The sequence below is a fragment of the Ambystoma mexicanum genome, chromosome 10 (assembly GCF_040938575.1).
Source record: "Ambystoma mexicanum isolate Mex_15411 chromosome 10, UKY_AmexF1_1, whole genome shotgun sequence".
Taxonomy (NCBI): domain Eukaryota; kingdom Metazoa; phylum Chordata; class Amphibia; order Caudata; family Ambystomatidae; genus Ambystoma; species Ambystoma mexicanum.
Genome location: NC_090932.1, coordinates 1,598,747,696 through 1,598,819,784, shown reverse-complemented (window position 1 = coordinate 1,598,819,784; position 72,089 = coordinate 1,598,747,696).

The window sequence follows — 72,089 nt, the reverse complement described above, 5'->3', positions numbered from 1 at the left end:
GGGATCGGCACTCTCCCAGATCCTGTTTAACGTTTGTATTAGACTCCTTCTCCTTCTTCTCCAAGGCCATGGCTTCCGCTATTATTCCTATGCAGATGACACGCAGATTCTAGTCCGGTTAGACTTGACTCAGACCGAGAGTGCTGCAGGACTGAGGAAGTGCCTGGAGGAATTGGGTAGCTGGATGTCATCTAACTGGCTCAAGCTCAATGCTAGTAAAACAGAGGACTTGGTTGTTGGGACTACTCCCCCCTGCTATATTGGACTGCTGATTTCTGGCCTTCCTCTCTTATGATAGGATATGATTGGTTATTTATAACGAGCTGAATACCCAGAGATTTCTAAGCGCGGACCTGGGGATCGAACCTGTGGTGCCCCGTATCGTCTTGCTTCCAAGGCGAGCACGTTGCCCCTGAGCTATCCACCTCTTGGCCCTCGTCCCACACCTGTGCTGTTGGTAAAAAAACAGGGGTTAACATTTCAGCTTCTTTTACCATGGAGGAGCAGGTGGAGGCAGTTTGTAAGATTGGTAATTTCAAACTCTGGGTCTTGTGGAAGGTCCTTCCTTTTATACCTACTGCCGGTCAAGCCCCGGTGCTGGCCGCACCATAATTAAGTGGTTTGGACTACTGTAACTCGCTCTACTTGGGGCAGCCTCGCTACCTCATTAAGCGGCTACAACTTCTACAAAATACTGCAGCAAGATCTATCCTTCACCCTCCTTATGGTACTCACATGTCCCCCATTCTGAGGCAACTGGATTGGCTCCCCGTTGAGGTCTGTGTTATGTTTAAATCTATGTGTATAGTACACTGGGCCTTCTACGGTATTGGTGCAGAGTATTTATGCATTACTCTCCCACTTGGCTCCTTCGCTGTCAATCAGCTCTTCTTGTAGTCATCCCTCGGTTCAGGCTGGCCCGGTCAGGTGGCCGTGCCTCTTCTATTGTGGCCGCCATCACCTGGAATAAACTCCCACTTACTTTGCAGAGTATTGTTGACCATCTTGGATTCTGGCGTAAACTGAAAACGCTACTATTCTAAGCTCTTCTTTCTGTTTTTTTCTGTCTTCGGCCCCCAGCGCCATGATGCCTTCGGCGAACGTGCGCTTAACAAATTCATTTAACATAACATAACATAACAAGTACAAATGAAATTCATTTGGAACAATGTGATTAAACCATAAACACTTCCTACGAAGACTTGATACCCTCCAGAAGAATAGTTGTACTCTAACCCAATGCGATTGCAGCTCTGGGACTGATGACTTTAGAGACACAAAATAGGGACATCCAGTGGTGTACCCCACTGGGTTCATATTTCTTTCTCTGGGTGTTTCAGTGAGGATTATTTTAGGTTCCTGTGTTGGTCATATACATTTTCTTAAAACAAGCAAGCTAATATCCCATTTGGAATGTCAAGGCTTATTAGTACCCGGCGCAAAGGGGTGCTAGCCAATCAGTGTCCAAAAACACCTGGCCAGGTACAAGCCTGCATTCCAGGAAATGTATGGCTGTCCCTTGCATGCCGAGTACTGGTGTCGTGTTCCTGTCACTCCTGCCATCTACGCCTGCACTGCAAACCCCATTGCCCCCCTACTCTTAAATATTTTCCTGATTGCTCACACCTCTCCACCCGGCTCCTCCCCCCATTCGGTCCCAAACTCCTTCTCTCTGATCTTCTACAGGCCACCATAGAGAGTGAGAAGGGACTTGGTCCCAAGCACGTCTTGCATTGCCATGGCGGCCATCTTAGGTTGGGAAGATATTTTCTTTGATGGGTGGATGCACCACCTCCTGAGGCCTAACTCCTCCCTTTGCTCGGGCCTACCTGGGTTAGCACGCTGTTACTACCAAAACGTTAACGCATACATGCCAACCGCCATGGTTTAGGCAGAATTATTTTTCAATTGAAAGAAATTGTTATTTTTGACTTTCTCCTTCCCAAAATAATTGTAAACCCAGTACAATCCAATGGAAGGATTCAATTCTCCTGCTTTCTGTAACAAAATCTCCCTGCCAGGTGCTCCAGAAATGTGGCATGTATATTAACACTGCAGCAGAGACGCTTTAGTTTGGGCCACACCTATTATTAAGTGGTTTGGACTACTGTAACTCGCTCTACTTGGGGCAGCCTCGCTACCTCATTAAGCGGCTACAACTTCTACAAAATACTGCAGCAAGATCTATCCTTCACCCTCCTTATGGTACTCACATGTCCCCCATTCTGAGGCAACTGGATTGGCTCCCCGTTGAGGTCTGTGTTATGTTTAAATCTATGTGTATAGTACACTGGGCCTTCTACGGTATTGGTGCAGAGTATTTATGCATTACTCTCCCACTTGGCTCCTTCGCTGTCAATCAGCTCTTCTTGTAGTCATCCCTCGGTTCAGGCTGGCCCGGTCAGGTGGCCGTGCCTCTTCTATTGTGGCCGCCATCACCTGGAATAAACTCCCACTTACTTTGCAGAGTATTGTTGACCATCTTGGATTCTGGCGTAAACTGAAAACGCTACTATTCTAAGCTCTTCTTTCTGTTTTTTTCTGTCTTCGGCCCCCAGCGCCATGATGCCTTCGGCGAACGTGCGCTTAACAAATTCATTTAACATAACATAACATAACAAGTACAAATGAAATTCATTTGGAACAATGTGATTAAACCATAAACACTTCCTACGAAGACTTGATACCCTCCAGAAGAATAGTTGTACTCTAACCCAATGCGATTGCAGCTCTGGGACTGATGACTGTAGAGACACAAAATAGGGACATCCAGTGGTGTACCCCACTGGGTTCATATTTCTTTCTCTGGGTGTTTCAGTGAGGATTATTTTAGGTTCCTGTGTTGGTCATATACATTTTCTTAAAACAAGCAAGCTAATATCCCATTTGGAATGTCAAGGCTTATTAGTACCCGGCGCAAAGGGGTGCTAGCCAATCAGTGTCCAAAAACACCTGGCCAGGTACAAGCCTGCATTCCAGGAAATGTATGGCTGTCCCTTGCATGCCGAGTACTGGTGTCGTGTTCCTGTCACTCCTGCCATCTACGCCTGCACTGCAAACCCCATTGCCCCCCTACTCTTAAATATTTTCCTGATTGCTCACACCTCTCCACCCGGCTCCTCCCCCCATTCGGTCCCAAACTCCTTCTCTCTGATCTTCTACAGGCCACCATAGAGAGTGAGAAGGGACTTGGTCCCAAGCACGTCTTGCATTGCCATGGCGGCCATCTTAGGTTGGGAAGATATTTTCTTTGATGGGTGGATGCACCACCTCCTGAGGCCTAACTCCTCCCTTTGCTCGGGCCTACCTGGGTTAGCACGCTGTTACTACCAAAACGTTAACGCATACATGCCAACCGTCATGGTTTAGGCAGAATTATTTTTCAATTGAAAGAAATTGTTATTTTTGACTTTCTCCTTCCCAAAATAATTGTAAACCCAGTACAATCCAATGGAAGGATTCAATTCTCCTGCTTTCTGTAACAAAATCTCCCTGCCAGGTGCTCCAGAAATGTGGCATGTATATTAACACTGCAGCAGAGACGCTTTAGTTTGGGCCACACCTATTAATAAAGAAGATAGTCAAGCACTGAGGAAGTGTGACTAATTCAATCAGTGGTTTAATACTATAATTGAACTTATACTGGTGCCTCATTTAGGAAAAACCTGAGTTACAGATAATTAGGGGTGTTGCTCTGTCTGGAAAAGATCAGGGGCTAGGCTAATGTCGGGACTGGCTGGATTTGGGGCTAGCTAGTCTCTTGGTTGCAGGTCCTGAGCTTCTATCCGATGCTACAACCAAAATACCCGGGGCTATAGCCCTGTCAGCCTCCCCTCCCCCCAGCGACGCCTCTGCAGATAATTAAGCAAGTGACTTGCAAAATTATTATTTCTATGTGGATTATTATAAAAGACTGCACAAAGGGGTGCCCTGGTCAGTGACAAAATCCTTTTGCCATGTGAAGGAAGTGTAGCTGGAAAAGTGTATTTCTTCACAAAACAAATTGTCATTTATATAGCACTTTTATCCAAAGTGCTGTAGAACATTTTTTTATACATACAATTTGTTATTACCCAATCAGAATTGGTACTCTTTTTTTATCAACTTTATAAGGATGAAAGACTGAGTGAACCTTGCCGGAATCGAACCTGCGGCTGCAGATTACACACAGACTGCAGCAGCAAGCTCCTAACCCATCGAGGAATTTTACCGGCATAATTGTCAGACTTAAATGGACCAACATTATAACTCGACCACCGCCCTTCTGACAATATGTCCCAGCAGAAAATAATGGCCAAGTCAGCGCTATTTCAGAAAATAAAGAAATGAAACTGGATAGGAGGGAATGAGAACTATTAATTTGAGAATTATGATAATGTGTCCATGGAAGGAAAGAGGAGAAATTGGAATGTTTATTTTGCATGTACTGGGGAGAGAACGTACCTTTTCTAAACAGATGCCAGAAATGGAGTGTAGAAGAAATAGGCAAATGGCTCAGCCAGACTGGATTTGTATTAGCTCTGGCGGCTCCCATAGATGAACAGTAAGCATGTTATGTTTTGTTATGTTATTTGGCATTTATATAGCGCTCTATATATCATTGGTATGATCTCAAAGCGCTTGTAGGTAGAACGCCCTTGGGAGTGTAGTCCAGGTCAGTTGAGAGAGTAGGGTGTTGTAGGGTGCCCTGGTGCACCAGATATGTGTGCAACTGATGTATTTGCCTGAACGTAGCCGCATCCTAGCATTAGGTGTGGTGGTATTGATATCGGTTGAATGTGTGCAGACTGGGTTCTGGCTGCGTTAGGCCTGTAAGACGCTTATGTGTTGCAGCTCGGCTGGTTTGTCATTGGATATAGCTGCATTTTATTAGAATGATGAGGTTCATGGGGTAATGTTCGTATGTGAGCAGCTAAGCTGAAATTGATCAAGGGGTGTAGCTGCACTCTAATTGTGTAATTGTGTGATGGTGTAGAGTAGAGAGTAAGCATAGTGATATGGGAGATGAGTGTTTGGGTGCATTTCAGGCATGTGGTTGCTTAATAGCAAATTAATACGCGTATTCAGTGATGATATTGTTTGAGATCTCATTGGGCATTAGTCATCGCTTGCTAGGGTTCAATCGCTACAGATGTTCGTGATTGGTATTACGGAAAGAGCCACGTTTTTAGAGCTTCCCGGAACGTCCTATAGTGTTGGGTGTGTCGAATATGTGGGGGAAGCGAGTTCCACAGAGTTGGGGCCAAGGTTGAGAAGGTGGATCCTCTGATCCCGACAGTTAGAGGTTGTAATCACTAGAAGGAGGGCAGTGCTTGATCTTAGGGCGCCAGATGGGCAGTATGGTTTTAACTTCTCTTGTAGGTATAGTGGGCCGTTCTTGTGCACTGCTTAGTGAGTGATGCATAAGGTGTTGAAGGTGGCCCTTTGTCCGACTGGGAGCTAGTGAAGGGTTTGGAGAGCTGGTGAGATGTGGTCTCTTTGACCCAGGGCAAGGAGCAGTTTTGCAGCAGCGTTTTGGGCTCTTTGTAGTTTGTTCAGATGGTATGCTGGGGCTCCTGGGTATAGGGAGTTGGCTTAGTCCAGTCACGACATCACAATAGAGCAATAATAAGAGTCAATTGGAAGAAAACGAAAGTACAGAAGTATTTAGAGTCTGCCATCGTTGTGAGTTAACTTTGGTTACACACTGCATTGTTGACTTAGAGATAATAAAAGTAGAAATGCGTACGGAAAATATTCACTTTGGTATGTTTGGGGGTCCAGCATGTGACCTCATCTTGCCCATTCCAAGGTTCTCAATGGATATGCCATTCAGACACGGAAAAACTCAAACGCTGCAAGGACACTCCTTAGAATGTCCCTTTAGACAGGTTCATCACTAAGAGATTAAATAGGATCACACACTTTTGCCCAGGATAACACACTTTTGCCCCAGTCTGTGTTTGTGGCACTTTTGCAGCCAGTGTTTCCCAATTCTTGTCATACAGTTAGGTGCAATTATGTGTGAATGTTTGATGTTCGTAATATCCAACTCAAATCACATGATAAACCAAAATGATCAGGCCCACGTGCACCAAAAAAATGACAACATTTGTTTTATACAAAATAGTACTGAAACATGGCATGCAAAAGGAAAATGATTGTAGCTTTATTTTCTCCATCATACATGAAAGTCCACAAGTACCAGATTACTAAGGGATGGAAAAATGAAAAATCTCACCTCAGTTGTCTACTCTACTTTAAAGATGTAACTACTCCCAGCAAAAGAAAGCTCGTGATAAGGTTGCATGTTTATAGCCATTGTTTGACACAGCCATGTAGATTCTTATTCATGATGTGAAGAAGAGCATTTCAAATTGTCAAAAAAAGCAAAAAGTTTCTTTGTCAAATAAGCAGACCTTAAAATAAGCTATCTACAGGCCTCTAACATTTTATTGGCTCTCAACTGTCTTGCCACTCAGATGGCCTACATGAAAAGAATGGGATGGCAAAGGCTAAACAATGCCACCAGAAAATGAGAAGGCAAACCCTTTCACTGAAAACAGTGCAGCACTATAAAGTGATATACAATGATTTGCCCAGGATCACTGTATTGTCCGATAGCAAAGCTACGGTTCTGGAGACTTTGGATCCACTCTACTTCATTACGGGTTTTGGCAGTAATTCGGCAGTAAATCTGCTGAATCGCTGCCTAAATCCTTCACTGTTACTGCCACTCTGTCTGTTCGGCTTCGGACGGTATTATGAGTGGTGGTAGGGTAGTGTAATTACACATTTCTGGAGTGCATAGCACTCCATAAGGATTTTGGTAGATTTACTGTGAATGTTTTTAATTCTGCCACAGGGACGAAAAGTAGAGGATTCGTCAGTCCACTTTTCCTCCAGACTCTGAATTCAGTGCTGCAGTAAAATGAGGATAATTCTGTAACTGCCAAAAAAGTGGAGGTAATGGAATGACTACCACTTTTTTTAACCACACTGCCAAACACGTAATGATGCCCACTATTGCTAATTTCGCTAACTAATCCCCATTCCTAACTAAAGCATTATGCTCTTCACTGGGGTGGCTACACCGTTTTTTAAAAACGTCTTTGGTGACGCAAGCTCTGCGCCATACTGCTTTTATAGTACCTTTTAGATATTGCGATTTCTGGTGCAGCCAGGGCTCTGCCAGGGCTCTCTGAACTGACCTCCCTTACCAAATCCCTTTAAAATATGAGTGGCAATAATGCTCTTTGACAGTAGATGCCACATTCAGTAATGTGTAGAGTCACAACATCAGTTAAAAATATTTGAAATTAGGTACTTTCAAACAGGAAAGGGAAATTATAAGAGTTTGATTCCTGCCACACATTGTATTAAAGTATTAGCATTAGAATGCCTTTAATTAGTATACACAAGTGATAGATTTCTTTCAAAGAACTGTGGGGTTGCATGGTGTACTGACCCCTTTAGATTCAATGTTCTGTTTAGTATTGGAATATATTTATGTTGGTCAAAATTTGTATACACATTTCATGGAGAAGGGCCAGTATGATACCCAAACATAAGAAGGGTCCCCGAGAGGATCTCTCGAATTTCTGGCCCATCGCCCTTCTTGATCCACTAGGCAAAATATTTGCTACTTTTCTACTGAAACAGCTGAAAGAGTGGGCAATACAAAACAATCGATTTGCTGTTAGACACACCGGCTTCACAGCCAATGTAGGCACAAATATCAACCTCCTAATCTTGAATTTAATTTAACATGAAGCCCAAAGGACCAATGCTACAGTCCATGTGACATTCATCGATCTCACAATGGCATTTGACTCTATTAATAGAGCAAAATTATGGCAGAAATGAAGTCTTGGAAATGCCCGACTAATATAATTGAACCAATTGTACTCTTGTATTCTAATACGTCCATCAATATTCGACTTACAAAAGATGGCACCACTACCATTACAATTCCAACATGGAACGGACTCAAACAAGGCTGCCCGTTGGCCGCAACTCTCTATAACCTATATACGGCTGACTTCGAAGAACATGTCAAGGATATTGCATTAAATCCATCAAAACTCAATTCAACACCCATTATTTCGATGATGTATGCTGACGACATCATTCTGTTAGATAAAACGCTAACTGGCTTAAAAATCAGCTTGAGAAAAATGAGCGAGTATATGGCCAAAAATGAATTACGGATCAATGCAACCAAAACAAAATATATGACCTTAACGAAACAACGAGGGACAGAGAAAACATGCCATAACCTATTGGTGAATGACAAATTGCTGGAACAAGTCACCACATTCAAGTATCTAGGTCTAGTAATCAACCAATCGAAGAATGAAAAGGAATGGGTGGCTGCAGTCGAAGGAAAAATGCAGGTATTAGCAAGACAAAGATGCCTATTACACAAAAAATATGGGACATTTTCCTTGAAACTGATATGGCATCCTTTAGACAAAAGGTGATCCCGAGTACAATGCATGGAAGTGAAGCTAGGATTAATGAAGAATCCGTCAACTGGCAAAAAATAGAAGCCACCTTTTGGCGGAGAGTCCTACATCTACCTTCCAACTTCCCAATGCCCAGAATAAGGCATGAGATCGCCATACAGTCGATTGCTTCAATAGTTCTTTGGAAACAGTTTGATATCCTTTGAAAGGTGCTTGCCGATAAATCAACACCAGCGATACAAATTCTGCGATGCACTGACAACACCATGAACAACACAATATTGTTAAAGGGGATTGGAACATTAAAACAAAAGCTGAAAAAAGAGGATATCTCTCTGGAAATGTTGGTTCAACGACCCCAACATGCCAAGAAAAAGGTCCAACGGAATGATTGGCAAAAGACTATAGAAGACAAAGAAAAATACTTCATGAATATACACTGTGATGGTGATATACGTGCTATCAATGAACTTCCGAAGTATCTGCAGCTTTACCCGGACCCAATCGATTTGTCCAAGATTCCTAAGAATACGATTGAATACACTTCCGACGAGAGCAAGACTTGCCGAAATCAGACAGATTCCGATGAAAGATAGCTGCTGTCGGTTCTGTAAGGACTCTTGAAACACTCTACCATTTGATAATGGTATGTCCACTGTTGGATCAAAAAGGAAGACTTAATGGTTGCTTCTTCAAGATTTCATCCATACAATCTTCGGCGGAACAAAGATGGTCATTAATGCTGTGCGGGCAAGACAAAAGATCAATCTACACGATATCACAATTCCTGGGAAACGTCCTCGAACTTTAAACAACGCCTGGGAAAGAACATTCTAATTCGCTATTATTCTACCTTCTTTGTATGTGATTTTTCTTTCTTTTTGTCTTTTTTCTTTTTCCTTTTTTTTTGCAATGAGAAAGATATCATGATACCATAAATGAAAACGTTTATTTTGTAAACTAAAACATTTTAATTTTAAAAACAATACATCTTCTGACCAGATGCGTTTTCCCCCCTTTCATTGGACATATGTAAACTTGATTGGCTCTGTTAGGTCACTCCTTTAATTACACAGGCCACTCCTCTTCTAATGCTTTATTAGCTACTTGGGATTTGAGGTTGCACAAGACCCTTTTTAGACCCCACCCTCAAATATTGCATCATGATGCATTTGAGCCCCCCTCCCCTTTTTCTTATCTAAATTAAAGCAGTGCTTATAGTACACTAGGTGTTACTATCAACAAAGTGTATATACTGAAGACTAGTAGCCTTGTCGGGATTAAGAACTGTGGTTTAGACTATGAACAGGGTATCTTCTGTACCATCATGTCACTCAAATCATCAACATGCTTTTCACGTTTCTTGCCACGGAGCAACATATTCCCTCAAAGAAGGGTGAAAATACGACATAAATTGTGCTATGTTGAGCGCACAGACAGTATGTACAACAGTGAATACAGAATACATTACAGGATTAATTGATCAATGCAGATTGTATTTATTAACAACAGCCAGCCAGCAGGCTCCGGTCCTGAACAGTGTGCTACACAATATCTTAACGTGTTATTTATTGTTATAGAAAGTGTGCTCTGACTACTTTTTTATCATGCATTGAGGTGGGCTGGACCCCCAGATGTTTTAAGTGCCTTCATTATCAGCACTCCTCAAACAGTATTCGAGTTAACCTATGAACAGGGCAACTTCCCACCCGACACTCCTTCCCCTTCTGTATGCAATCCTCTGATTACTTAGCAACAATCTTCATTACTCCTAGCCCTACTCTTCTTCACAGTACTTACTTCATGAGGCCCCTGCCTCTGACACAGGAACATCTTCTATTTCTTTTCTTCCCTATAACTCCTCCCTTTAATGCCCCGGTTTCAGTTTAACATATCCAAGCCGGAGCACGGGACCCCCATTCCCCCATAGGGAGGGAGGTGAGGGTCGTCAGCACTGTGACGAGGAAGAGTAGGACTAGGAGGTAATGCTACAGGCTATAGGCCTCGGCGGCTAGGAGGGCGGGACTTCAGTGGCTAGAGGCAAAACGTACACTGGGAGGGTTAAATAAGGCATGATGGTTGGGGAGTGTTTTTTCTAATAGTGATGTAAATAACAGGTTGTAATATTTCAGACCCCAAAGAGGGTATTCTGATTCGGTCCTGCGAGGTGTCCAATGAGATGCTAGCTTCACACCCAACTCACTAGCGAGCACTCAACCCAGCGAGTCATGTCGTCGGCATGTGGGCAGGGGGCACGGTTTCCCCTGGCTATGACTTTCAGGCCATGTTTTCATAACGCACTGAATTTCCACCCCGCGTCCTTTTTGCGACCTCCCGCTGTTCGACGCCAAGGCCTGGCACTGGCTGCTCCACCCACCGGAAGGAAACTTTCTCTAATGGATCCCAGGTGAGGTCTGCTTCCTCCTCTAGGCAGCAAGAGTGAAGGCCGGCCGGCTCTGGAACAGCTGCTGTGGAGCTGCAGGCCGAGGAGAGCAGCCTGGCCTGCCCTGCAGGGGCCAGAAAGTCTCCACGGGGGGAGGGCACGCACTGTTTACACCTGGCTGGGGCTATGGCAGGGTTGGGGGTCCCCATTAACGGCAGTGTTTCTTTCCTAGACTCTCACGACCAGGCTGAAGTTGGATATTTTATAGTCTAGTATTATTGCATTGTAAATAGCAGATGCTCCCATTACCCAACTAAATGGTGCTCATGTTATCGACTATAATCCATGAAGCTTCTCGCCACTCGCTCAGTTCTCACCCCTCCCCCTTTTTTGCAAGGTGCTCCGTGTCTTGTTTGTTAACTTTGCACCATATACATCCCCTATATTGATTATGGTGTTTTCCACAGCAGAGCGTTTGCGGTCAAAATAACTGCCACCTATGGAAATTGCAAAGCTGGCAAATGCATACTAACCACTGTCCACTTTTCTCACCCATCTGCGTCCTTCACTCTCTTCATTCCGAACATAGACGAAATGTAGCTCTTAGACAATGTTCTGTGAGTCATGCTGTTGTTAGCAAATGTCATTACTACAAGTACCAGAATGCTATGTGATGCGAACCTAAAATCCCAAACCACAAAAAATGGGATGCCAACAACATGAAAGCAGGACTACCCCACTCACACCTCAAACCCCCCCCTCTCTCTCATCAACTACAACCCCCCGCCCCCCTCCCAGTGGCGTAACACAAAATGTGGGGGCCCCATGCGTTCCATGCTGAGGGGGCCCCCCAACTCGGCCACAAATCAGGGGTCATGCCTCTCTCTGGGCCGACCTAGATTATCACGCCTGCACAATACGCACAAACGTGCTGCTGAAGGGGGACGCTGCACACTGTACTAGGAGAAAGATCTAAATATGTGTTTTAATGCAATATACAGCACACTTTCTGTACTTTTTGTAGAGCAACACCAATCCAATACATGCAGGTCACCAACAGTGCACAGGAACATTAATGCTTTGCTATTAAAAAATGCCATGCCACATTGAAAGCATGTCCCACTGGCTGCACAATGTAGACCAGTGTAGACACCTAATAACATTACAGTAAAGCATGCCAGGCCACGTTTAGACATACCTAGACTGGTTACACCAAAATGCTAGTCGAAGCAATAACACTTATCAAGAAGAAAGCACACATTCAAGCCCCGGTCTCTGCGGCTTCTAACACGGCCGCAACTCTTTAAAACCTGCAAGGAACTGGTCAATCCTGTTGCGGTCTCTACCTCTCCTGTTCCCTCCCAGGCCCTCTCACTTCTCAGCTCAAACTCAGGACATCCTGTCCTCTACCCCCTCTTCCCTTCCCTCTTCCTCTCTGACAACACCTGACAAGGTTTCTAGAAAAGTACGACCTATGAAAGTGTCATCCAAACAGGTACTCTCCTGCACCTCCAGAACCATCAAGGACCATATTGACACCCTTGCTGCAGCCTTGGCCAATTTCTGTAATCACTCCTTTGCCACTGGAACATTCCCCTCTCCCCTTAAGCACTCCCTTGTGCACCCACTCCTCAAGAAGCTGTCTGCCAATCCTACCTTCCCAGCAACCTATTGCCTAATCTCCATAACCCCTTTCCTGGGCAAACTCTTGGGAAAGCGGGCCTTCTCCCAGCTTACTGTCCCCACTGAATCTGTTGGTTGTGTCCATGACCATCAGTCGGGCTTCAGAGCTGCCAGAGGCAAGGAAACTGCTCTACTGAACACCTGTGAAGATCTACTCTCTAACCCTGATTCCAGCATTCCTTCTGTCCTAACCCTCCTTGATCTTTCCTCTACTTTCAACACGGTCAACCACGCCATCCTGATCAATTGATTATATGAGAACCTGGGCATCACAGATCAGGGCCTGGAGTGGCTGACCTCTTTCCTCTTGGATTGCCCCTCCCAGGTCCAACTTGGTCCCTTTCTCTCAGCCACCTCTCTCTCTACCTGTGGCGTTCCCTAGGGCTCTGTCCTCTCAACCTGGCTTTTCAACCTCTGCCTGGCCCCTTTGGCCCACCTGATCTCTACCTGCTCTAAATTTCAGTGTTATGTGGATGACACTCGTCTTTCCTTCAGGCTCCTCTCCTCCCACTCTCATTCCTGACTGTCTATCCGCTATTCAGGATTGGTGCACCTCCAGTGATATATGCCTTAATGCCATTAAGACCGAGATCCTTCTCATTGGGACCCCGACCCCTGCCCCTGCTTTTCCTCTCTCACTGTGGCCGTCCACCTTGGACCCTTTTCCATTGGCATCCTGTGATGCAAAAAACCTTTGTGTCATCTTCGACTCCACTCTCTCTTTCTCTCCTCACATCTCGGACGTCGCCAAGAAGTCCCGCTACCAGCTGCTCCTCCTCAAAGTGACTCTTCCCTTTCTCACTTTTCCCCAGAAGCTCACTGCCTCCAGAACCCTGTTTCTCTCTAGGCTGGACTACTTCAACAGCCTCTTTCTGAATCTGCCTTCCTCTACTCTCCGCCCTCTGCAACTAATCCAGAACAGGACTGCAAGAATTATCCTTGCCCTCAAGCCCAGAGATCGTATCTCTCCAGCCCTAAAACCTCTCCACTCGCTCCCGGTAGCTGCAAGGATCAAGTTCAAGACCCTTTGCCTTGTCCACAAGGCTCTCTGGCGTTGGGGCCCACACTACATCCAACGCTCTCTTCCAAAATACCTTCCTTCTCGAGCCTTTCTCCCTGCTACCTCCAACTCTCTACGGGTTGGACGCTTCTCCAGGCAGAGAGTGGGGGGTAAATCTCTCTCCTCTGCAGGTGCCTCGCTCTGGAATGGCCTCCCTGCCCCTCGCAAACTTGAGTCGGACCACCTGAAGTTCCGGGAGCAGCTCAGAACTTTCCTCTTCTCCTCTGCTTTCTCTCTCTCTCTCTCTTCCCTGCTCACCTACCTGACCGACCTGTCTGCTGTACCGACTGGTTGCTTGGCTACCCTTAGAGTCGAGTCCAGGCTCTTTCTTGACCAATCACCCTTGCACTGCCTCCAGGCCTACCAATCACTTAGGGGATTTAACTGTAACCCTACTGTCGCTTGTTCTCCTTGCACTACCCAGAGCCGCGCTGCCCTGGCTGCATCTACTCAGAGCATTGCTGCTCTGTTTTCCCCTCCCCTCTTCCTTGCACCCCCCCTCCTCTTCCCCTTGCATTTCTCGTTCTTGCACTTGCACGATCTAAATGACACAAGGCCTAGTAAGATTGTTTGTCTTGTCCTTTCTCTATCTTCCCTCCCTTGTCTTGTCGTGCCAGCAACACCTGTGTACAGGTGTCTTATAAATGACTCATATATCATATCATTTTATCACAGATGACCAAAAAAATACAATGCAGCAGTAAGAAACGGCTAGACTGGCAGCACTCAAATCTAGTCTAGCCAGGTAATTACACTTAAAAAAAAAGTCATACCAAACTGAGGAATGAATAGACTGGCTGCACCAAAAAGCCTCTCTAGCCACTGATACTACATATCATGACTGCTTAGCCTGGACTTGGAAAACCATTATGATTTATCGCACAATCCCACCCCCAACACATCTCCTCTCCCTCCCACCCCCTACCTCAAACTCCAAAATCAGCTCCTTGGCCCAGAATTACCTTCATGTCCCTCTTCCTTGTCCCAGAGATTACGTATGAGGCTCCTTGCCTCATAGGTAAGTACTGGGACAAGGAAGAGTGGGACTAGGAGTAATGATGATTACAGGTGGCTAAGCCAGGCATTACCTCCACATACCTCTACCTCATCCCAGTACTTGTGTATGAGGCAGAGTGCAGAGTGCCTCATACAAAAGTACAAAGACGAGGAATAATAGGGCTTGGAGTAATGACAATTACCAATAAGTAATCAAGGCATTATCCACAAGAAGTGCCGTAACACCATTGAGTTGACTGGGCTTCAGCACTCCCCCCCCCCTGAGATTTTGGACTATGTTGACTCCACCTGGCTGACCTTCAGAGCAATTGCCGGACAGAACAGGACACATATGTTAAATGGCACCTGGGTTTCACTGTTAATAAGGGACTTGCAATTACTAACGTAAAGCCTTTCACTGTTAGTACCAGCATTCAAATGCCAATTTTTTTAGACAATTTAAATTGTGATGTCGGTTTAGTACTTGCATGCCAGGGGAGTGATTGGAAGGGTAGAGAGGGAACGGGAGACCGCTCATTCTCACAGCACTCCATAAGTGGGTGCTTTCAAACTTAAAGGAGAGAGAGTTAACTGCTTGTAACATTGAAGCTGCACTAGAATAGTTTCATTAAAATGCGTAAAGAAGTTAGATGCCCCCACGCAAATAGGTTTGCACCTCCCCCACCGCCCGTGAAATTAGCGACTCCCCAACATGATTATCCCCCCGAAATGTAGGTTTTGTTGTGCCCCTGAGCACAAGCAAACACACCATTCACCATATACGCACACGCATACCCATCCATCCACTCTTTTATGATACAGGCACACCCAGGCAGTCATCCATATATTTAAGTGTGCACCCTTTCACCATACAGGCACACCCAAGCAGCCACCCGTACATTTAAGTTTGCACCCTTTCACCGTACACGCACACATGCACACCCAGCCACCCATACATTTGTGTGCACCCTTCACCATATACTCATACACGCACATGTCATGCGGTTGAGAGGCACCCTATTACTTCAAAAAGAAATTGTTTTTTTTTTAAGTCACTCTGCCTTCATAAAGAAATAATTTCTGCTAAGGACCGAACCATAATGGAAATCATTTCTTTTTGAAGGCAGAGTGACTTCAAAGATAAAGTATTTCATTTTGAAGTCGTACTGCTCCACCTGCCCCATGAGATGGAGGCCTCCAGCCTGGGGTCTTCCATGTCATGGGCTGGGGGGAGCCCTCGGACTTCAAAAAGAAAGTTTCTTTTTGCAGTCACTCTGCCTTCAGAAAGAAATGTTACAGAAATAATTTCTTTATGAAGGCAGAGTGAATTCAAAAAGAAATTTAAAAAAAAGAGAAAATTAAAAAAAATGTGTTCATTTTTTTCACCAAGTGAGGCTCCCTCCCAGGACTGTGCTAGCGGGGCCCTCCAACCCGCAGGGGCTGCACTGCAACAGGACGGTCGGCGACAGAAAAGGACCAACTTCTATACAGTGCCACTTTGTGGTTTCAGCTCCTTGTGTCTCAGCAAATAGAACCACCGCAGACTCTTGGCTGTTGAAATGGGCTTTCCTTGCATCTGGGGTCCAGCACTCTGTTGAGGTGGCTCAGGCTTGTTCAGTTCTGCTTCCTGGGAGTCCGGAGGATCTTCCTGGAGGTCTTGGGTAACTTAAAAGCAACGCACACAATCAGGTGTTCCTCTCGCTGGCTCTTTGGTTCCAGCAGCAACTGCAGTGGAAATACAACCAGCTTCGAGAGGATGTCCAGGTGGCTTACTTTGGAGTTGATTGGTCCAACGCAAGGGGAGAAGTCGTCCTTGCAGGGCTTCTCTAGTGGAGGCGAATTCGGCAGAGCTTGAGCAAAGCAGTGCTTCACCGGGCAAACCAACGGTCCAGGAGTTGCAGCAGGCATCTTTCCAAGTTCTTCTTCGGATTCCTTCGTCCAGTGGTCTACTCTGCCTTCCAAGCCAAAAAGCCTCACGTTTTATGCAGGTTTCTCCCATTCATTCCAGCCTAGCTTTCAGTCAAACAGCAGGGTGGCTGTCCATGCCGGACAGCGAGCCAGCCAATCACCTTTGGGTGCATTCCTGTAACCAAGGGGATTAAGCACAGGGAGTTTCGGGCACCCCCCTCACTTCCTGCCCCCGCCAGACATACAGGAGCCAGATGCGGGCTTTACTCATGAATCTCGCCAAAGACAAAATTAACAAAGGGACCAAACCTGGTTTGGCATGCAGAGGAAATCTCACGAAGGACCTTTCCTACAAGAAATGGTGAAAAAAGGAGACTGGGCCATTTTGACAAAAATGGCACACTTGGGTGCTTTACTGCAGTTGCGAACGCATCCCGCGGTAAAAGCAGACCACTGTAGTTAAAAGTAAACCACTGCTACCAGCCATTCATCAAGGAAAGGGTAACATAAAAATGTCACATGAGAAACTAGACAAAGGGGATACTAAGTAACCCCTCCAGCACCCTATTGTAAGATGGTGTGTGCTGGGTCTAGAAAGTTACAATGTCAGGAAATGTAAGGAAAGTCAATTTCACTTCACTGCTCTTGGAAACAGTAGTTTATCCAAGAAAAGGTATTTAAACCTTTGGGAAATCGGAAAGACTTCCCTGTGCCACAGCACTGAAGGTGCTGTGTGACACAATGTAAAAGATGACACCTATGGAGTTTGTCAGACTCCAAAGTCAAAGAGAACAGAGAACACACATCAAATTAAAAGTACAAAGTCCCAAGGTTCAGTGGCTGAATCTTGCCTGCAGTCAGGAGTATCGGGAGCTGTGAGTGAAAAAGGCAGGATATTCAGCACAGGTGAAGAGTAGAGTGGGTGGGAGCAATGGCAAACTGCACAGTGGACCCCTCTCACACCTGAGGAGTCTGAAAATCAAAGATGTCAGCAGGTCTGCATGATTGCTTGCTTCTGCAGGCCTTGGGTGCCCTATGCAGAAAGAGCGACGCCCAAAACCAATCCAACCATCCTGGCTCAAATCACTCACAGCTGCATCGATTAGGGAGAGGGGTGTTCCGAAAGCCGGCTAAAGCTATATAAAAGGAAAAGGTTTGGAGATGGAGTGGTAGCATTTTGGATATTCTAACTCCGCCCCTTCTAATTTCGGCTGACTTCAAAGGGACTCCAGTAGGCAACAGACTGGTGTGAGAGGGTCTTTGTTATGTCAGTGCTATATTTGAAGCACCAAATGCCTGTGTCCTGGGAGGAAGGCGTTGGCCTTCTTCCAGAAGACAGCTAGGTTCCTGGTTGCCAATGGCTGTTGTGGAGACATCCAGGCCTCGCAGCTAATAAACATCACCATGTCATAGCTGAGCACTGCTCACCGAGCTGACACTAGTACGATAATAAATTGCTGCTGTGGCTGTATAATTGTGTGCCTCTAGTATCCACTGTGCCATAACCATTTATGGATTGGATGAACAGTTTAATGTGCCACCAGGCTGACAACGAAACACAATTATTATCATTTGCATCAGAGAGGCAGACAATTAAAAAAACCCACCTCTGCAACTTTATTTTCTAGCAACTGACGGGAATGCACATGTGACCTTTCAACCTGGCCTGTTGCCACTGTAGGGCTCGTACCCTGTTGCCACTGTAGGGCTCGTACCCTGTTGCCACTGTAGGGCTCGTACTGGGGGTATCCAGAGACTTTTCCAGCAAAGGCACATGGTTATAATTTTAGCATGGGGCATTTATGAAAGTGGGTCTGATTAGCAGATCTCCATTTCAGAAACAAAATTGCTGACATCATTCTACTGATTAACATTTTTAAAAAAGCTTGGGCTATCACACCCTCACTAGATGGCATTCAGTCACACTCAGAGACATTAATACATAATGCGATCCAAAATTAAACAGAACGTGTGAAGGCGGGGGGGCTGGGTAACACGTATGGAACCAGCATATATTCTGTTTCTATTGAGACCCCTCTGACAAAGACAACTGGCTAGTTATGGGAACTGAGATTGGGGTTGACCAATGGGGCCCTGTGCCTCCGCATGCCACAAAACGATGGGCTCGGGGGTGATATGGGAATAGTCCCGGGGGCAGGAAACAGTCACAGGGAATTCCATGTGAACACTTGTCCTTTAAGCCCCCTCCTAGTGAAACCCTGGCGGAGGACGTGTCAGCAACCCACCCATGTCCAGCAGACCCATGATGCTAGGGCCAAGTATCTCCCTTTCAAAAAGCACCATCTCAGCAACACTATCCTTTCAAGGAATGGGGACTCAGAGAGGCCCCCAGAGAACGTAGAGTACCTGCTGCAAAGAATCCCCATCACAGATTGGAGCATGCACAGACATCGCTGGCTTTCAAAGGATTGCTGCTGCATGCACAATGATTTGCTCTGTGAAAAACTCCCGTGTGGCACCCGAAGTGAGTTTGTGAAAGCCTGCATGCACCTAGGACAGTAGTGCAGCAATTTCTAGGAAAAGGAGAGGGAGTAAAACGTGTGCCCATGTTTGCTGACGTTTTAAAACATGTGCCCATGTTTGCTGACGTTTTCAGATACAGAATTTGTGGGACAGCACATTGCCACTCCCACAGCTTCCTGAAGACCACAACAATGACCCGTATGGACTCCAAAATGGCCGACTAGTCTTTTCTACTACTCAGTCAGCTAAAGAAACCACTTATGTAATTTAAGTGATCCTGTATAGCGCCTGTCTGCCTCTGTTGGTGGCCTCACTGAGCTGTGCTCTGTAAGAGAAAAGGGCGGTGGGGTTCATTTGTGGGACAGTGGGAAAGGCAGATGCGAATCCTGTGGTGTTGATGGGTGTAGGTCAGAAGCACCAGGATCCTGGGTGCCCGTTGGTTTTTTTATGGGTTTGGTGGAAGAAACCTGGAAGTATGTTATCCAAAGGGCACAGAACAATATCTGTTAGCCGCTGATGTGGGAGAGTGCAACAAGACTAAAGAGGAGAGATTAGTTGTGGCTTGGCTAGTGTTGACGTGCTAACAGCTATGCCTGTATTGGGCTTCTCTGGAAGGTGTGTGCGTAGTCTAAAGTGGTAGGAGGTCTTTGAGGGGAAAGGGTTAGTTGGTGGAAGGCGGGAGTAGGCCTTACAAGGCAAAACAACCTGCAACCCTGAACTCCTTGCCCATGCCATTTGCAGACAGGCCTTTCTCTCTTTCTCTTTCTCTCTCTCTCACTTCTCAGTGGCCTACTGGGAATTTTGCCCATTGAGGCAAGGTGTTTGTCAGGCGTTTGTCAGGGGATTGGTTGCGGCAGATGTAAGAATCCCTGCTCATTTCACTCAGGGGGTCTATCCTGCAGTCTCCCACAAGCCCCAAATTCTTTTCATACAGTCCAAAATGAACCCCTCCCCTGCTACCAACAGCCACAACTCACAAGGCTTTGACAGGACGCCAAGCCTTCGGTTTCAGAATGATAATGTAAACCTGCAGGGGATTCTTTACCCTGCAGGTTTTCAGCCAATCTGAGCCCCACGACAATTTGCCATCACAGTGGCCAGCCCTACTCCTCCTTGCATCTATAGACTCCAACTCACCTGCTTTTATCATTCTACTCGATCTCTCCTCTGCTTTTGACATGGTTACCCACTCCATCCTCATAAAAAGACTTCATAATACCCTTGGTATCTTGGAGCCAGCGCTAGACTGGCTGGCCTCTTTCCTCACTGACTGTCCCGCCCAGGTTATCCTGGGTTCTTTCTCCCCACCTCACCTCCACCTGTGGGTTCCCCAGAGCTCTACCCTTTCACCCTGGCTCTTTAACATCGATCTGGCTCCTCCTGCTCACCATATCTCCACTTTTTCATCACAAATTCCAGTGTTATGCAGATGACACCCACTTCTTCTTCAGACTGCCGTCTGCATCTCTTCTGACCTCCTCTGTCATTCCTGATTGCCTGCCTGCTATCCAGTCTTGGTGCACATCCAGTGACTTCTGTCTCAATGGCAGCAAGACTGAGATTCTTCCTGTCGGGAATCCTGTTCCCTCTTTTCTCCCTTCACTCTGGCCAACATCAATAGTCTCTATCCCCTCTCCTTCCTCTGAGACCAGAGACCTGGGAATTATCTCACGCCCCTCTCTCTTTCATTGCTCACATCTTAGACCTTGCCAGGAAGGCCCATTTCCAACTCTACCTCCTCAGGGGCATCCTCCCTTTCTTCACCTTCCCCCAGAAGCTCAGTGTCTCCAGAGCTCTGGTTCTCTCCAGGCTGTACTACTGCAGCAGCCTCTTCCTTAATTTACATTCTTCTTCTATCTGAACCCCCCCGGCCAAGCCCCCCCAGCTAATCCAGAATAGGACTGCAAGACTCATCCTTGGCTGCAGCCCAGGGACCGTATCTCTCCAGCCCTAAAATCTCTCCACTGGCACCTGGTTGCTGCAGGGTTTAAATTGAAATCCCTCTGCATCATCCATAAGGCTGTTTGGGGCCGGGGACCACGCCATCTGTAACTTGCTCTCACCAAATACTCTCTTCCAGATCCCTCCGATCCTCCGTCTCCAACTCTCTGCTTGTCAAGGCTGTTCCCTTTCCTCAGCTGACTCCCTCCCCTGGAACACCCTCCCCCTTTCTCTCTGTCTTGCGCCTGATCTGCTCAAGTTCCACAAACACCTCAAGACTCTCCTCTTCTCCTCCTCCTTCCCTCTCGTGCTAAACACCAGAGTAGCTGTGACTGGGCCCTTATGTGTCCTTCTGGGTCCTGACCTTCTGTCTGATCAGCGCTGCATCCGCCCTCCCCCTGCACTTGCCTTAGGGCACCACTTGGCCTGTGCTGCCTGACAGGCCTGCACTTACTGCATGGTGGACAATTACCTGTTGCCTTGCAACTGTCTCCCTGGCACTTCACCCCTCTGTGGATCCTCTAGCACTTCCCCCATCCCCTGTCCCTTCTCTCTCTCCGCACTTGCCTGATCCAAATGTTCACAAGGCCTAGTAGGACTGCTTTTATTTGTATTTTGCACATTCCATTGTCTTGCTGTTTCCCTTGCTCCCTACCCTTTGCCCTTTTGGTGCTTTGAAACACAATTTTCTTGACGTATAAAGGCCTTACAAATGCCCCAATAAAATAAATAAAAATAAACAATGTAGATCCTCAGTCATAGGCCGATCCCTGGGGAGGAGTTAAAGGGTATTTATAAGCCGTGGCTCTCAGTACGACAGTGTGGGTCTTTGAAGATGGTTGTGGCACATAGTTGGTGAAAGCTGGTAATATTGGAAGGACGTGGTAGAAGGAGTTTGAAAGGAGGTTGGGGACTAAACTGGGAGAAGGAGGTGTCAGGAGAACATAAAGAGGAGGTAGGTGAACATCTGGAAGAGTTTGGCAAACAGGAGGAGGAGGCAGGAGACAATGGTGAGGTTGAACATCTGGAAGAAGAGGTTGGTGAACAGCAGGAGGAGGTGGCAGGAGACAATGACGTGGGTGAACATCTGGAAACGGTTGGTGAACAGCAGGAGGCGGTGGAAGGAGACAATGGCGTGGGTGAACATCTGGAAGAGGTTGGTGAACAGCAGGAGGAGGTGAAAGGAGACAATGGCGTGGGTGAACATCTGGAAGAGGTTGGTGAACAGGAGGAGGTGGAAGGAGACAATGGCGTGGGTGAACATCTGGAAGAGGTTGGAGAACAGCAGGAGGAGGTGGCAGGAGACAATGGCGTGGGTGAACATCTGAGGAGGTTGGTGAACAGCAGGAGGAGGTGGCAGGAGACAATGGTGTGGGTGAGCATCTGAGGAGGTTGGCGAAGAGCAGGGGGGGTGGCAGGAGACAATGGCATGGGTGAACATCTGGAAGAGGCTGATGAACAGCAGGAGGAGGTGGCAGGAGGCAATGGTGTGGGTGAACCTCTGAAAGAGGTTGGTGAACAGCAGGAGGAGGTGGCACGAGACAATGGCGTGGATGAGCATCTGTAGTGGTTGGCGAACAGCAGGAGGAGGTGGCTGGAGAATATAAGGGGGTGGATTAATTTCTCTGATGTTATGTTTAGATATATTTAGATTGCACACATCACCGCTGTAGTGGTCTTAGAGAGCCTAGCCTTGTCTTGCTATCAGCATATAAATACTCCCCCAGGTGTGTCCCGGCAATAGTCTATTGGTAGAAAGGAATAGATGAGAGGGAGCGAGACATAGAAGTAATGATAGAATGAAACTTAACAAATAGAGCTGGGTTTGTTACATGGCACCCAAGCAGTCTACTAGGGGGATGATGAGGGGAATGTGTATGGTAGTATGCATGTGTGTCTTTAGTCTGCACATGCTTATAAAACAACATGAAAGTGAATACAATAGATGTGTAGCTTTTACGTGACAGGCAATATCTAGGCCTGGAGTTGTGTGGTCTTAAGAATAAGTATTGTGTGGTTGTATGATGGACTTGAGATGTGCTCAAGTGGACCACTGCAACGTGGAGGCTTTTCGTGCTATAGTTTATATGAAACCACTGCTGTAAACAGGGAAGGGTCAGCTTGCAAAGCCAGTGGACAGGATGCGTCAGCACCAAGATGTGGACGTGTCAAGAAGAGCGCGTTGGGAAACATGGGATACAGGGAGAAGAGGTGGAAATGGAAAAAATGAAATTAGCATCTATTCTCGTAGTCTCTAACAGTGGGGTCCTGCCAGATATATGTTGCAGTGATGGGCCACTAAAGGGTTCATCACAATGATAAGCAGAAGTTATAATGATGCATTTCCTTCTTGGTTCTTATTTTCGTATTGGTTTTGTGTTATGCACAGAGCTCCCATGCTGCCATGCATTAGTTCCCTAGTTCTTGAGGCACTGCAGAGTGTTGCAAGAAAATAAATACATTAAAAAAGCTGCATCAAGGAAAGAGGATTTACAGCACCATAGGACTGTGCCGCAGATCTTGGGCTTATTGTATGATGAAGGGGAAGGTCCACGAGTAAGAAGACATCACTCCTATTGCACGCACCTCTTGTGTGAGAGTACCAGCGTGCAGTGATAAACTGGTACCCGTCTTTCATGTTATGTTACTATGCTTTGACTGTTATCATGAGGCTGTGCCAGGATATGTAGAACAATTTATGCCATGTTAAGACCCTCTCACAAGACTGAGGAACAGGGAGGGAAGCTTTCAGGACCCAAGCCAACAAAGCTGAACATCGGTGCGCCCAAAGATCAGCTTTTGGGTCGCTCCTAAACCAGCTCGTTAGCTAGCCAAAGTGGAGAGAATGGGTGTAAAATGGAAGTGCAAGTGCCCCAAGATGGATTTACAGCAAGAGGAATTGTGTCCCAGGCAGCTTGTACACCTAGAAATTCTTATAATATGTTAATGCCAACATTTGAAAGGTGTTGTATGTGAGAAATGCAAATTTGCCCTGTTTGACAATCCCCGAAAAGTGAGCAAAACAACTTTTTTTTGGTTTGCTCATTTATGTCACGGTTACCACATGGATTTTATACTTGACTAAGCCGCACGCGTGTGTGTCTGTTCAAAGTGCTGAAGGCCACAAAAAACATCTTTGGCTCAGCAGTGGTCCGACATTTGGACCTTCCTGTTGTTTTGGTGAGCCTGGGCATTTTGAAACCATGCGCAAGAAAGCAGAGGGGGCCTAGTCCTTCTACCTACTCCCCTAGGCCCTGAGGAACATTTGGGAGGGGTTGTATGTCAGAAATGCTCCCTGCCACTTACTTAGTTCCCCTAAAAGCAGTCCACTATGCCACAGCACGCCTTACAACGGGTGCACAGAAATCTGACCAAATCACCCCTGTCCTACGCAAACTACATTGGCTTGCTCCCCAGGCCAGGATACTGTTGAAAACTGCAAGTATCATCCAGGGACATCATTTGGTGGTTACCAGGAGCCACAGGAGCGACCCCTACCATCTCCCCAGTGACCCCTGGCATAGTTTTGCGATCCCTAACCCTGGGCTGGAGCTTGTTCTTTTTTAAAAATAGTTTGTTGTTTCAACAAACTATTTTAAAAAACGTGCAAGCTCCAGATTGCCTGCCGCCATGCCTGGGCAGCATGCGCGGTGCCACTGTGTCTGTGAAGGTTTCATTCTCGAGCGGCACTCTTGATTGCGTAGCAACCATGAGCTCGTCTGGACTCACAGCTGTGTGAAGTGTCTGCTCTAAACACGACCTACACACCATACTGTGGCCGCTGCTTCGTTCACAAGTATTCTAAAATAAGACCACACCCCCTTAAGGAACCGCCTGGAAACATTTCTAGAGGGTTCCCTTGCACCGGGCATAATGACCCTCCTTTGCCCTACCCACGGCCCTTGGCATCGCAGCGCAGGCCTCGGGGGAGCTAAGGTGATGTTTGCATTCATTGTAATGTTGGTGTTGCACTCAAGCGGCTCCTGCCCACTCTCTGCCAGGTGTCGATGACGCACAGAAGGATTATGTTTGGAATGACCAACAAGGATCTGGAATAAAACATCATCCCACAGACCGATAAATAGTGCAACTTCTGGGATGGGGAGACTTAAACATGCCACCGTCCTACGTCTGGCTGCTCCAGTGCCTGCTGCCTGCCCTCCTCCTGCACGGTAAGTCTGGTCGAGCTTTCTGTTTTTCTGTGCCCCCTTAATAACCTTCCCCCGACTCCAGCCTTCCAAAGGGTGGGGATGCAGGGTATCATTCCTCTTCAAAATTACCCCCTTTTCTCCCTTTGTGTGAAAAAAGTATATATATTGAAAAGCGAATCCCCCATCACCAATGAGGAAAACATAAAATTAAAATAAATGCCCAAATAATGGTTTACAGGTAATAATATCATGGACAGCCTCAGCGTTACAAAGACACCGAGCTGGGGTGGTTTTCGTAGAACCAGACCACACCCGTGCAGCATCAACAGTCCAAAGGTAGCTTTCCTTGTACAATAACGCACCCCAACCCTAGCGGTTGACGAGGCAACCCCCCACCATGGGTGGGTGCAGATTCCTTTCTGAGATTAATTAAAACAGGACAGACTGGCACCAGGCAGACTCGGTACTTAGTCTATAGCCATCGGATGATGTACCCTCCAGGTATCGAACCAACAGACTGACAATAGGTCACTCAAGCAGATGCATGAACTGTGAGAAACTAGAGGGTGGCTCACCCAATAGTCCCCGGAGATCTCTATCTCAGGTGGCCAGGGCGCGGCTATTGCCTTTGGATCCAGACCCTGGGGTGGACCAGTGCTGGAGGATCACCTGGATGAGGGGTCTTCAGGGAGTGGGGGTGAGGCAGCCAATGGTGGGCTGCAGCATTCCCCTTGTTTTGTTCATCTACCCCATCCTATTTTATAGGATTTTACAAAGTCCCAACTCCACCACCCCTTTTACACAAACACTGGGCTGAGGAATAGTGTGACTGAGAGTAACCAGACTAACTCTCTCACATCGCACTGGACGTGTCCCGTTAATTGGGTCAAGTAAAATCAGGCACTTTACACTAAGTTCATACACCTGATACCAGTTAGTTCTCCTAACTTGAATAAAAGGCAACACCTAAAGACACACTCTGAGGAAAGCAGAACACGAGTACGAGCAGAACCTCCAGGACAAAGGCACAACTGCTGGAGCAGAGCAACGGACCAAGGGACGAGGGCAGTGGGCCGAAAACCCCAAGGGTTCCCTACTGGAGGTTGCTACCTTCCACAGTCTGTGAAGCACATGTGGAGAAGGCCAGATTCATTGTGTTTCAAGGACACCAGCAACCCTGCCGGGTGAACGGCAGAGTTGGGGAGGTGGGCCAAGCCCGTGGTACTAACCTTGGCTCGTGAATCGGAAATAGCAAAACAAGAAAGAGGCGCACACAGCCGGTAAATGACGATCAACCTTAGAGACTGGTGTGTGTTAAAGCAAATGAAGTAGCAACATTATATCGCAATTGAAGGCTGCACGTGTGTGGATGAAACGCGAAGATAGGCAGACCTGTAAATGAACTTAGAAGTAAAAGGCAGCTGTAGAGGAGCAGCTGTATACATCTATACGTCTGCAGGAGATAATGCCCCTCTATGTCCCCTATATTGGAGACATGAGACTGTGCCGTGTTTGACATCGGCTGTTGTGCCAATACCGCAGCAAGTGTTTGGAAGAAGATACCCATTAAGAGAACCTTATTGAATGTACCGCCGAAGTGACGATAACCTGTGGGAGGAGCTCCCTGAAGGAATTTGAGAAAGGGCAAAGAAGAGGAGCTAGTGACATCATAAAAGTGCACGACATCCCGAGATACTGGTCAAAGATGATGTATAGATCCTGAAAAAATGAATGACGAAGTAAAGAATCGAGTGAACTCTGAAATGTAAAAAAGAAGATTACACGTGCACAAAATGCTGCAGAAAACCAACCGTTCAATAAATGTACAGATGCTGAAATGCAAGGTAGATTAAGTCACCATAGAAGCTGGCTATATGTAGTGAATAGAATGCAGGGTAAGCCGCCATTGTACAGAAACTGGACATTGATATTGTGAATTAAGTAAGCCAGAACCCATGAAACAGGAATTTAAAACTATGTTGCAGCAGAATAATAGGCTCATGGAGCTGCGTGGCGAGGGTCATGGCCTGAAGTCAAGATTCTAGAAGGCATGGTCAGCTATCTCCTCTGAAGAGGATGGACCTTCACACTTTAAGGTGTAAGAAAGAACACGAAGGATGCCAAGCTTTAATTCATTTAGGGTATTTAAAAGCTGCAAAATGTACCAAATTGTGGTCTCCTGTCATGTGAGCCAAGGATGGAAATAGAGTTTGAACTTGGAGTTCCAGACACGATAGCAAGTGCCCTCACTCCTGTGCATTGTCAAAGACAAGGATACTTTGCAAGGCCAAGTACAAAGACCATTTCATGGCAGATGGCATGGGTGATGAGAGATGCTGGGATAATTGGGTGGTGAGGTAGTTTCTTGCCCTATCTCCTTGCACCTGGGTTTGTTCTTACATGCTGCTAAATGAACCTAATGTTCCAGACATGGCACAAGTGTGCCAACCAGTCTCCATATAATGAAGGGCCTTATAGTTTAAAGACCAATGAGAAACTGTGTATCTAATGTTTCTGAAATAAGCATAAGTTCTCCGCCTGATAACGGACAGCCAATTACAATCCTAGCTCCTATAGAAATGTATACTTAGATGTCTCCCTTAACCAGTCCTGACCCTTGATAGGTTTTGCACTATTGCCATGTAGTATGATGTCACTCTGATGCATTTTGTGTATAAGAACCATACTTTTTGTGGAGATCATTGAGAGACTGAGCATACGTCTGGAGATGTTCGTTGTAAACTCCTAAGTAGAGGAGTGGTCCGGCGAAAGGAAGTAGCCCATTCAAAAGTCTCTGTGAAAGGTCATTGTTTGCGCCCTCTTGCAAGTTTGTGTTGAACTGTGACGTGAGAGGTCTGAGCCCGACAGAGGGGGACCTACGTGAACTGTGTGCTATAAGGTCTGAGCCCAGCACAGGGAGACCTTTGTGAACTTTGTGCTGAAGTACAATTTTGAAAGTCAAGAAAAATACTTTAACGTGGAAGGCCAGTCAGGCCTCAATCCACGGTTTGGAACTGTTTATAATGTTCGAAACTGAGCCATAGTGTGTCATCCTGCATACAGGGACAGCCTTACTCCTTGAGGTTTAACGTGCGAAGGAGAGGTGGTTCAACCACATTTATTCTTTTGAACACTGATTTTTCCTTTGCAAAAATGTCACCTGTATACACTTTTTGTACAAGAGATAGGGCAGACATTAGGCTTTGTTAGCATAGGCCATTTTGATTTGACGGACTCCACTAGGACTGTTTAGTTTATCATTTGATGGTCGAGACTACTCCCATCTTAGTTATAGGGAAAAGTAGGAGTTTCTCCAGCCCCAATATTTTCAATAACGGTTTTATAAATGTTATCCATTGTGTCAGTGTCAGACTTGAGATATCATGTCTACCCTACAGAACGTACTGAACTCTCCCATATGTTTGCCGTGGTGTGCTGTGGTAGTAACAGGGGATAATTCAATACAGTCAAAAGCGCCATTGACCATACTTTAAAGTTTCATTTACATGCTCCAATGCCTTTTTGTTGAGGCGTGGGGGATGGATGAGACGGAGTGTCTCTGTGGGGGCATCTGTGGATGCCTGTGTAATGACCTGTTGCCTGTCTCCCCTGCTGCGGTCCAGTATTCACATTGGTGTTTGCCTTTACTTGGATGGATGGTGCATTCTGGCCATCGTTTGCTTCCCGTGTGTGTCTATGCCAGGCTGGCCGTACCCTGTAGTGAGTGGCAAAATAGGCAAAAGTGAACTGTTGAATTTGAACATGCAACCAGCATAAGGCTACCATTGAAAATTGATTTATATATATATATATATATATATATATATATATATATATATATATATATATATATATATATATATTGATACATATATGTGCATACAAACTACAAGTAACTGAGAAGGTTCGTGGTGTATTGTCCAGCTAGAAGGAAAGAAAGACCAGTGAAGAAGTGATTAAAGGGAAAGGGAGGTTGAAGGGCAAGTACAGAAAAAGGGAAAGAAGAAAGAATATTGTCATGGGGGAATAACGCCACTAGCACATATTTGTCAGCACCTTCCGTTATACAGTGAGAAAATACAAAAATACCACGATCAATGGTTGACGGAGATAAAAGGAGACAGTGTGACGCCAATTTGGCCAGAAGGTGGGTCATTCGATAAAAGGGCGTTAGATTTAGTATCCACACACTTGTTATCAAGGTGCAAGGGGAAACAACTACAGAATAGAAGAGAAGTACTAGACTTGTGGCGAATGTTTGAAGAAGTTACGCCTACAGCAGAGGTAAATAAAGAAAGAACGAACGAAACACAGAAAACGCAGGAAGAGGTAAGCGGAACGCCAAAGGGAGAGTGCACAACCACTACAGCTGAAGGCGATACAACCAAAATATATCCTTTAATGTCAAGGCCAGCAGTAGGATACAGTGAGCCCTATACATACCAGCATGTCCCACCCCCGCACCCTCAACCGGAGCAGTTGCCACGGCACCGCCACCCTATGATAAAGGAGGTTTGTATGGCCCAACAAGTGCACCCCCCCGTGAATTTGGCACACTTCACTGGAGAATTAGACTGCCAGCTAGTGCATGCACAGATGGAAATAACATGGCTAAGAGCATTGTGCGATAGAGGCCAAATGCTGCCAGGGGGAGGAGAGGTGCCACCATTGAGCACAGCAGGGGAAGTGGCGCAAGCAATCTCAGAGCCAGTGCAATCAGTATCATCACAAGGAACACGCATACCACAAGGGCAAGAGAAAGAGTGGCAGTCAGGGGAGTTCCTGTTTCATCTAAATGATAAACCCGTGAGGATTATACGCCCACCCACCCCAGAAAGTGAGAGAGGGGAAGGATGTGAAGGGAACAATGAGCAAGAATCAGAAATAGAAGAGGTGTGGAGTGACTTAGACGAATATGAAGAGGCAGCCGCCGAGGCTGGGTCCCCACTGCCAAACCGCCGTTACCCAGACACACCATCGCCACCACTATGGCAGCGTAGACTAAGACAGCGAGGGGGAAATATGATGTTAAGTAAAATAAAGAAAGGTGCGGTAAGTAAGGTAGGAAAGAAAAACAAGTTACAAATGCCATTGATACATAAAGGAGCAGGTAGGCCACACTACATTCCATGGGCTCAAATGGATAAAACAACTTGCTAAAGTTCCCCCCCCCCCCACTATCGGGAGGGGCTGGGAAATGGATACACGCCTTTGAGAAAACACAGCAGGAGTGCTGCTAGCGATAGGGGAAGTGAAAAGCTTTTGGTGACCAAGCAGACGCAGTGTGGGAAAAGGCCGGATTCCCTGGAGTAACGATGAGTTGTGACCGCCACGATGGGGCGGCGTTCAATAACATTCGAGCACAGGTATGGGATGCATTGAGGCGCACGTTTCCAGATATTCCAGATTTACATTTAGTGATGCAGTGCCCAATGGAGGAGAATGAGGATCCTACGCAATTCATACTGCGAGTGCAGGATTCATGGAGAAGCAAAACTGGCACGGCGTGGAACCAGTCCACCGCCTTGTTTTATTTTATCATCAAGAAGGGGCTCCCGAAGGAGGTGCAGAAGGCCTTGGACAAAATAACTGGGATAGAAGCCAAGGGCTGGCCTGACATACAGAGCATAATTATGCACCACTGCAGAAGGATCAAAGAGAGAGAAAAGGAGATGGCACAAAAAAGGCTGGCAGACGAAGCAAAGCTGGCACAGAACAAATTAGTGAAGGTCGCCGCCGTCAACGTCAGCGTAGCCACAGACAGAGAAAACGAGGGGGATGAAGGAGCGGGAAACAGACCAGTAACAATAGCGGCACTGCAGGCCACAGGAGGACAAGGACAGTGGAACGGAGAAGAGCAATACGGTGGACAACAGTGGCAAGAAAGACCAGCAAGAGGAAGAGGTGGGTACCGTGGCCAGAGAGGGGGGTTTGGAGGAATGGGGAATAGAGGATTTGGTGGTCAAGGGTTATGCTGGAATTGTGGTAGATGGGGACACTACTCCAGAGATTGTAGAATGCGGCCTTCAGGGTATTTCCAGGGGCAATAGCCCATTTGAGAACTAACAAGGTTGGGGGTGCCCACACCCAGGTAGCCCCTATGGACTACCAATGGGAGGAGGGAGACAGCAAGACCAATGCTATAACGAACCTCAGATGCAGCAAGGACAGCAACCACCGCCACAACCTATGGCAAGACAAAACGCAGTAGGAAACGCAAACAATAATTGTTATGCAGCAGCTGCAAACGGTGCGCCCGCACCATACCGTGGCGTGACCGTGGTTGGAGACAGTGGGCCTCATTACAACTCAGGCGGTAAGGGGTTTACGGCAGCGTTAACAGCGCCGACCCTTACCGCCTGATTACGAGGTCCCCTAGCGCCATGGTGCTTTTAACACCTGCTTTTAGCAGGTGTTAAAATCCATGGCGCTAAGGGACCATGGAGTTAATTACGCCACCGTAATTTACGGTGGCGTAATTAACGCCTTCCCCACTCCCATTATGCCCTATGGGGCAAAAATGGGAATGGGGAAGGGTAAATGGGGATTGGGGACTTACCGCCCCGCCAAGGTCGGAATGGGGCGGTAAGTCCGCCAACCACCATGGCGTAAACGTAGTTTACGCCATGGTGGTAAAGTCATGGCCCAGGCGGTAACTTACCGCCTGGGTCGTAATGAGGCCCAATGTCTTTTCAGTGCCAGGGCAAGAAAGGCATTCAGATTAGGACAGCCGACAGGGAACACTTGCGTGTCCAGTCCTATCCACCACCCTATGTGCAGAAGAGGAACCACTAGTGGGGGCAGAGATAGGAAATAAGCAGTTTATCTTTATGGTAGACTCAGGAGCGGAGAAATCACGTCTTATGGAAGGGCGGTTCCCGCTCTCAGGCAAGAATTTAGAGACGCAGGGGTTCTCTGGGGCTATTTTAAAAGTTCCTTACACTAAAGATCTTGATATAACGGTGGGGGGAAAAACCGTGCATGCACCCTTACTGTACCACGAAGACGCGCCAATCAATTTGCTGGGGAGAGATTTGTTAAGCAAATTAAATATGACCATCTCGTTTACAGAACAAGGAATAGTGTGTTCAACACCAGGAGTATGCCCAGTATGCGCCATGTTGATTATCAGCACAGTAATGAATGAAGTTGTGGTACGAGGGATACCTATTGATATAAGCATGTTTATTTATGGCATCAAGGTATTAGCACGAGTGGGACCAGAGATAATGAGAAAAGAATGGAGAACACCATCAGATTTCATATTCCGCACAATTGCACACACAGATGTCGTGCCAGGCACGATAATGTCCATAAGCATCGAGGCAGTTCAAGTATCCAGCAAACGTATTGTGGTCATAGGACTGGAAGCGCATGAGTGCGAGTGGAGAACTGTGTTATGCATAGACCCAAACATAATGCTATGAGATATAACAGATGAGGAATTATTCACTGATGGTGAAAATGATGGAGAAATAATAATGGAAATAAGCATACCATGTGATATTATGATCCAGTACAGAGATGTACACAACTCGCTGATGGCTAGCATTAATGCCCCACTGACTATATTTGAGGAAGACATGGCAAAGGTAGCACCTGAAATTTGGAACACAGGGCCCCACGATGTAGGGCGACTGCATGAGGTGACACCAATAAAAATAAAACTCAAGCCAGGTGTAATACTGCCGAGGGTAAAGCAATATCCCATATCAAGAGAAGCAGAGGAGGGAATTAGGGAAACCATAAATGCACTCCTAAAAAAAAGGCATCATAGTGCCATCAAACTCCCCATGTAATACAGCGATTTTCCCGATCAAAAAAGCAAAAGGAGGGGCATGGAGGATGATCCAGGATCTCCGCCCACTCAATGACCGTCATTCAAAAAGAGTTGCCATTAGTGCCTAACCCGGCATCAATATTGTGCAGCATACCAAAAGAATCAACATGTTTCACTGTAATTGACTTGAAGAATGCTTTCTTCTCCATACCACTCGACCCAGGATCCCAATACCTGACAGTGTTCACATTAGGGAACAACAGGTATGAACATCACAGACTCCCACAAGGGTTTGGCGAAAGCCCCAGCATTTTTAAAAGGGTGTTACGTGAGGACATTGGAAACCTAGATGTAGAGAGTACCATCATCCAATACGTAGACGATCTACTCGTCTGCAGCCATACAGAAGAAAAGTGAAGAGAAGACTCGATAGCACTACTGAATGTGCTAGCTACCAAGGGGTACAAGGTGGACAAAGGAAAATTGCAATACTGTCTCGCCAAGGTTGTATACCTCGGACAGCTAATATGAAAAGATGGGAAGCAAATACTCCCAGACAGAGCAGCTGCTATACGCAAAATAATAATCCCAAAAACTGTGAAAGACATGCAAAAGTTTCTTGGCATTTGTAACTATTGCTGAGCATGGATCCTTGATTACACGGCATACACACACCCCTTACTACAAGCATTAAAAGAGGCACAGAAAAATGGAGCCTCAATAAAGTGGACGCAGGAAATGATAACACAGTATTTGAAACTAAAAGACCTCATTGCTGATGCCCCAGTCCTTGCGAACCCAGATTATGACAGGGAATTTTTCTTGTTTTCACACTGTAATGGAGCACTGATGACGGCAGTACTGACACAAAAAACATCTTTAGGTCACAAACCATTGGTGTATTACAGTGGGACCCTAGACCCAGTAATGCAAGGCCATTTAGCGTGCGAACAGGCTCTCGCAGCTGTGGCCTTCGTGATTGAAAAGAGCGCCATCATTGTCATGGGATGTTCAGTAACGCTATATGCGGAGCATTCCCTGTTCGCCATCCTTGAGCGATCAAAATCAACACTAACAACACAAAGAGCAACAGTTTATGAAATAATAATTTCAAGCCCCAACGTACACGTTGTAAGGTGCAAAACAGTAAACCCAACAACATTTATTACAGAGCCATGCATGACAGAGGACATACAGGAACACGATTGTGCCACATATGAGGGGGAATGTGATGACATCCCAAAAGCAAGTGAAAATGCCCTAAAGGAGGGAGAAATATATTTCATAGATGGGTCAGCATCAATAAACTCCGAAACAGGGGAAAAACACGTCGGAATGGCGGTATTGCGCATGGAGGAAGATGACTATGAGACGATTGTGCAAAAGCGACTCCCATCCCATTACTCAGCACAGACTGCCGAACTAACTGCCCTGATCGAAGCACTGCACACAGCCAAGGGCTGTGCGGTGACAATATACTCAGACTCAGCATATGCAACTACCACAGTGCACTCAGGGTTGTCACGGTGGCATAGATGGGGATTCAGGAGGGCAGACGGTTCTCCAGTACAGCACGTGACATTGTTGAATGAGCTAATAGATGCATTAGGAGTACCATCGGTAGTGGCAGTGGTGAAATGCCAAGCCCGTACCAACCACACAGATGCAATCTCATTGGGAAACGCGGCAGCCGACACAGCAGCGAAGGTATTTCAATGTGACACCAACACTCGAATGCATTGTAAAAACAACCACCGCAGACACACTGGAAGAAGCATACAATAATACCCCAATAGCACAGATAATAGAATTACAAAGAAGAGCACCACAGGAGGAGCAAGAACTGTGGAGCAAACAGGGATGTAAACAATCAGCCACAGATCTCATTTGGAGACAGGAAACAACAGGAAAGGTTGTAATGACCATAGAGATACTAGAAATAGCGTTCCAACAGCTGCATTTCCCCGGCCATGTAGCAAAGCAACACATTGCCGCAGACATCCAGGAACACTGGTTCGTCCCCAATTTGCAAGAGCACCTGTCGAAATTCATTGTAGAATGCATAACATGCCAAACATATAATTCAGGAATGACATTGAGAACACTGCGCAGTACCCTGCCCCGACCAACAGGACCATTTAGAGAGCTCCATATAGACTATGCTGATATGGGAGAGCGGTGTAATGGAGCAAGATATTTGATTGTGGTGGTACGCCCCTTTTCAAGATGGGTTGAAGCGGGCCCATGTCCCCACCCAGACGCGAAGTGTGCGGCCAAGATCCTTGTTTGGGAAGTGTTTTCCCGATGGGGAATATGCGATGTGATAAGATCAGACAACGGTACACACTTCGTGAATGACCTCCTTAAGGAAGTGACATCACTCTTGGGGGTAAAACACAAACTATGCTCAATTTATCATCTGATGGCGAATGGGGTGGTAGAAAAGATCAACGGATTACTAAAGAGTAAGTTATCTAAGCTGTGTAACACACTGAAGAAGAACTGGGTGTATTGCTTGCCCCTAGCACTGTTCCAACTAAGGACGCAACCATGTAAAGACCACCATCTGAGCCCCCACGAAATCATGACTGGGAGGTGAATACACACGCCAGTATCCCCGACTAGAAGAGCATCGGATGCGCACAGGGCTGCCACAGTGCTGGGGGAAGAGTTCAAGGAATACCTGACCCAGTTAACACACGCAGTACGCAGCATAGCGCGACAAATAGCACCGCCTTTTACTGAAAATGTGGCGACTGATACTACCACACCGGCCACAGACAGTTCAAGTGGGCCACTGATGCCAGGAGCACATGTGTACGTCCGCAGCTTTGTGAGGAGGTGGAATTCACCCTGGTTTCATGGCCCTTATGAGGTCTATAGCACACCCACTGCGGTGAAGGTGAAAGGATTGAAATATTGGGTGCTCTTATCAGACGTGAGGAGGGCACACGATAGTACAATCCCCCAGGAGGCGCAAGATGGTGCCACTGGTACAACAAATGAGGTTGAAAAAGGATAACAAAATTGTCAGTAAAGAGAACATGCAGAGATAAAAGTTATGATATGTATTTTGTTCTGCACGACTTATCTCCCACTTCCTTCTTTTCTATGTTTTCCTCCTTTCCTCTTTGATTGATCGATATCCTCTCCATACACCTCAACTCTCTCTCTCTATCTCCCACCTTCGTTTCGATTATTGTTCCACGCTTTTCTCCATCACTGTTTTACTATCATTGTCTCCATAGCAAAAGTACATGTGCAATAGAGTAAATGAACAAACATGACTAAAAATAATGATTAAACATGAAGTTGAACAAAAAAATTAAATACATGTATATATTGTGGTGACTTAACAAATTTATATCGCCCCTCCAGGAGACAAAGGGCCCAACGAACTACAATCGCGGAGAACCAATTAATGTTAGATAGCGATAGGGACGCCATTAGGGCTAAAAGGTTCAGTAACGTTCAATGTGTTTTGAAATGTGCTGCAGTTTTGATGTCAGTAATGTTGTTTTTCGCAGCTTGGTATTATTCCCTTTTATCTTTTGTTAATGACATGCACGGGGAGGAAGCGGGGCTAACATGATATGAGAAGGATCGCACATGATATGGACTGGGGTAAAGACTATATGGAAAGAGTCACATGAGATTAACGTCAACAATACAGATGTGATGCAACCCTCAGAATATATCACTGTAGGATCAACAAGTGTGTCAGTGTTACGTTTCAATATAAATATGAGTAATGCTTATGGATATAACAAATATGATGGCGATTATTATTGGCCAAATGATTTAATTAACACTAGTACTAATTCACAGACAACCACACACCCTACCTCACACAACATTGCTGCTACTGATGACGATGCACATACCATATTGAATAGCAATGATACAACCTGGGCTGGAATGTTTCCAATACATTACAAAAGGGTGAAAAACAATAACAAGGAAGGGAGGAGGAGGAGAAAAAGGGGGGCGGGAGGGAAAAGATACGACATTTATCATGTCCTGGGGTTAGACGAAATAGAAGATCTCTGCCACCCTGATCAATCAAATAAATGGTATTCCGACATGAGTGCCACGGCGAAGCAAGCAACAAATTAAAGCTGCTACGTCTGTTCACTCACTCCGCACGCATCAGCAACACCAAAAATGTTAGTACCGCAGGAAGTGCCCTTGTCAGAGGCCCAATCTTTAATTCATCTGGTTTTATGCAGAATAAAGAGTACTTTCCAAGCGCACACCGTCACATTGAAAAAACTGGAGAATGAGAAAACGTGCACAAGCAGACGCCAAGGAGTAATTTGCCTCAAGGAACCATTTCTTGTCATCAAGGGGACGCAATATGCAGAAAATAAGTGGCACGAAGAAACTATCGAATGCAAAGCAGAAGCACTTCAAGGCCTATCCAATGACACTTTCCAATGGATAAAGGAGGTATGTGATCCCATCTGGTCGCGACATATCACAAAGCTAACGTGTGTCACAGCATTAGAAAAGCCTATCAAAATACAGAAAGAGGTGCCACATGAGCTGTGTTTCCATGGGGAGGGAAGAGTGAACATGGGAGAGACAAGGAAATGTAACAAGACGGTCATAATACCTGACATGAAGAAAGGCACCGCTGCACTGATGGATATGTACTGGATTTGCGGCAAACAAGCTTACCTGCACCTCCCCGCATCGTGGAAAGGAACTTGTGCTCTAGCCACCCCCCACACAGCCCTGATGGTAATACCAGAGAGCCACATCCAAGGGTCAGTAGAGCAATCGGCTGGCATATCGGCAGCAGAGCAATCGGCTGGCATAACGGCAGCGGAGCAATCGGCTGGCATATCGGCAGCAGGGCAATTGGCTGAACCATCGACAGCGCCCCAACTAATAACAGAAGCTCCAGCGTATGAACTATTGTCAGAATATGAACTAAAGAAAAGATTGACACGAAGTAAAAGATCCTCCAATTACATCTCATTCGAATCATTGAAACTCCTTGCTGAGATCCCGCAGAAATACAAGCTCTTTTCATCAGCAGAGACATTCTTCGCCTCACTTCTTGTCCCGGGACTGCAAGCACGAACGAACGCCAAATGGTTGCAGATAGTGTGCTGGGAGCTCATTCAACTGGCGAACGACACTGAAGAGGGGTTCAACGTGATAAAAATAGAGCTCCGCGCGCTGCGTCTAATGACAATGCAAAACAGATATGTCCTAGATCTCCTCACGGCGATGGACGGTGGTTTTTGCTGAAAAATTGGGGGGGGGGCGTGTTGCACATTCGTGCCAACTGAAGATGCTGATAACGGGACACTCTCACATGTGATAACAGCAGTACACAATCTAGGAGAGAGAATGAGAACGGAAGGAGGAGCAGAAGAAAGCACATGGTTCGACAATTTGTTCAGTTGGATACCATCATGGGTAAATGTGGCAATGAAAATACTGATCCCCATAATCGTCTTTGTGCTCCTGTTCTTTTGTGTGTGCCAACTGGGACTACGGTGTTGTGAGAAAAGCATGCCAACCTCAGCTATGATGATGGTAACAATGGGCCGACCGACATGGGAGTTGCAATTGTACCAGGAAGTATGGGTGGATCTAGATGGGGATGGAGGAATTTACTTAATGTGTACACCAGACGAATTTGCCAGAAGAGGAAATAGCTTAAGAAGTGTATGCAGAGCGTGGATGCCAATAAAAGGCACCCCTGCGTGGCACGGGGCTGTGGCGTAAGCTGAGTACTACCGAAGGGAAAATGAAAAGAATAAAAAGTAGAAGTAATCGTTACTTTAGGTGTAACGAAAGGGGGGAATGTGTGGAAGCAAGGGGCCAATGGGCCCCTCTCTGCCATCACTTCTCAGTACAAAACTCGGACCAAGTGCCTCTAGTGGTGGGTACGCCCCTCGCCCTTACGCAATGTTAACTTTGGGTTACATTCGCATAGATGGGACCACCGAGCAGGACATGGGGCATCCATTTTTTGTACCCCCTTTCGACTCCATCTTGGTGACCAGGCCTCACTGCAATAGTACAAAATGCCTCTCTCCCTTTTCCCTGCCGCAGCAGCTCGGACCACATGGCCCCCACCCTCGTTCCCACTCCAACTGGAAAACTCTGCAGCTCCATTCTCACGCTGAAGCCGGAGCTGCTTACAACAAATAATAAATGTAACACATCTCTTTTCCTCTGAGATCACTGTCCTGCATGTGAACCAACATTAGCCAAGCACATAACTCGTCCATCTCCACAAAAGTGTCCTTGCCCTCTTACCCTCGCCAGTTGAAACTTATTGCCATTCTAACCCTGTGTCCTTGCAAGGCATTCCTTTCATGTGCCAGACTGCCAACCATGCTACGAAGCCCACCTAACAAACCCTCAACTAACATTAGATCCCTGCTGCAGTCAGTGCTTAAAGTGGGCCGGGGCCTGCCGGGGCTGGGCCCCGGCAGTCTCCAAAAAGTGAGACTGAGCCAGGGCCCTGCTGAGGCCCCCCGATCCCACCAAGCCACAGCGGGTGCATCTCCCGCCACGGACGCGACGGGAGATGAGCCGCCGGCTACCCATCAAGAGGTCAGGCATGGCAGAGTCCGGGAAGCCTGTGACTGACAGATTTGCCAGCCATTCACAGCTTGAGCGACGCTGTGACTGGCTGACACTTCTGCCAGTCACAGCTGCCTGCTGCAGTGCTGCCGTAAGAGCACCTTGGAAACTAACTTCCTCTGGCAACCCCTCGCGAGGGTTACCAGAGGAAGTTAGAGTCCGGGAGGGTTCGACATATCTTACCTGCATTGCCACTGGATTCTGCGACGACGACCACCATCCGAGGCACGCACGCATGCATTTTCTTTAATTTATTTTCCTTTTTAACAAACAGCAGAAAATTTGGAACGGAGAAAATAAATGAAAGAAAATGCGTGCGAGCCTCGCGCGCATTTTCTTTCATTTGTTGTCCTTGTTCCAAACATTCTGCTCTTTGTTCTCTCGCACAATGCGAGGGAACAAACAGCAGAATGTTTGGAACAAGGAAAATAAATGAAAGAAAATGCGTGCGAGCATTTATTTTCTTTGTTCCAAACTTTCTACTGTTTGTTCCCTCGCATGCGAGAAGGATCGCATACTAGCCAACATTCTGTGACCAAAAAGATGTGTACGATTTTTCAAGTTTCAAAAATAATGATTCCCATAACAATGACATCACAGGGAAATACAAAACATGCAAACAGCACAACATGGAAAGATGTTGAAATGTAAAAATTGAATAATTGTGAATGGTAACTTAACACCAAATTGTCAGCAGATGCTGTGTGATGGTGTTACACTCTGCCACTTGCTTTCACTGGTGGTTCACCTAAGAGTTGTCCCGGCAAGAGTGCTGGTCAGAGTCAAGTAGCGGTCAGTTCAGTGGATTGGTCTGAGTCCAATTAAAGTAATCATCTACCAGTCCACTGTATAGACAGACCAATGTGTTGCATGCTTTGTCCTGAAGCCTGCCTTAGAGTCACAAAAATTCCATGCCACCACTGTAAAAAGCAGTAGGATCTGTCACTGAAGTCTGTAGGCGGTAGGCCCCGCCCACTAATTAGCCCATGCCTATCATGTCTTAGGCCACGCCCCCAAATGAGGGCCCCCCCTCAGTTTCTTACCCCACTTAAAGCACTGGCTGCAGTATATCATGCCCTATACTAACAAATGCCACATACCTGAGATTCTTGTGAGACTAACCCTACAGTTCAATGACAGTATTATAGTGGTCAAGGCCCGTAAACCTGTTACCTCTATAACCCAAATGTTATAGATGATATAAACCCTTGAGTGATTTGTACAATGACATGATACACTACTGAGGGCTTTTTTGATCAACCATTATTTAGTGCATGCGTTATTCAGAATGTATTTTCTTAGCTTAGATAGTGACCACCGTGTTTCACAGCGACCTGACCTTCACCCATCCGAAGCACAGATGTCTGACGTCAGTCCTCCCGCCAACCAAGCAACCAACCCGGAGGAAGAGATGATGCCCACACCTAAGACACCACCCCGGCTGACCAATCCAGGTCCAACGTAGCATCATATGTTAAAAATGTCAATGTCCTATATAAATGTGTTGTAACCTTGATGTAGTCAGAGCGCTCTCAGAAATCTACATAAACTTTTCCTTGAACTCTCGCAGCCTGCTCTTGTGTGCCTTATTCCCTGTCCAGGGAGTGTCTGTATTATTCATTTTTACGCGTATAGTCAGGGAGGGCACAAACATAAGCAACTGAGCGCTTTGCAATTACAGGGGGAAGAACACAGCGAAGCAGAGAAAAGGATAGCGTGGAGCTAGCAACGGAGGAGAGTGGGCAACTGGCAGAAAAGGATATACAAGCAGCCAGGGGAGGAAACAGTGAGGGGCAGATCCCGGTGTCTCATCATGGTGGGGAGGGAAGTGGTTTGCAACATCAGGTGTGTTTCTTCTTACTTACCCTTACCGGTATTTCTATCAACCCATTGCTGCACGGTGCTCCGCTGCTTCTGGGAGCTAGGGAAGCGCTCAATAAACACCCAAAACAAAATAAACGTTATTGCTTCACACAGATGTAGCATCAACAATGCTTTTGCTAAACGGCTATTAATGGCAAAAGATGATGACTTCAGAGCCTTCATGAGATATTGACGTATTTCCTACAACTTTCCTTTTAAAGACTAGGGGGCTCATTACGAGTATGGTGGTGCGAGGAAAAAATTGGCAGTAACGGAATTACTGCCACTTTTTCCGCTCTGCCATACTACGAGTATGCCCTGGAGGGGGGATTTACCTCCAGCATCATGCTGGAGGTAAATCCTCCAACTTTCTGACCAGGCAAAATCAGCACAATCTGCAGAATTACCACAGCGGTAATTCTACCAGTGGTAATTCTGCCAAAAATCCCCCATAGAGTCCAATGGACTATCAAAAATGGGGATTAACTCTGCCACTTATAATGTGACGGTAATTCTGCTGGACCAAGTGGCAGTAATTGTAATTCCGTCGGGCGTTATTCTGATGGATTTACTGCCGGAATACTGCCCAACTCGCAATGAGCCCCCGGATCTCCCAGAGAACTGCTGGTTTAGTCTCTTATCTACTTTTGGGGTTCATGAGGCAGTGGCTGTCTCTTGTTGGCGCAGCAGCTAAAGGCAGGATAGTCCAGGAGTTTGCTCAGCAATAGCTTAAGAGGGGCCCAAAAGCACCCCAAAAAGGAAACTGGCAGGGCAGTATGGCTGATGACTGGAGGGGCACGGGCCACAGCACTTGTTTGGGAACTTAGAAAATGAAAGTGATACTGATTGTCAATGTAGTGAATTTCATCATATAAAACCCGAGGGTAGCATGAAGGCTGAGACCTTTAAATACTGGCACACTACGCTCAGAATTTTGGAGGTTGTGTCTGGGAGGCCCAGCTCACTGCCCGTGTACTTCGTAGATCACACTTGACACAGAAGCAAGTCCCCTTCTCTCAGGGTTCACCAGGAACAGAACACAGGCCCCTTCACTTGGGTTTACACAGAATATACTCAGGATAGCTCTAGCGCAGATCACCAGTGGACAATGAACAGTAGCCTCGAAACCCAATCCACAACCTCAGCCTCCCTGTCTCACGCTGGGATTACAGGCGCGCTGGGATTACAGGCGCGTGCCACCACGCCCAGCGAACAAGTTTTTACTTTTCACAATGTGTTTACAAAGTATACAGTATAAATGATCACAGTTGATAAAGAGTTGCCGAAGGAGCAGGTTATTTTCTAGCACTGGATCAAAGGGAATTGCTCAAAGTGAGAACAAGCAAGTTTTCGCTCCAACGCGCGGACACAGCTATTTTGTTATCCGGCACCATATTAACTGGAAGATTCTATCATCTGACCATGGCAGGAACAGAAACATTTTAGTTCACAAATGCTCAATAACCGACCATGCAGGTGATGGAGTTGCTGTAAAATGACCAAATGACCGGATAACCGGCGTTCGGTTATCCGGCATATTTCATTACCTGTCATCGCTGAATTTGCAATGATGCCGGATAAGAAAGCTTTGTCTGCACTTTATTTCACGCACACAAAGTACAGTCCAATCTACGGGTTCACTGGCCACCTCAACCACTGCACAGCTCTACCATGGCAAACTGGTATGCAAAGAGCAGCCTGTGCGGAACAGGACTGCAGTCCGGTCTTAAAATAGACCCACTGCACATAAAGCCAGTGCGTGAGGCCTTTTGCGCGGTATCCAGTGATTCCCTCGAATATAAAGCATCGAATGCAAAAGCCTTGAAAAAAAAGTATCGGAAAAAATCATTTTTTTGTAGGCAAAGGTTTTTTTTTTAATTAAAATAGGTTTTAAAGGGTAAAAAAACAGAGGTTGGCTGGGGGCATTTTTTGATGCACTTTTTTCAAGGCTTTTGCATTCCCTGCTTTGGATGTCGAGGCTATCACGAGGAACCCTTTGCGTTTATGTATTCATGCGCGCTGCCGTAGTGAAAGAAGACTTCTTCACCTATAACTGAAAGAGCAATCTCACCAGGTAGCTGATTAATCAGTGGTCGAAGTGGGCGGGAGCGGTGGTCCTCCACTGTAATTTTTTAGGTTTTACTGTTCCTATACTTTTATTTTAAAAAGAAACCTTTCTGGATGGTTTCGTAGTAACCTGAACGCTCCCTTAAACAGCAGGCGCATGTGTTTGTGGGTTTGCATTGTGCCTGGCAGGGGGCGCGGCTGTGGAGTTTGTGGAGAGCGGGGGCAGGTCGGTAGGGATCATAGTTCCACTACTTCTTTTCGTGCACTTCGACCACTGCGATAAATGTTCTCTTTCAAACGCTTTGCTCGGAATCAGAACACGTGCAAAGAAAGTAAGCGGAACACGTGGTTGTATATCGCGTTTGCTGTAGTGCTTCACAGCACCAGCGCTAATATCAGCCTTTTTAATGGTGCACAATGTGTCATCCCCCGAAGGATGAAATACGGACGGCAATGAACCCTTCTGGGACTTGAAATTCCGACCGTGAGGGTGAGCGTGGGTCTTGGCACCAAGCACCTAACTCTGGGAAATATCTATTGTGTGTGATTATAATGATGTTGGTTGGGGGTGTGGGGGTTGCTGTAAGAAGTGTCCAATTGCATCTTTAAACTCTGTTGAGGTAGCGCTTGGCCGCCATGAGAAGAGAGAGAGGCGGGTCGTGGTCACATGGAGCGAGGCGGCACTAAACCCGCACGGACCAGCCCTGGAGGCTTTGACGCTGAAGCCGGCTGGGGATTAGCCAAGCAGCATGACACAAGAATGCTCTATTTGCATGACTAAAGATACAGGCATAGTCAAAGCTGCATTTTTCATGTTGCACACTATGTCCCATAGGTTTGCTGTATGTGATCTAGAGAGTGCCTCTTTTGCATGCCTTATTATCTTGTGACATACTCTGCTGCTTTTTCTGCTGTCTTACTCTTCTCCCCGATAGGGTTAACATCTCCCGTTCATGTTCGGACTCCAGGAAGTCTCTGGTTTTCATTGTAAGGTCTCTAAAGTAGTGACAGCGGATGTCTTCATGTTTGGTGCAATAGAGGAGGAAGCGAGTCCCGTCTGCGCTTTGGTCCAGTCCGTATCACATGGTTGACATGTCCTGTCACTTTCACGTTCCAGGCCTGTTCATGTCTGTCTGTTTCAGTCTCTGGTCACTCACCCTGCATTTGGTCATTATTTGTTTGTGTTTCGTGTTCCTTGCTGTCAGTAGAGAGTTTGTGAGGCTGTATCCTTGTTTTAGTCCTTTGTAACGTGGCATCTTGCTCTGTGTTTCTCTTTAGGATTCCCAGGGTCTTTTATATCGTTCTGCTGCTTCTTTTCCTTTGAGGTGTGGAGTTACTGTTTTGGGGATTTTCGTCATGTTTGGTTCCGTCTATAGTCGTTTCATGGCTTTGCTTTTGAGTCATTGTATTGTTTATTTATATAGCGCCTATACACAGGAAAGTGTTTCAAAGCGCTCATTATGTGTCCTGATACCGCTTTCCTCGGGGTGCTAAAAAATGTGCACCGTCTTCTTTTTAATATTAGGGATGTCTTGCTAGTTCTGTTCTGTCTTTTGTGGATACATTTTTCATGAATTCCGAGTATCTGCTTTCAGGCTAGTAAAGGCTTGCTTTCAGAGACCGATTTATCCATTTTTTAATTTTTTATTTATTTATTTATTTATTACATCTATATAGCACACTAAGCCCTGGGGCATCAAGGTGCTGTTACAGATTCAAGTTAAGGTTACGCAGACGCAGTTTACCATTAAAGTTCAGGCTACATAGACATGGTTCAAAAAAGGTAGCAGGCGCTCCTCTCCAGAAAGAACATGGCATGATAACCTGTTCTGAGATGAGAGTTTGCAGCACACGCTTTTTGCTCACTGTACCTTTCACAGATGGAAATATCCATTTGCATATCAGTCTTTGTCCCGCCCACATGGGCAGTCCAGCACCGAAATGCTATGGCAATTCCTCTCTGAACACCTGCTCACTGTGCTTAGAGAGGCTCAGCTTCACCTCACTGATGATGCCCAACAAGGCTGAAACACGTGTATGGGGTTGCTGTTGGTACTCTTGTTCAGAGAAGAATTGCCATAGCATTTTGGTACTGGACTTCCCATATTGGCGGGACAAAGACTGATATGCAAATGGTTATTTTCCATCTGTGAAAGGTACAGTGAGCAAAAAGCAGATGGCTGCGAACGCTCAATGTGGTTAACAACCACTGAACAGGTTGCCTTGTTCTTCCGAGGGAGGGGTGCCTGCTACCTTTGTTAAATACATAGACATGGTTATGTACATTTGAATTAGAAAATGTGAGAGCGGCTCAGATGCTGCCCTCTGTGAAGAGCCACATTTTCAGGTATTTGCGGAAGGCCCAGTAGGATTGTTCTGCCTTCAGGTCATGCGGGAGGGAATTCAAAGTTCAGTAGCCAGGACAGGGAAGCTAGAGCCCCCAGCTCTGGAAAGTCTGAATTTTGGCATGGGCAGATGGTTGCTGTATGCAGTTCTCATTGGTCTCCTCTATTGGGCTATGGCAAACCTCTTCGGAAAGGTGGGGTGGTGCTGAGGTGGAGAGTCACATGTGAGTGATTGCAAGCGTTTTTGAAGGTGAACCGGTCCCTTAAGGGTGGCAAGTGGGAGTTTCTTCTCGCCACCGAGATCTGAGCTTGCCTAGGGATGTTAAGGGCAGCGTGTAAGGCATTGTTCTGTATGACTTGCATTTTCCGTATGGAGCGGGTGGAAGTTCCTACAACTAACGCGTTACAGTAATCAAGCCTGGAGACTATAATTGCTCAGGCGATGGTTAGACAACTGTCAGGGGAAAGGAACGGTCTGGATGCGTTGTTGAGTTTGGAGGTGTGTGCTGCTGAGGTGTTGAGGCGGGTCTTGATTATAGGTGAGTAGCCCCCCTTCAGGTCAATATAGAAGGATTGGTTTAACTACAGACTCAACTAGTGTCTCCGATGGGTTCATTTGCCTTTTACGAAATAACGTGCCCTCAGCTGGCCCGTCTTAAGCTTCCTGATGCCGTGGAAATGACTGCACGGTGGGTATACGTCATGGTGTGTTCTAGGATTCCAACTTTAAGATTAAAGTTGTATTGCTTACTGCCCTCCCTGGCTCTCTTTTAGAACATTACCATTTATACTTTTCGTTATTTGACTGTTAACGATCATGTCTTTCTGCTATGGTCTGCAACCTTTAGCTCTCCCAATATTTTGGACTACAAATCCCATCATCCCTAACCATCATCTCCATAGCCAGATATCATGGGAATTGTGCTCCGGAATATTTAGAGAGCCAAAGGTTGCCGACCCCTGCTGTAGGCCATAATCCTTATCAGTTTTGGAGTACAATTCCCATGATATCTGGCTATTGATATGCTGGTTTAGGGATGATGGGAGTTGTAGTCCAAAACATCTCGAGAGCTAAAGGTTGCAGACCCCTGCCCTACAGTATCCGCATCGGATGTCTGGGGATTACTGTTGTAAACCTTCTTGTGGGTACCAGTAGGACTACATCCTCATCATAGAGTTGGCCGTTTATTGTTCTCTCCCAGCATCAGGGCTGCGGCTGATTATTTCCCAGATGATGGGTGGAGCTTGGGCAACATCCCTGTTTTACTCCCTTTTCCCGGGCGAAGGCTTCTGTTGTCATTCCATTCACTTTGATGCTGCCTTTTGTCTGCAAGCATGTTTCCCAATGCTATTTTAGGGGAGTGTTACAAGCAGTCATGGGCTCCAGACAGAGTTGAAAGCTTTCTGGAGATCTACACAACATGCAAAGGCTTTCCCTTTCACAGCTTTCCTTTCACAGGTCTCTGCACATGTGTATTCACTAGTGTGTGTGAATGTATATGTGAAGATATCTGGCATTTACATAGCACCTCCAGACTTAGTTTATGACGTTGAATCGCTTTTGCCTGTCAGACAGGCAAAGGAGGAGTATGGTAGAACATCCAGTAGAGGCAGGGAGAAGCAAAGAGGAGTAGACGGTTGGGATGAGATAAGATGGGCCTATATTTGATGTGGGGTGCATTCAAAGGCCCCAAACTGTGAAAACTGAAGGCCCCTTTCACCTGAAAAGCAGGAATTTTAAACGCTGATCCCCAAAAAACGGCTTGACATGTGTATTTGCAGTTTAAATGTGGAAAATGTACCCCTGTCAACATTTGAAAAGAAAGGCCACTTTGTTTCCGTGAAAAGGTTTCTGCCGGCCCAAGGCAAACCCTTTTAGCTTGTGGGTGGTCAACCTTCAAACAGAAATCCCCCCACAGTAAGTCTGGATGTTACATCCGTCATCTAATTACAACTTCAATAAAGTGTGTTCTGCTGAAGGTTTGAAAAACTCAGTGTTACCCAGACTTGCTGGCTCTGAAGGCAGTGATAGCAGGGCATTTCCCCTTGGCTGGAGCACAACCAAAATGTGTGAAAATAGGGCCTACAACTTCAAAGAGCAAACAACCAACTTCAAAGAGACTCTGGTCATAGGTTGGGCCAGGGAGACAAATGTCTGGATGAAGCAGATCTCCCATTTGCTGGACATACAGATTTGCAATTCATTTAAAAGGACTATTATAATGTAGGCCTTTTTCCCCAGCAACCATAAGACATATGTTCTTCATTTATGTACCCTTTTTTAGGCAATTTCGGAAATATAAAATTCCTGCACCCACGAGTTAGGGAACTGTAATGGCCAGTTAAACTAGGTTTCTGGCTGATCTGAAAATGTACCGAATGTAAGATTTGGCGAACTGGTGAAGAGTAAAATTAGGAATATGGGTAGGAAATTACATGTTCATAACTATTACACTTTCTGTGAAAATGGTGGATATTTGCTAAACGGCCATGCAACATGGTGCGGACCTGGCTGTCATTTTATTTAATTCTCCATGATGAACTGAAAAGTGTTAGGCAAAGTTTGAATGCAGTACCCTCTGGGACCACTACAAGCAACTATTACTACAGGTGTAAGCAACCTAACCTTTGGTATAAGTCTGTACTACACAGTTTTGGTAGCGGAGCTGAGCAGCCAGGCTTATCTCAAGAGGTGAAATGTGAGCAGTAATGATGTTACACAGAGGTCTACAATCACAGGTGTCCAAATAAACTCTTACACTCAAGGTTTCTTGGTTAAATACTTATTAATTTATTAACCATTCAATTATAAAACATTCAATGGAAAGGAGGCAATTATATAACACACACATATACTTCAATACTATTTCAGAATATCTTTCAAGAGGAGTAAAAGGCAAAGATTATTAGAACATGAAAAGGTTAAAATTATTCTTAGACAGTGCAGATACTTTGAGTTCACCAGAAGAGTCAATTCAATTCAATAGGCTAGGCCAAAGTCAATGGGCTTAAATCTTGTATAGGATAAAGCGGTTCTGGTAGTTCAACAGAAAAGTCTCTGCACAGGTTCTCAGAAGCAGTTTGTAAAGAGGAGAATTATATGTTGGGTCACAAGCTGATTAGGCCTGCGAGTTGCAAAAGTTTCAAGCACTTTCACTGCGAGAGGCAAGTACTCTGTCTGATTTCACAGTACCTTATAAATGAAGAAAAAGAGGTATCTGAGTATTTCTGTTCCTAGCAGTTCCTGCAGATCTCGCTGTTCCTGGGCCTCATCACGGGGACAAGAGGGAGGACATCGGGGGATTCCTGCACTGCACTGGGACTGGTCAAAAAGCTTGCAACTGGCAAACTTCAATTCCGGTGGCTGTAATGAAAGCACACAAACTGGTGTCCCTCTCCCTGGTTATACGGTTTCTTGCAGCACTCTGGGGAAGATGCAACCAGCTCTGAGATAGGTATCCAGGTGGCTTACTGTTCAGTTGATTGGTCCCACCACCTCAAAGGGAGAAGTCATCCTTGCAGGGCTTCTCTGTCGAGATGAACTTGGCGATTCAGACCTGCAGCAGGGCTTCACCGGGAAAACCAACGGTCCAGGAGTTGCAGCAGCCGTCCTCTTCAAGCTCAGTTTAGTTTTTTTCGTTCCAGTGGTTGACTCTGCCTTCCAAGCCTAGAGACTCGCCTTTTATTCCGTTCTCTCCCATTAATTCCAGTGTAGCTATCACTCACCCAGCAGGGTGGCTGTCCTTGTCGGACAGTCAGACAGCCAATCACCATAGAGTGCATTTGGGTATCCTAGGAGACTAAGCCAAGGGAGTTTTGGGCACCTCCCTTCCTGTCCACCCTGACACTCAGGCACCAGAGGCGGTCTTCACTCCTGAAGCCCGCCAAAGGCGAATGAACAAAGAGACCAAACTAGGTTTGGCACACAGAGACAAACCTTAGAAGGACCTTTCCACAAAGAAAAGGCGAAAAAAGAAGACTGGGACCTGTTTAAACAAAGGGAGCTCAGACGCCATCTTGAAACATGGTTCCCGCGATTTAACGTTACCAGAGCTACGAATAGGTTGCGGTCAGGAACAATCATGGTAGTTCATTGTAAAACCACTGCCACCAGCCATTCTGAGAGGAAAGGGTAGCATTTGACTGCTACATGAGTATCTAGACACAGGGGATACTGGGTAACCCCTCCAGCACTCTATTGTAAGATAGAGTGTGCTGGGTCTAGGAATCTAAAAGACTAGTAAAGTCAATTTCACTTTACTTACTCTGGTAAACAGTACTTTATCCCAGAGACTGTCTTTAAACCTTGGGACAGCCTGAATGGCTTCCCTGTGCCACTGCACTGGGGGTGCTGTGTCACACAAATGAAAAGATGATGCCTATGCAGTTGTTTAGACTCCATAACCAAAGAAAACACAGAGGTAAAGCACATATCAAAATACATGAGAGAGTGGGAAAAAGGCTCACACTCTCTCAAGGTAAAAAGAAATCAAGTCCTCAAAATCCAGCCAAGTTTCTGGGGGTCTCTAAGGTGAAGGGAATTAGCACATTTTCGAGAATTCTCCCTATCAAAAAGGAAATATATATATATATGTTATGGCAGTTGCTAGTAAAATTCTAAGGTTTTGCTACATAACTCGTTTTTGCCAAACATTTGACAGGAGAACAAATTGGGTTTGCAAATGGGAACTGCCAAAATTCTGCTCCAGAGTCTTCAACCAACTCTGGTTCCATACTGAGCACTGTGAGATCTTTACCCTTAGAGTCCGTCCTACTGCACTACTGTTTTGCCGCTCGCTATCCTGTCATCTTGCTCTTGTCTGTCTTCCCCCTCCTCTTCCTCCTATTCTATGGTGCTCTTTATCTCTCCTATCTTCTCTAACTGCTTCTCCATTGACTATCCTGCTCTCCACACTAAATCTGGTAGGAAAAAGTTTAAAAAGGACATCCTGGTCTCCAACCCAGGCCTCCCTATTGCTGACACCTACACCAGTGCCTCCTCCAAGGAAACTCTCATCGACATCTTCTTTTTCGTGCCTTCGCCAGACCTATGGACCCTTCATATGGTCTCTGTGTTCTCTCCTTTCTCCTCTTCTCCCATTAATGGTGGCACCCGTTAGGATGTCCTCTTGGCCTCCTTCCACTCCTCTAAGGCCATCATTAATGTCTACTCTAATGGGACCGTCTTGGTCCAAGGCCTTCAGGCCAACCTTCACCTCTTTGATAGACACTTCCCGCGCCTCATCAACTTCCTTTCCTCTCCTGCTGTCCCCCCCTCCTCTGTCCGCGGCTACCTTGCCTTCCCCCTCCCTCCCTGCCCCCCCTCGTGCTCGTTCTCCACCTCCGCAGGGCGTACCTCTGATCTGTACCCCTCCCTGGAAGTCCTTCGAGGATGACAACCTTCTCCACATTGCCACTATAAAATCTCGCTCTGCTGTCAAACATTCCTCTGACATCTGTCGCCTTCTAGAGGAACTGGACCTTGATGTCTTCGGTCTCACAGAGACATGGTTCACGGCCAGCTCTGTCACCAGCTTTGACACACTCCTACCTGACGGCTACAAGATCCTCTCAGTGCCCAGGCCCAACCGTGCTGGGGGGGTGTTGCCCTTGTCTTCCCTGAGTGGATTCCTGCCACTGTCACTCCTGCACAGACCTACTCCTCTTTTGAATGCCTTGTCTGCCGACTCTCTCTCTCTCTCTTCTAGCCATTCCCTTACTGTGGCTACTATCTATCGGCCACCCGGTCAAATTTCCTCCTTCCTCTGTGAGTGGACGGACCTCTCCTCCTCACTCCTGTCCTCAACCACTCATCTCCTCTTTCTTGGAGACTTCAACATCCACCTGGATGCCTCCTGTCCCCCCTCTGGACACTTTCGTGACCTCTGCGACTCTCTCTCACTCTCTATTCTCCCGTTGGCCGACTCATTCTGCAGGGCACACTCTTGATACTCTGATCTCTTCTGACCTTCCCCTCTCTGTCCCTCTCTCCACTCCTCTCTCCTGGAGTATTCACTTTCTCCTATCCTCCCACCTCACCTTCCATACCCCTCAGGCAAAGCCGCCTTCATCACTGCCACCCTCCTTCTCGGTCATCCGACCCATGAAGCGCGTGTCAGTTGAGGCTTTCGCCGCCACCTTCTCGCTCCCCCTTCGGCTGACTCCAACCCTGACACAGCCCTCTCCACTCTCCACTCTGCTATATCTGATACTCTTGATATCCTTGCCCCTGTCATGAGAATCCGCCTGAAGCCCAAAGCCAAATGTAACTCCTGGTATGACTCAGATCTCGTCACCCTAAAACGCAAGTGCAGGGTGGCAGAGAGGAAATGGCGTGCTTCATGTTCATCCTCTGACAAACTGGCCTGCCACCTGCTCCAAAGGCAATACCGGCTCTCCGTTCTCACCAAGAAGAGAGCCCTTATCCAAGCCCGCATCTCTGTGGCATCTAACAATTCGGCCAAATTCTTTAAAATCTGCAAGGAGCTGGCCAACCCTGCTGCAGTCTCTACCTCTCCTGTCCCCTCCCAGGCCCTCTGCACGGCACTGGCCTCTCACTTCATTTAAAAAACTCAGGACATCCTGTCCTCACTCTCCTCCTATTACCTCCCTCCCTCTATTCCCTGCTCTTCCTCTGGCCCTTCTGCAGCCACCCCTCCTCCCTCCTTCTCTGCCTTTCCCCTTTTCTCTGCTGACGAGGTTTCCAGACAAGTCTGATCTATTAAAGTCTCGTCAAAACAGGTTCACCCCTGTTCCTCCAAAACTATCAAGGACCACATCGACTCCCTGGCTCCTGCCCTGGCTGACTTCTGCAATCACTCCTTCACCTCTGGAGTCTTCCCATCCCCCCTTAAGCACTCCCTTGTGCACCCTCTTCTTAAGAAACCCTCTTCTGACCCCTCCTGCCCGGCTAACTTTCGCCCAATCGCCATCACTCCATTCCTGGGCAAGCTCCTGGAGAAACTGGCCATCTCCCAGCTTAATCTTCATGCTGAATCTGTTGGTAGTCTTCATGACCATCAGTCTGGCTTCAGAGCTGCCAGAAGCACGGAAACTGCTCTCCTGAACATCCGTGAGGACATGCTCTCGAACCTTGACTCTAACACTCCGTGTTTTCTCATTTTGCTCGATCTCTCTTCTGCCTTTGATACTGTCAACCATGCCATCCTGCTCATCCGTCTCCGTGATAACCTGGGTATCACCGGTCAGGCTCTGGCGTGGCTGACCTCTTTCCTCTCCAATCGACCCTCCCAGGTCCAACTGGGCTCCTTCCTCTCCGACATCTTTTTCTCTACCTGTGGTGTCCCCAGGGATCTAACCTCTCTCCCTGGCTGTTAAACCAGTATCTGGCACTCCTTGCCCACCGCATCGCCGCTCTCTGCCGCAACTTTCAGTGCTATGCGGATGATGCCCAGCTCATTTTGAGGCTACCCTCGGCCTCCTCCTCTCCTTCCCTCATCTCTAACTGTCTGCCTGCTATCCAGGAATGGTGTGCCGCCAATGACCTCTGCCTTAATGCCAGTAAGACTGAGATTCTACTCATCGGCACACCTACTCCCTCCTTCCCTGCAGCTCTCTGGTCGGCCTCTCTTGGCCCTCTTCCTGCTCCTACCTCCAAGGCAAAAAACCTTGGGGTCATCTTCGACTCCACACTCTATGTCTCTCCTCACATATCTGACGTTTCTAAGAAGTCACACTACCAGCTGCACCTCCTCAGAGGTATTCTTCCTTTCCTCTCCTTCCCCCAGAAGCTCACTGTCTCCAGAGCCCTGGTTCTCTCGAAGCTGGACTACTGTAACAGAGTCTATCTAAATCTGCCTGCCTCTACTCTCCGCCCTCTGCAACTCATCCAGAATAGGACTGCGAAACTTGTCCTTGGCCTCAAGCCTAGGGGCCGTATCTCTCCAGGACTGAAATCTCTACACTGGCTCCCAGTGGCTGCGAGGATTAAGTTCAAAACCCTCTGCATTGTCCACAAGGCCTTCTGTGGCCTGGGGCCTAAATACCTTCAACTCTCTCTTCCTAAATATCTTCCTTCTCGAGCTCTTCGCTCATCCGCCTTCAACTCCCTCAGGGTCAGCCGCTTCTCCAAGCAACGAGTTGGGGGTAGATCTCTCTCCGTGGCAGGGGCCTCCCTCTGGAACAGCCTTCCTGCCTCCCTGAAACTTGAGGAGAACCATCTCCGGTTCCGGAAGCACCTCAAAACCTTCCTCTTTGCTTCTGCTTTCTCTCCCCCTCTCCCCTGCTAAATTCCTGACTGAAACTGCACTGAATCTGCAACTGAGCCACTCTCACCGATCTCGGTCCTTGGCCCAGCCACTCTCCCCTTGCACTGCCTCCCTGGCAACCCCTGCACTGCGGGACTGTCCCTGTATCCCTACAGCCCCCCTTCCCAGCACTTGTCTGCACTTACCTTGCACTTGCCACCAGCTGGCCCTTATTATTTATCTTGTTATTCTACTATCCCTGTACTGCACTTTCCCCTTGCACTTTTCCCTTCCCCTCTACCCATGCACTTGCGCGATCTGAATGACACCTGGCCTAGTAGGATCGTTGTCTGTCTTCCCTTTGTTCCCCCCTCCCTGCCTCGTCGCGCCTTGAAACACTTGTGTATAGGCGCGTTACAAATGCCATATCATATCAAATCATATCTGTTGAGATGGGCTGGATTTGGTGGGAGAGCGAAGGCTAACTGTCCAATCCTAGTTACGAGAACTCTGGTAGGGATCTTCTCCAAGATTGTAAAATTGGTGGTGTCATTGCTGCTATATAAGATGGGACTGCACTAGGAGGAAGGGAGAGCTGCTGAGATTTACCATCAAAAGAGTGCTGCTGCAACTTACAATCTGACAGCTGCAAGGAAACACCAGAGGAGATTGCTTAGAGTGCATCTGGATGGAGCTGTCTATTGCTAGGAAGGCCTAAACGCTGACTGGGTCCTATGGTGGAGAGCGGCAGGCCATCCTTGAGAGTGGAGTGACCAGACCCCAGCCGTATCTTTCCACAGTGTCCTGACATGCAGCTGCCTTTCCAGAACTATAAACAGAGGTTTTCTATGTAAGTAGAATTGAGCCCTGGGAAACCAAAAGTTGGGGGAGTCTGCTTGCCTTAAACCCTTTCTCTTTATATTGGGCGGGGATGGGGCAAAACTGTGTAGATCCTTTGCCTACTTAACTTAAAATGATTCATTTCATTAATTCCCCATTTGGTGGAACACTACAGGGTGATTTTTGTTAAAATTCGAAATTAACAAAGTACAGGGGTGTCTTTGTTCTTAAATCAGGCCAATCCTTTTGTCCAACTTTCCCCCAGCACAGGCCTTTCAGTGGAAGGGGGGAGGATCTGAAATACAAAATTCCCCAAATCCTTCCAATTTTTCTGTCTGACTTCCCCAACACAGACTAAAGTGTGGGGGGCGGTAGTCTGAAAAATAAACCGCTAAATTACCCTGTGTTTATTTTAAACCAGAAGTGTGGGTGAAATCATAATTGCTTTATGTATTTGTACCAATCTTGAAATCCAACTGCTACCCTTTTGCGCCCCGATGCCGGCGGGTTCTGGCGCGGTATAAATAAATAAAATAAGCGTGCAGGAATATTTAAATTGCGCAGCACTACATCTATAAATGTGTTCACTGACCGGCGCTTATTATTTCTTGAAGTCAAATTTGGAGACAGTAAGGAATTGTGATTTGTAATGTTTTCAACACACCTTTCTCATGTATTTATGTTGAGAGAAGTTTATTGTATGTGCCACGGATAAAACGGTGTTTGATATTTTTGTGCAAATTTCTATTAGAAATACTAATATATTTCGTTCTGGCTCATTGTTTGCTGGGGGGGCGGAATCCAAGGGGCATGATATGTGTCAGAAGTAGGGCTGAATAAAAGAACAGTTTGTTGCGTCACACCTTGAGTGGGGAGTGAAGGAACTCCCAGTGTTGAGGGTGGCGTCTCAATGAACAGTTACATTGATGGTGTATGTTAGTGCTACTACTGTAGTGTGTGTGTGTGTGTGTTTGTGTGTGTGTGTGTGTGTGTGTGCGCGTGCGTGCGCCTGCGCCTGCGCCTGCACTGGCTATGCTGCATGTGCAAGGCGTGCTAGTCCTGAGTTTATCTTGAATGTTTGTGTTTGCAGCATGTGGCTCTCTCTCTGATGGATATGTGGTCTTGTGTTGTGATGTTCTGCATATTTGTTTTGTGCTGCATTGTGTGTGTGATAGAGAGGGAGAGAAAGATTGTTCAATGTGTTGGAGGTTATGGATGTGCAGGCTGACATGTATTTGGTCTGTATTTTGTGTGTGTTGGGTCTGTGTTTGTTTCTTCGCACTGTGTGGTTATGTTTTACATGCATTTAATGCGCGTCTGCTTACATGGAGTGCGTGCTCATGCACTCCTCAGGGTAACTTATGGTGTGTGCATTGGTATTTCGCGTGTGCTTGTGTCGAGTGTGCTGCTGTACGCAGCACGCCACTGTATGTTTGTGTTGGAGTGCACGCGTGCCGCCTCCTCTTTCCCCGGGCTGTGATTGGCGGACACCGGTCCGGCTGCAGGTTTCCGCTCTGACAATTGGCCCCCAGCCCTTGTCACTTTGTTAAACTCTTGACCTTGCGTGGGTTAAAAAGCAGCAGTGAACACACTGAGTCAGAGGCAGGGGAGGGTGTGGGGGGGCTGCGACTGCATGCTCCTCACTCAGCTGGCCTGCAAGCCATTTAAGGAAGCCCCCGGAAATAGAGCGGGGGTGCGCAGCAGGCTGCGGAGAAGAGGGCTCGCAGAATGTAGAGACGGCGCTTAGAAACGGAGCCACCAGCAGAGAGCACCCCAGAAATGGAACAGGCGCAGGAGAGGAGACTGAGAATGGGAACATGCTGCAGAGACAGCAGCAGAGAGAGGAGCCCAGAATTGGAGCCGGCTGCAGCTAGGAGAGGGGCCGCAGAATTAGACGGCCCTTAGAAATAGAGCGACCAGCACAGGAGAGAGTCACTTGGATTAAAGATGGCGACGGAGAAGACACCCAGAAATGGAACAGCCTGCTGAAGAGGTTGCCACAGAATTAGGACAGGCTCCAGGATATGGAGGCTAGAGGAGAGGGGCATAAAAAACAAAGCAATCTACAGGATGTCACCCTAGAAATGGGACAGGCTTCAGGAGAGAGGCTGCGTGCGAGTGGCTACAAAACTAAGACTTCGCGAGAGAAGTCTTTAGAAATAAGAGGTGCAGGAGATGGCCCTTAGAAATAGAGCAGTCAGAAGATGAGAGCGAGAGAGAGAGCCCCTTGGATTAAAGCAGAAGCCAGAGTGGAGCCCAGAAAAGTAACATACTGAAGGAAACGGACTACTACGACAGGCTTCAGTAGATGGCCATTAGAAATAGAGCAATCCGCAGCGGAGAGAGCCACTTGGATTATAGCAGCCGTCAAAGAGGACCCTAGAAATGGAACAGGCTGGAGAAGAGGGGCCGCAGAATTAGGACAGGCTGCAGAGGAGATGGCCCTTAGACCAGTCTGCAGCAGAGAGAGTCACTGGAAATTAAACAGGCCCGGGGAGAGGACCTCAGAAATAGAGGAGGCTACAGGAGTGGGGCCTCCGAAACAGAGCAGTCTACAGGATTTAACCCTAGAAATAGGACAGGCTGAAAGACAGCAGCTGCAGAAAAATAGGTTGCAAAATTAAAACAGACTGCATGAAAAGCGTTTAGACAGAAGAGGCTTCAGTGGATGACCCTTAGAAATAGAGCAGTCTGCAGAGGAGGGGTTGACCAGAGCACGCTGAAGGAGAGGACCCTAGAAATAGAGCAGTCTGCAGAGGGGTTGAATAAAGCATGCTGAAGGAGGGGACCCCAGAAATAGAGCAGTCTGCAGAGGAGGGGTTGAATAGAGCATGCTGAAGGAGAGGACCCCAGAAATAGAGCAGTCTGCTGAGGGGTTGAATAGAGCATGCTGAAGGGGAGGACCACAGAAATAGAGCAGTCTGCAGAGGAGGGGTTGACCAGAGTACGCTGAAGGAGAGGACCCCAGAAATAGAGCAGTCTGCAGAGGAGGAGTTGACCAGAGCACGCTGAAGGAGAGGACCCCAGAAATAGAGCAGTCTGCAGAGAGGTTGAATAGAGCATGCTGAAGGAGAGGACCCCAGAAATAGAGCAGTCTGCAGAGGAGGGGTTGACCAGAGCACGCTGAAGGAGAGGACCCCAGAAATAGAGCAGTCTGCAGAGGAGGGGTTGACCAGAGCACGCTGAAGGAGAGGACCCCAGAAATAGAGCAGTCTGCAGAGGGGTTGGATAGAGCATGCTGAAGGGGAGGACCCCAGAAAGAGCAGTCTGCAGAGGAGGGGCTGAATGGAGCATGCTGAAGGGGAGGACCCCCGAAATAGAGCAGTCTGCAGAGGGGTTGGATAGAGCATGCTGAAGGGGAGGACCCCAGAAAGAGCAGTCTGCAGAGGAGGGGCTGAATGGAGCATGCTGAAGGGGAGGACCCCCGAAATAGAGCAGTCTGCAGAGGGGTTGGATAGAGCATGCTGAAGGGGAGGACCCCAGAAAGAGCAGTCTGCAGAGGAGGGGCTGAATGGAGCATGCTGAAGGGGAGGACCCCCGAAATAGAGCAGTCTGCACAGGAGGGGTTGACCAGAGCACGCTGAAGGAGAGAACCCCAGAAATAGAGCAGTCTGCAGAGGGGTTGAATAGAGCATGCTGGAGGGGAGGACCCCAGAAATAGAGCAGTCTGCAGAGGAGGAGTTGACCAGAGCACGCTGAAGGAGAGGACCCCAGAAATAGAGCAGTCTGCAGAGGAGGGGTTGAATAGATCATACTGAAGGGGAGGACCCCAGAAATAGAGCAGTCTGCAAAGGAGGGGTTGAAGAGAGCATGCTGAAGGGGACGACCCCCGAAATAGAACAGTCTGCAGAGGAGAGGCTGAATAGAACATGCTGGAGGGTTGAATAGAACATGCTGAAGGAGGGAACCCCAGAAATAGAGCAGTCTGCAGAGTAGGGGTTGAATAGATCATACTGAAGGGGAGGACCCCAGAAATAGAGCAGTCTGCAGAGTAGGGGTTGAATAGATCATACTGAAGGGGAGGACCCCAGAAATGGAGCAGTATGCAGAGTAGGGGTTGAATAGATCATACTGAAGGGGAGGACCCCAGAAATAGAGCAGCCTGCAGAGGAGGGGTTGAATAGACCATGCTGAAGGAGAGGACCCCAGAAATAGAGCAGCCTGCAGAGTAGGGGCTGAATAGACCATACTGAAGGGGAGGACCCCAGAAATAGAGCAGCCCGCAGAGGAGGGGTTGAATAGAGCATGCTGAAGGGGAGGACCCCAGAAATGGAGCAGTATGCAGAGGGGTGGAATAGAGGATGCTGAAGGAGAGGACCCCGGAAATCGAGCAGTCTTTAGAGGAGGGGGTGAATAGAGCATGCTGAAGGAGAGGACCCCAGAAATAGAGCAGTCTGCAGAGCAGTTGAATAGAGCATGCTGAAGGGGAGGACCCCAGAAATGGAGCAGTCTGTAGAGGAGGGGTTGAATTCAGCATGCTGAAGGAGAGGACCAGGAAATAGAGCAGCCTGCAGAGGAGGGGTTGAATAGACCATGCTGAAGGGGGAGGACCCCAGAAATAGAGCAGTCTGCAGAGGAGGGGCTGAATAGAGCAGGCTGAAGGGGGAGGACCCCAGAAATAGAGCAGTCTGCAGAGGAGGGGTTGAATAGAGCATGCTGGAGGGGAGCACCCCAGAAATAGAGCAGTCTGCAGAGGGGTTGAATAGAGCATGCTGAAGGAGAGGACCCCAGAAATAGAGCAGTCTGCAGAGGAGGGGCTGAATGGAGCATGCTGTAGGGGAGGTCCTCAGAAATAGAGCAGTCTGCAGAGGAGGGGTTGAATGGAGCATGCTGGAGGGGAGCACCCCAGAAATAGAGCAGTCTGCAGAGGAGGTGTTGAATAGAGCATGCTGAAGGGGAGGACCCCAGAAATAGAGCAGTCTGCAGAGCAGTTGAATAGAGCATTCTGAAGGAGAGGACCCCAGAAATAGAGCAGTCTGCAGAGGAGGGGTTCAATGGAGCATGCTGGAGGGGAGCACCCCAGAAATAGAGCAGTCTGCAGAGGAGGTGTTGAATAGAGCATGCTGAAGGGGAGGACCCCAGAAATAGAGCATTCTGCAGAGCAGTTGAATAGAGCATGCTGAAGGGGAGGACCCCAGAAATAGAGCAGTCTGCAGAGGAGAGGTTGAATAGAGCATGCTGAAGGAGAGGACCCCAGAAATAGAGCAGTCTGCAGAGGAGGGGTTGAATAGAGCATGCTGAAGGGGAGGACCCCAGAAATAGAGCAGTCTGCAGAGGAGGGGTTGAATAGACCATGCTGAAGGGGAGGACCTCAGAAATAGAGCAGTCTGCAGAGTAGGGGTTGAATAGATCATACTGAAGGGGAGGACCCCAGAAATGGAGCAGTCTGCAGAGTAGGGGTTGAATAGATCATACTGAAGGGGAGGACCCCAGAAATGGAGCAGTATGCAGAGTAGGGGTTGAATAGATCATACTGAAGGGGAGGACCCCAGAAATAGAGCAGCCTGCAGAGGAGGGGTTGAATAGACCATGCTGAAGGAGAGGACCCCAGAAATAGAGCAGCCTGCAGAGTAGGGGCTGAATAGACCATGCTGAAGGGGAGGACCCCAGAAATAGAGCAGCCCGCAGAGGAGGGGTTGAATAGAGCATCCTGAAGGGGAGGACCCCAGAAATGGAGCAGTATGCAGAGGGGTGGAATAGAGGATGCTGAAGGAGAGGACCCCGGAAATCGAGCAGTCTTTAGAGGAGGGGGTGAATAGAGCATGCTGAAGGAGAGGACCCCAGAAATAGAACAGTCTGCAGAGGAGAGGCTGAATAGAACATGCTGGAGGGTTGAAAAGAACATGCTGGAGGGGAAATAGAGCAGTCTGCAGAGCAGTTGAATAGAGCATGCTGAAGGGGAGGACCCCGGAAATGGAGCAGTCTGCAGAGGAGGGGTTGAATTCAGCATGCTGAAGGAGAGGACCAGGAAATAGAGCAGCCTGCAGAGGAGGGGTTGAATAGACCATGCTGAAGGAGAGTCCCCCGGAAATAGAGCAGTCTGCAGAGGAGGGGTTGAATAGAACATGCTGAAGGGGGAGGACCCCAGAAATAGAGCAGTCTGCAGAGGAGGTGTTGAATAGAGCATGCTGAAGGGGAGGACCCCAGAAATAGAGCAGTCTGCAGAGCAGTTGAATAGAGCATGCTGACGGAGAGGACCCCAGAAATAGAGCAGTCTGCAGAGGAGGGGTTGAATAGAGCATGCTGTAGGGGAGGCCCTCAGAAATAGAGCAGTCTGCAGAGGAGGGGTTGAATAGAGCATGCTGAAGGGGAGGACCCCAGAAATAGAGCAGTCTGCAGAGCAGTTGAATAGAGCATGCTGAAGGGGAGGACCCCAGAAATAGAGCAGTCTGCAGAGGAGAGGTTGAATAGAGCATGCTGAAGGAGAGGACCCCAGAAATAGAGCAGTGCAGAGGAGAGGTTGAATAGAGCATGCTGAAGGGGAGGACCCCAGAAATAGAGCAGTCTGCAGAGTAGGGGTTGAATAGATCATACTGAAGGGGAGGAACCCAGAAATAGAGCAGTCTGCAGAGTAGGGGTTGAATAGATCATACTGAAGGGGAGGACCCCAGAAATGGAGCAGTATGCAGAGTAGGGGTTGAATAGATCATACTGAAGGGGAGGACCCCAGAAATAGAGCAGCCTGCAGAGGAGGGGTTGAATAGACCATGCTGAAGGAGAGGACCCCAGAAATAGAGCAGTCTGCAGAGTAGGGGCTGAATAGATCATACTGAAGGGGAGGACCCCAGAAATGGAGCAGCCCGCAGAGGAGGGGTTGAATAGAGCATGCTGAAGGGGAGGACCCTAGAAATGGAGCAGTATGCAGAGGGGTGGAATAGAGGATGCTGAAGGAGAGGACCCCAGGAATCGAGCAGTCTTTAGAGGAGGGGGTGAATAGAGCATGCTGAAGGAGAGGACCCCAGAAATAGAGCAGTCTGCAGAGGAGGGGTTGAATAGAGCATACTGAAGGGGAGGACCCCAGAAATAGAGCAGTCTGCAGAGCAGTTGAATAGAGCATGCTGAAGGGGAGGACCCCAGAAATGGAGCAGTCTGCAGAGGAGGGGTTGAATTCAGCATGCTGAAGGAGAGGACCAGGAAATAGGGCAGTCTGCAGAGGAGGGGTTGAATAGAGCATGCTGAAGGGGAGGACACCAGAAATAGAGCAGTCTGCAGAGTAGGGGTTGAATAGATCACACTGAAGGGGAGGACCCCAGAAATAGAGCAGCCTGCAGAGGAGGGGTTGAATAGAGCATGCTGAAGGAGAGGACCCCAGAAATAGAGCAGTCTGCAGAGGAGGGGTTGAATAGAGCATGCTGAAGGAGAGGACCCCAGAAATAGAGCAGTCTGCAGAGTAGGGGTTGAATAGATCATACTGAAGGGGAGGACCCCAGAAATAGAGCAGCCTGCAGAGGAGGGGTTGAATAGAGCATGCTGAAGGAGAGGACCCCAGAAATAGAGCAGTCTGCAGAGGAGGGGTTGAATAGAGCATGCTGAAGGGGACGACCCCAGAAATAGAGCAGTCTGCAGAGGAGGGGTTGAATAGAGCACACTGAAGGGGGAGGACCCCAGAAATAGAGCAGTCTGCAAGAAGGGGTTGAATAGATCATGCTGAAGGGGAGGACCCCGGAAATAGAGCAGTCTGTAGAGGAGAGGTTGAATAGAGCATGCTGAAGGAGAGGTCTCCGGAAATAGAGCAGTCTGCAGATGAGGGGTTGAATGGATCATGCTGGAGGGGAGCACCCCAGAAATAGAGCAGTCTGCAGAGGAGAGGCTGAATAGAGCATGCTGAAGGAGAGGATCCCGGAAATAGAGCAGTCTGCAGAGGAGGGGTTGAAGAGAACATGCTGAAGGGGGAGGACCCCAGAAATAGTGCAGTCTGCAGAGGAGGGGTTGAATAGAGCATGCTGAAGGGGGAGGACCCCGGAAATAGAGCAGTCTGTAGAGGAGAGGTTGAATAGAGCATGCTGAAGGAGAGGTCCCCAGAAATAGAGCAGTCTGCAGACGAGGGGTTGAATGGAGAATGCTGGAGGGGAGCACCCCAGAAATAGAGCAGTCTACAGAGGAGGGGTTAAATAGATCAATGCGAAGGGGAGGACCCCAGAAATAGAGCAGTCTGCAGAGGAGAGGTTGAATAGAGCACGCTGAAGGGGGAGGACCCCAGAAATAGAGCAGTCTGCAGATGAGGGGTTGAATAGAGCATGCAAAATGAGAGGACTCCAGAAATAGAGCACTCTGCAGAGGAGGGGTTGAATAGAGCATGCTGAAGGGGAGGTCCCTAGAAATAGAGCAGTCTGCAGAGGAGGGGTTGAATAGAGCATGCTGGAGGGGAGCACCCCAGAAATAGAGCAGTCTACAGAGGGGTTGAATAGAGCATGCTGTAGGGGAGGTCCTCAGAAATAGAGCAGTCTGCAGAGGAGGGGTTGAATGGAGCATGCTGGAGGGGAGCACCCCAGAAATAGAGCAGTCTACAGAGGGGTTGAATAGAGCATGCTGTAGGGGAGGTCCTCAGAAATAGAGCAGTCTGCAGAGGAGGGGTTGAATGGAGCATGCTGGAGGGGAGCACCCCAGAAATAGAGCAGTCTCCAGAGGAGGTTTTGAATAGAGCATGCTGAAGGGGAGGACCCCAGAAATAGAGCAGTATGCAGAGGGGTGGAATAGACCATGCTGAAGGAGAGGACCCGGAAATAGAGCCGTCTGCAGGGGAGGGGTTGAATAGAGCATGCTGAAGGGGAGGACCCTAGAAATGGAGCAGTATGCAGAGGGGTGGAATGGAGGATGCTGAAGGAGAGCACCCCAGGAATCGAGCAGTCTTTAGAGGAGGGGGTGAATAGAGCATGCTGAAGGAGAGGACCCCAGAAATAGAGCAGTCTACAGAGGGGTTGAATAGAGCATGCTGTAGGGGAGGTCCTCAGAAATAGAGCAGTCTGCAGAGGAGGGGTTGAATGGAGCATGCTGGAGGGGAGCACCCCAGAAATAGAGCAGTCTGCAGAGGAGGTTTTGAATAGAGCATGCTGAAGGGGAGGACCCCAGAAATAGAGCAGTATGCAGAGGGGTGGAATAGACCATGCTGAAGGAGAGGACCCGGAAATAGAGCCGTCTGCAGGGGAGGGGTTGAATAGAGCATGCTGAAGGGGAGGACCCCAGAAATAGTGCAGTCTGCAGAGCTGTTGAATAGAGCATGCTGAAGGGGAGGACCCCAGAAATTGAGCAGTCTGCAGAGGAGGGGTTGAATTCAGCATGCTGAAGGAGAGGACCAGGAAATAGGGCAGTCTGCAGAGGAGGCGTTGAATAGAGCATGCTGGAGGGGAGCACCCCAGAAATAGAGCAGTCTGCAGAGTAGGGGTTAAATAGATCATGCTGAAGGGGAGGACCCCAGAAATAGAGCAGCCTGCAGAGGAGGGGTTGAATAGAGCATGCTGAAAGAGAGGACCCTAGAAATAGAGCAGTCTGCAGAGGAGGGGTTGAATAGAGCATGCTGAAGGGTTCGACCTCAGAAATAGAGCAGTCTGCAGAGGAAGGGTTGAATAGAGCACGCTGAAGGGGGAGGACCCCAGAAATAGAGCAGTCTGCAAGAAGGGGTTGAATAGATCATGCTGAAGGGGAGGACCCCGGAAATAGAGCAGTCTGTAGAGGAGAGGTTGAATAGAGCATGCTGAAGGGGAGGTCCCCAGAAATAGAGCAGTCTGCAGACGAGGGGTTGAATGGAGCATGCTGGAGGGGAGCACCCCAGAAATAGAGCAGTCTGCAGAGGAGAGGCTGAATAGAGCATGCTGAAGGAGAGGACCCCGGAAATAGAGCAGTCTGCAGAGGAGGGGTTGAAGAGAACATGCTGAAGGGGGAGGACCCCAGAAATAGAGCAGTCTGCAGAGGAGGGATTGAATAGAGCATGCTGAAGGGGAGGACCCCAGAAATAGAGCAGTCTGCAGAGGAGGGGTTAAATAGATCAATGCGAAGGGAAGGACCCCAGAAATAGAGCAGTCTGCAGAGGAGAGGTTGAATAGAGCACGCTGAAGGGGGACGGCCCCAGAAATAGAGCAGTCTGCAGATGAGGGGTTGAATAGAGCATGCAAAAGGAGAGGACTCCAGAAATAGAGCACTCTGCAGAGGAGGGGTTGAATAGAGCATGCTGAAGGGGAGGTCCTCAGAAATAGAGCAGTCTGCAGAGGAGGGGTTGAATGGAGCATGCTGGAGGGGAGCACCCCAGAAATAGAGCAGTCTGCAGAGGGGTTGAATAGAGCATGCTGTAGGGGAGGTCCCCAGAAATAGAGCAGTCTGCAGAGGAGGTTTTGAATAGAGCATGCTGAAGGGGAGGACCCCAGAAATAGAGCAGTCTGTAGAGCGGTTGAATAGAGCATGCTGAAGGGGAGGACCCCAGAAATAGAGCAGTCTTTAGAGCGGTTGAATAGAGCATGCTGAAGGAGAGGACCCCAGAAATAGAGCAGTCTGCAGAGGGGTTGAATATAGCATGCTGAAGGGGAGGACCCCAGAAATAGAGCAGTCTGCAGAGGGGGGTTGAATGGATCATGCTGAAGGGGAGTACCCCAGAAATAGAGCAGTATGCAGAGGAGAGGTTGAATGGAGCATGCTGAAGGGGAGGACCCCAGAAATAGAGCAGTATGCAGAGGGGTGGAATAGACCACGCTGAAGGAGAGGACCCGGAAATAGAGCAGTCTGCAGGGGAGGGGTTGAATAGAACATGCTTAAGGGGAGGACCCCAGAAATAGAGCAGTCTGCAGAGGAGGGGTTGAATAGAGCATGCTGAAGGGGAGGACCCCAGAAATAGAGCAGTCTGCAGAGGAGGGGTTGAATAGAGCATGCTGAAGGGGAGGACCCCAGAAATAGCACAGTCTTCAGAGGAGGGGTTGAATAGAGCATGCTGAAGGGGAGGACCCCAGAAATAGAGCAGTCTGCATGGGAGGGGTTGACTAGAACATGCTGAAGGAGAGGACCCCAGAAATAGAGCAGTCTGCAGAGGAGGGGTTGAATAGATCAATCAGAAGGGGAGGACCCCAGACATAGAGCAGTCTGCAGAGGAGGGGTTGAATGGAGCATGTTGGAGGGGAGCACCCCAGAAATAGAGCAGTCTGCAGAGGGGTTGAATAGAGCATGCTGAAGGAGAGGACCCCAGAAATATAGCAGTCAGCATAGGAGAGGTTGAATAGAGCATGCTGTAGGGGAGGTCCTCAGAAAAAGAGCAGTCTGCAGAGAAGGTGTTGAATAGACCATGCTGAAGGGGCGACCCCAGAAATAGAGCAGTCTGCAGAGGGGTTGAATATAGCATGATGAAGGGGAGGACCCCAGAAATAGAGCAGACTGCAGAGGAGGTGTTGAATGGATCATGCTGAAGGGGAGTACCCCAGAAGTAGAGCAGTATGCATAGGAGAGGTTGAATGGAGCATGCTGAAGCGGAGGACCCAAGAAATAGAGCAGTCTGCAGAGGAGGGGCTGAATAGAGCATGCTGAAGGGGAGGACTCCAGAAATAGAGCAGTCTGCAGAGGAGTGGCTGAATAGAGCATGCTGAAGGGGAGGACCCCAGAAATAGAGCGGTCTGCAGAGGGGCAGAGGAGTTGAATAGAGCATGCTGAAGGGGAGGACTCCAGAAATAGAGCAGTCTGCAGAGGAGTGGCTGAATAGAGCATGCTGAAGGAGAGGACCCGGAAATAGAGCAGTGTGCAGAGGAGGGGCTGAATAGAGCATGCTGAAGGGGAGGACTCCAGAAATAGAGCAGTCTGCAGAGGAGTGGCTGAATAGAGCATGCTGAAGGAGAGGACCCGGAAATAGAGCAGTGTGCAGAGGAGGGGTTGAATGGAACATGCTTAAGGGGAGGACCCCAGAAATAGAGCAGTCTGCAGAGGAGGGGTTGAATAGAGCATGCTGAAGGGGAGGACCCCGTAAATAGAGCAGTCTGCAGAGGAGTGGCTGAATAGAGCATGCTGAAGGAGAGGACCCGGAAATAGAGCAGTGTGCAGAGGAGGGGTTGAATAGAACATGCTTAAGGGGAGGACCCCAGAAATAGAGCAGTCTGCAGAGGAGGGGTTGAATAGAGCATGCTGAAGGGGAGGACCCGAGAAATAGAGCGGTTTGCAGAGGGGCAGAGGGGTTGAATACAGCATGCTGAAGGGAACGACCTCAGAAATAGAGCAGTCTGCAGAGGGGTTGAATAGAGCATGCTGAAGAGGAGGACCCCAGAAATAGAGCAGTCTGCAGAGGAGGGGTTGAATAGAGCATGCTGAAGGGGAGGACCCCGTAAATAGAGCAGTCTGCAGAGGAGGAGTTGAATAGAGCATGCTGAAGGGGAGGACCCCAGAAATAGAGCAGTCTGCAGAGGAGGGGTTGAATAGAGCACGCTGAAGGGGGGGACCCCAGAAATAGCGCAGTCTGCAGAGGAGGGGTTGAATAGAGCACGCTGAAGGGGGGGACCCCAGAAATAGAGCAGTCTGCAGAGGAGGGGTTGAATAGAGAATGCCGAAGGGGAGGACCCCAGAAATAGAGCAGTCTGCAGAGGAGGGGTTGAATAGAGCATGCCGAAGGGGGGGACCCCAGAAATAGAGCAGTCTGCAGAGGAGGGGTTGAATAGAGAATGCCGAAGGGGAGGACCCCAGAAATAGAGCAGTCTGCAGAGGAGGGGTTGAATAGAGCATGCCGAAGGGGAGGACCCCAGAAATAGAGCAGTCTGCAGAGGAGGGGTTGAATAGATCATGCCAAAGGGGAGGACCCCAGAAATAGCGCAGGCTGCAGAGGAGAGGTTGAAGGGAGCATGCTGAGGGGAGGACCCCAGAAAAATAGCAGTCTGCAGAAGAGGGGTTGAATAGAGCATGCTGAAGGGGAGGACCCCGGGAAATAGAGAAGTCTGCAGAGGAGTGGTTGAATAGAGCATGCTGAAGGGGAGGACCCCAGAAATAGAGCAGTCTGCAGATGAGGGGTTGAATAGAGCATGCTGAAGGAGAGGACCCCAGAAATAGAGCAGTCTGCAGATGAGGGGTTGAATAGAGCATGCTGAAGGGGAGGACCCCAGAAATAGAGCAGTCTGCAGAGGAGGGGTTGAATAGAGTATGCTGAACGAGAGGACCCCAGAAATAGAGCAGTCTGCAGAGGACCGGTTGAATAGAGCATGCTGAAGGAGAGGACCCCAGAAATAGAGCAGTCTTCAGAGGAGGGGTTGAATAGAGCATGCTGGAGGGGAGGACCCCAGAAATAGAGCAGTCTGCAGATGAGGGGTTGAATAGAGCATGCTGAAGGAGAGGACCCCAGAAATAGAGCAGTCTGCAGATGAGGGGTTGAATAGAGAATGCTGAAGGGGAGGACCCCGTAAATAGAGCAGTCTGCGGAGGAGTGGCTGAATAGAGCATGCTGAAGGAGAGGACCCGGAAATAGAGCAGTGTGCAGAGGAGGGGTTGAATAGAGCATGCCGAAGGGGAGGACCCCAGAAATAGAGCAGTCTGCAGAGGAGGGGTTGAATAGAGCATGCCGAAGGGGAGGACTCCAGAAATAGCGCAGTCTGCAGAGGAGGGGTTGAATAGATCATGCCGAAGGGGAGGACCCCAGAAATAGCGCAGGCTGCAGAGGAGAGGTTGAAGGGAGCATGCTGAGGGGAGGACCCCAGAAAAATAGCAGTCTGCAGAAGAGGGGTTGAATAGAGCATGCTGAAGGGGAGGACCCCGGGAAATAGAGAAGTCTGCAGAGGAGTGGTTGAATAGAGCATGCTGAAGGGGAGGACCCCAGAAATAGAGCAGTCTGCAGATGAGGGGTTGAATAGAGCATGCTAAAGGAGAGGACCCCAGAAATAGAGCAGTCTGCAGATGAGGGATTGAATAGAGCATGCTGAAGGGGAGGACCCCAGAAATAGAGCAGTCTGCAGAGGAGGGGTTGAATAGAGTATGCTGAACGAGAGGACCCCAGAAATAGAGCAGTCTGCAGAGGACCGGTTGAATAGAGCATGCTGAAGGGGGGGACCCCAGAAATAGAGCAGTCTTCAGAGGAGGGGTTGAATAGAGCATGCTGGAGGGGAGGACCCCAGAAATAGAGCAGTCTGCAGATGAGGGGTTGAATAGAGCATGCTGAAGGGGAGGACCCCAGAAATAGAGCAGTCTGCAGAGGAGGGGTTGAATAGAGTATGCTGAACGAGAGGACCCCAGAAATAGAGCAGTCTGCAGAGGACCGGTTGAATAGAGCATGCTGAAGGAGAGGACCCCAGAAATAGAGCAGTCTTCAGAGGAGGGGTTGAATAGAGCATGCTGGAGGGGAGGACCCCAGAAATAGAGCAGTCTGCAGAGGAGGGGTTGAATAGAGCATGCTGAAGGGGAGGACCCCGTAAATAGAGCAGTCTGCAGAGGAGTGGCTGAATAGAGCATGCTGAAGGAGAGGACCCGGAAATAGAGCAGTGTGCAGAGGAGGGGTTGAATAGAACATGCTTAAGGGGAGGACCCCAGAAATAGAGCAGTCTGCAGAGGAGGGGTTGAATAGAGCATGCTGAAGGGGAGGACCCGAGAAATAGAGCGGTTTGCAGAGGGGCAGAGGGGTTGAATAGAGCATGCTGAAGGGAACGACCTCAGAAATAGAGCAGTCTGCAGAGGGGTTGAATAGAGCATGCTGAAGAGGAGGACCTCAGAAATAGAGCAGTCTGCAGAGGAGGGGTTGAATAGAGCATGCTGAAGGGGAGGACCCCGTAAATAGAGCAGTCTGCAGAGGAGGAGTTGAATAGAGCATGCTGAAGGGGAGGACCCCAGAAATAGAGCAGTCTGCAGAGGAGGGGTTGAATAGAGCACGCTGAAGGGGGGGACCCCAGAAATAGCGCAGTCTGCAGAGGAGGGGTTGAATAGAGCATGCAGAAGGGGGGGACCCCAGAAATAGAGCAGTCTGCAGAGGAGGGGTTGAATAGAGAATGCCGAAGGGGAGGACCCCAGAAATAGAGCAGTCTGCAGAGGAGGGGTTGAATAGAGCATGCCGAAGGGGAGGACCCCAGAAATAGAGCAGTCTGCAGAGGAGTGGTTGAATAGAGCATGCCGAAGGGGAGGACTCCAGATATAGCGCAGTCTGCAGAGGAGGGGTTGAATAGATCATGCCGAAGGGGAGGACCCCAGAAATAGCGCAGGCTGCAGAGGAGAGGTTGAAGGGAGCATGCTGAGGGGAGGACCCCAGAAAAATAGTCTGCAGAAGAGGGGTTGAATAGAGCATGCAGAAGGGGAGAACCCCGGGGGGAGGACCCCAGAAATAGAGCAGTCTGCAGATGAGGGGTTGAATAGAGCATGCTGAAGGAGAGGACCCCAGAAATAGAGCAGTCTGCAGATGAAGGGTTGAATAGAGCATGCTGAAGGGGAGGACCCCAGAAATAGAGCAGTCTGCAGAGGAGGGGATGAATAGAGCATGCTGAAGGAGAGGAACCCAGTAATAGAGCAGTCTGCATAGGACCGGTTGAATAGAGCATGCTGAAGGGGAGGACCCCAGAAATAGAGGAGTCTGCAGAGGGGTTGAATAGAGCATGCTGGAGGGGAGGACTCCAGAAATAGAGCAGTCTGCAGAGGAGGGGTTGAATAGAGCATGCTGGGGGGGGGGGCACAGAAATAGAGCAGTCTGCAGTGCAGGGGTTGAATAGAGCATGCTGAAGGGGAGGGCCCCAGAAATAGAGCAGTATGCAGAGGGGTTGAATAGAGCATGCTGAAGGGGAGTACCTCAGAAATAGAGCAGTCTGCAGAGGAGAGGTTGAATGGAGCATTCTGAAGGGGAGGACCCCAAAAATAGAGCAGTCTGCAGAGGAGGGGTTGAATAGATCATGCTGGAGGGGAGGACCCCAGAAATAGAGCAGACTGCAGAGGAGGGGTTGAATGGATCATGCTGAAGGGGAGTACCCCAGAAATAGAGCAGTCTGCAGAGTAGGGGTTGAATAGTGCATGCTGAAGGGGAGGACCCCAGAAATAGAGCAGTCTGCAGAGGAGGGGTTGAATAGAGCATGCTGAAGGGGAGGAGCCCAGAAATAGAGCGGTCTGCAGAGTAGGGGTTGAATAGTGCATGCTGAAGGGGAGGACCCCAGAAATAAAGCAGTCTGCAGAGGAGGGGTTGAATGGATCATGATGAAGGGGAGTACCCCAGAAATAGAGCAATCTTCAGAGGAGGGGTTGAATAGAGCATGCTGGAGGGGAGGACCCCAGAAATAGAGCAGTCTGCAGACGAGGGGTTGAATAGAGCATGCTGAAGGGGAGGACCCCAGAAATAGAGCAGTCTGCAGAGGAGGGGTTGAATAGAGTATGCTGAACGAGAGGACCCCAGAAATAGAGCAGTCTGCAGAGGACCGGTTGAATAGAGCATGCCGAAGGGGAGGACTCCAGAAATAGCACAGTCTGCAGAGGAGGGGTTGAATAGATCATGCCGAAGGGGAGGACCCCAGAAATAGCGCAGGCTGCAGAGGAGAGGTTGAAGGGAGCATGCTGAGGGGAGGACCCCAGAAAAATAGCAGTCTGCAGAAGAGGGGTTGAATAGAGCATGCTGAAGGGGAGGACCCCGGGAAATAGAGAAGTCTGCAGAGGAGTGGTTGAATAGAGCATGCTGAAGGGGAGGACCCCAGAAATAGAGCAGTCTGCAGATGAGGGGTTGAATAGAGCATGCTGAAGGAGAGGACCCCAGAAATAGAGCAGTCTGCAGATGAGGGGTTGAATAGAGCATGCTGAAGGGGAGGACCCCAGAAATAGAGCAGTCTGCAGAGGAGGGGTTGAATAGAGTATGCTGAACGAGAGGACCCCAGAAATAGAGCAGTCTGCAGAGGACCGGTTGAATAGAGCATGCTGAAGGAGAGGACCCCAGAAATAGAGCAGTCTTCAGAGGAGGGGTTGAATAGAGCATGCTGGAGGGGAGGACCCCAGAAATAGAGCAGTCTGCAGATGAGGGGTTGAATAGAGCATGCTGAAGGAGAGGACCCCAGAAATAGAGCAGTCTGCAGATGAGGGGTTGAATAGAGAATGCTGAAGGGGAGGACCCCGTAAATAGAGCAGTCTGCGGAGGAGTGGCTGAATAGAGCATGCTGAAGGAGAGGACCCGGAAATAGAGCAGTGTGCAGAGGAGGGGTTGAATAGAGCATGCCGAAGGGGAGGACCCCAGAAATAGAGCAGTCTGCAGAGGAGGGGTTGAATAGAGCATGCCGAAGGGGAGGACTCCAGAAATAGCGCAGTCTGCAGAGGAGGGGTTGAATAGATCATGCCGAAGGGGAGGACCCCAGAAATAGCGCAGGCTGCAGAGGAGAGGTTGAAGGGAGCATGCTGAGGGGAGGACCCCAGAAAAATAGCAGTCTGCAGAAG